This window comes from Erythrolamprus reginae, chromosome 3 (genome assembly GCF_031021105.1).
Source record: "Erythrolamprus reginae isolate rEryReg1 chromosome 3, rEryReg1.hap1, whole genome shotgun sequence".
In the NCBI taxonomy this organism is placed as follows: domain Eukaryota; kingdom Metazoa; phylum Chordata; class Lepidosauria; order Squamata; family Dipsadidae; genus Erythrolamprus; species Erythrolamprus reginae.
The window spans coordinates 173,308,920-173,369,867 of NC_091952.1; the positions used below are offsets into that span (position 1 = coordinate 173,308,920).

The following is a 60,948-nucleotide window of genomic DNA, read 5'->3' on the forward strand; positions in this document are numbered from 1 at the left end:
TTTTTTCTATCCATTTATACCATGTTGTCCAGATATTATAATAATCTGAGTCTTTTTTATCATTTATTGCCATAGTTAGCCGATCCATTTCTGCACAATCATATACTTTCTTAATTATTTCTCTATCCTCAGGTATTTTTAAATCATTCCATCTTTGTGCGTATACAATTCTCGCTGCAGTCACAATATGGAGTAAGAGATATTTTATATTTCTTGAATAGGTTTTTCTTATAATACCCAATAAAAAGAATTCTGGAGTGAACTCAATATTTATTAATTGTTGTCATTTCCTGTAACCAGTTATGTACTTTTTTCCAATATTTTTTGGCTTCGGGACATGTCCATCACGCACGCTTTTTTTTACATTGTCAACAAGCCGAATTGCAATTTGGATATATTTTTGCCAATCTATTCGGGGCCAGGGTGGCACCTTAAAGTTTTAGGATGGTGGACGTTTAATTCTTTCTCCTTAATTCTGAGCACAGACAGTCCAGACAAATTCTCTTGTCTGGTCATATCATTTTTCTTTTTCATAGAAAGCCCCTACTGGTGTGGATAGATTTCCCCTGAAGCTATTTTATTAAATGCTTATATGAAAAAGAGCTTCCAGGGTCACAAGGCAGCTCAGGCAACCCCACAACTGTTATTTTTAGAAGAAGAACAACAAAACCCTCCATATTATATTTACACAATTAAGGATTCCTTTAGTTTAGTCATGGGAAGGCTTTGCAACCAAATTGGATGCATACTGCCACCCAGTGTTACATTTGTTAATGTGCAGCTTTTGAGCGTGGGAGAATTCCTAGGAAAAGAGCATTTTTTAAATCTGCGCTGGAAATAACTTAAGAGTGTGACAGTAGCTGCAGATAATCTCTTCTCTGTAGGTTGGCAGAAGTACAATAGGCAAGGTTTGTTTTTATTTTGCAGTCATAAAAAAACAAATGGTGATACAGTCAAAGCTGTATTTCAGGATGCTTTTGCAATTAATTTACAATGAAAGGTACACAAGGAGGTGTACATTTTTAACATATCTTCCCATGCTAATATACATTGCATACCTTTGAAAAGTGTTTGGAAACTTCAGATCGTGCAGAATGCAGCTGCGAGAGCAATCATGGGCTTTCCCAAAAATGTCCATGTAACACCAACAATCCGCAGTCTGCATTGGTTGCCGATCAGTTCCGGTCACAATTCAAAGTGTTGGTCATCACCTATAAAGCCCTTCATGGCACCGGACCAGGGTATCTACGAGACCGCCTTCTGCCGCACGAATCCCAGCGACCGGTTAGGTCCCACAGAGAGGGCCTTCTCCGGGTCCCATCAACAAACAATGTTGTTTGGCGGGGCCCAGGGGAAAAGCCTTCTCTGTGGCGGCCCCGGCCCTCTGGAACCAACTCCCCCTGGAGATTAGAATTGCCCCCACCCTCCTTGCCTTTCATAAGCTCCTTAAAACCCACCTCTACCGTCAGGCATGGGGGAACTGAGATATTCTTTCCCCCTAGGCCTTTACAATTCATGCATGGTATGTTTGTATGTATGTATGTTTGGTTTTACAATAAGGGTTTTTTAGTTGTTTTAGCATTGGATTTACATGCTGTTTTTTATTACTGTTGTTAGCCGCCCCGAGTCTACGGAGAGGGGTGGCATACAAATCCAATAAATAAATAAATAAATAAATAAATAAATAAATAAATAAATAAATAAATAAATAAATAAATAAATAAATAAATAAATAAATAAATAAATAAATAAATAAATAAATAAATAAATAAATAAATAATAATACATATGGTCCTAGAATTCACCATTTTAAAAAGGTAACTTTGTTTACCGAACTGCATCTCAATGTTGTTAAATGCAACTATTAAAGAACTACTGAAATCCACTCAGGGGTGCTGACAGTAAAAGCACTTAGACTTACATTCCACTTCATAGTGCTGTAAACAAAGATACCTTTTTAAATTCATATATTCTAGGGCCGTGATGGCGAACCTATGGCACAGGTGCCACAGATGGCATGTGGAGCCATATCTGAGGGCACGCGAGGTGTTGCCCTATGTCAGCTCCAGCACAAATGTTCGCACTGGCCAGTTGATTTTCGGACTTTCATAGGGCGGTGGGAGGCCATTTTTGCCTTCTCCAGGCTTTAGGAGAGTATCCTGAAGCCCGAGGAAGGCGAAAACCGGTGCAACAGGCCTATTGAAAGTTTAGAAACCAACTTCTGGTAGGCCCATTGGGCCTGTTTTTCACTATCCATAGGCTCTGAAGACTTCAGTGAGGTCTGTGTGCATGTGCTGAGGGAAGCACGGAGGAGTGGTTGTATAAGCATGTGGAGGGGGAAGGCATTGTACAGTGGTACCTCTACTTATGAACTTAATTTGTTCCATGCCAGGTTCTTAAGTAGAAAAGTTTGTAAGAAGAAGCAAGTTTTCCCATAGGAATCAATGAAAAAGCAAATAATGTGTGTGATTAGGGAAACCACGGGGAGGGTAGAGGCCCTGTTTCCTCCAAGGAGATTCCTAGAGAGGCCCCACAGAGGCTTCTCTCCACCATTTCCGGCCCTGTTACCTCCCAGGAGATTCCTAGAGAGGCCTCACAGAGGCTTCTCCCTGCCTTTTTCGGTTACAGTTTTGGGGGCTCGGGTATGTAAATGGAAAATGGTTCTTGAGAAGAGGCAAAAAAATCTTGAACACCTGGTTCTTATCTAGAAAGGTTTGTAAGTAGAGGCGTTCATAGGTAGAGGCATCACTGTATTAGCATGGGAAGATATGATAAAAATGTCAACCGTGAGCCGGTCAGGGTCGAACTGCTGGCATTAGCCTGCAATACCACATTCTAATCCAGTAATGGTGAACTTTTTTTCCCTTGGGTGCCGAAAGAGCACGCGGGTGTGCTATCGCATATGCATGAGTACCCACACCCATAATTCAATGCTTGGAGAGGGTGACAACAACTTCCCCTACCCCCCGGAGGCCCTCTGGAGGCCGGAAACAGCCTGTTTCCCAACTTCTGGTGGGCCTAGTAGGCTCGTGCTTCACCCTCCCCAGTCTCCAAAGGCTTTCCTGGAGCCGGGGTAGGGTAAAATGCCCTCACCTATTCCCCCCGAGGTTCTCTGGAAGCCAAAAATGCCCTCCCAGAGCCTCTGTGTGAGCCAAAAATCACCTGGCTAGCACACACATGCATGTTGGAGCTGAACTAGGGCAATGGCTTGTGTGCCAGCAGATATGGTTCCGCATGCCACCTGTGGCACCTGTGCCATAGGTTTGCCATCACTGTTCCAACCACTGCAGCCTCATGGCTCTTCATGGTATTGATCAGTGTGTATGTTGTGGTCCGTCAGTGGCCTGTGCAGCTGGCAGCAGAGTCAGACAACAAGGAGGCTGGCCAGGAACCTGGCCAGACCTGGAGTCTGGAGAAGGCTCAGTGCCAGAGGCAGGGATTCAGCCAGGGCCATTGGGGTGGTCTGTCCTACCTCCAGAACTTCCAGAGGCTGACACGAGTGAACCTCTGGAGGTTCTCAATGCATGCATGAACAGAGTTGCCAAAAGGCAAGAACAGTTCCAGAAGAGAAGGACTACTTGGGAGTAAGGCGTGGGGATAATTGGCCCCTCCCATAAGCTATATAAATGGAGAACACAAAAGGGTTCATTGCAGGAAGCAACTCCATTCATTTATAGTTCTCGTCATTGCAACTCTGATTCAGTTTTGTTCCTGTTTGAACCCGCAAATTGGTCCTTGTCAGTTTTCCGAAGAAGATCATGGTTCGTGTGTGTTATCTGCCTTTCCCTGAAAGACTTCCATTAAACTTGTTTTACTTTGTTTGGATTTATTATGATGGGTAATTAAAAGAATTATCAGCTGTTACAAATAAAAGAGGTTTGTGAGACGCCGCTTATGCCATTTTACTTAATCAGGAAGCCTAGGTCAGAACGGTATGTGTCAGAAAGTCAAGATAACCCCTACATCAGTGGTCCCCAAACTATGGCCCGCTGAGGCCATTTATCCAGCCCGCGTCGGAGTTGGGGCAGGGAGCAGCAACGAAAGTGCTCCCCGTTCCACTGCCAGCCCACCATGTGCCTGGGGGTGGGGAGGTTGAGCACTCCGCTGCGAACTTCAAAGAGGCTTGGCACCAGCCCATCCGCAGGGGGTGGCAGCAGTTCCCTCTCCTTCCCCACCACTTGTGTCTATCGCTGGCACCTCCCGCCAAGACGGGGATTGTGCCCAGAGGAGGCGGTGAGTCTCTGCCCGCTCGTTGAGGCACCTCCGCATCCAAAGCCAGAGCGACAGCGGTGAGAACGTCCCCCTCGATCTCATCTCCCTCGAGGTAAAGGAAGGCCTGCTGAAAGCCAAGCGGGGCACAACACACACACATACACGCACACACCCGCCTCCTTTTCCTTTTTGAGTTGCCGGCTCCCATTTTTTGAATGGGGATTGAATGGGAGTCCTGGGTTGGAGGGTGGAGGCTTATCAGGCGAGTCCTTCGTGGGGGGAGAGAAGAGGGAGGGTGAAAGAGGGAAAAGAGAGAGAGAAGTGAAAAGGGAAAGAGAAGGGAAAAAGAGGGAGGGAAAGAGAAGTGGAGAGGAAGGAAGGAGGGGAGGGAAGGGAGAATGAGAGGGAGAGAGAAAGGGAGGGAGGAAGAGAGAGTGAGAAAGAGCAAGAGAGAAAGAGCAAGAGAGAGAAAGCAAGAGAGAAAGAGAGAGAGAGAAAGCAAGAGAGAGAGAGAGAAAAGGAGAGGAAGGAAGGAGGGAGGAAAGGAAGGAAGGAGGGACGAAAGGAAGGAAGGAGAAATGGAGGGAAAAGGAAGTAAGTAAGAAGAAATGGAAGGAACAAGGAAGGAAGAATGAAATGAATGGAGGGACGGAGGAAGGAAGGACTTTGGGGAGGGGGTTAATTTTTTTTAAAAAAAATTCTCAACATACATTCAAACAATACAGTGTACCATCTAATTTTACATGAATAGAATGCGGCATTTTGTTAGTAACTAATATCAATCATCAAAAAAGTTGCAAAAGTTTTTTTTCTAATGTTGTCATCCAGGTACATACTTTTTTTAAAATTAAATTCCCTTCTTCAAAAAGTACAACAACAATTATATTTCTAACTTACTAACCATTATGCCAAAGTACTTCCATTTTTCTATAAACCAAGAAAACCTTGTATAGGCAATCAGATGTTAAGAAAAGAAAATTAAAAACAAAACATAAACATATATGAATTTCAGACTCCCCCCCCCCCTAAATAGTACGTTCCCATTTTGTTTTTTACTTTAAAATAAGGTATGTGCAGTGTGCATAGAGATTTGATCACAGGGGTTTTTTGTAGGCCAGCCCTCCAACAGTCCGAGGGACAGTGAACTGGCCCCCTGTGTAAAATGCTTGGGGACCCCTGCCCTACATAATCAAAGGCTCAGTTCTTTGCACATAAAGAGACTATGGCTGAATGGAAAGCCACAGGTAGTAAGGCAATGCAAAGTTTTCAGTTCCGTTTGGAAGAAGTGACTTGGAATGTATGAGATGGTGCACCTGGTATTATGAACTTCTGAGGACGGATTTAACAAGGTGCCAACCTCAGGAACTAAGAGGCAATCAACCACCTGAGGCTGACTCAGCAGGTGCAAGAGAAATTGGGTCACAAAGAACCCAGTACTGGCAAAGTGCCATACCCCAGGACATGTTGACAGCATCTAACAGCTGAGAAGAGACATCAGTAACCAGAACTGAGACACACTTGCATCTGGGCTAATTTAAGAAGAAGCCACTAGTGACAGGCCCTTGGTTAGAAAGGACTCACCAATCTCAAATCTGTGTCCCTGTATCCACACTTCCTACTCTGCTTTTTGACTGTTCTCCAAAGCACCTCAAGGGAGGAGGAGAAGCAATAGATGGAAACTAATTAAGGAGTGAAGTCACCTAGAACTAAGCAGAAATTTCCTAACAGTGAGAACAATTAGCCAGTGGAACAGAAGTTGCCTCCAGAAGTTGTGGGTTCTCCAACATTGGAGGTTTCCAAGAAGGGACTGGACAGCCATTTGTCCAGAATGGTATAGCCTGCTTGAGGAGGGGGTTGGACTAGAAGACCAATAGTTACCTTCTAACTCTGTCATTAACTCTGTTATAACCTAATTCTGACTTTCGACTTTTCAGCTTGGACCAACCAACTAGTCTCTCTGGTATTTGACTCCTAGACTGTCATGGACTATCATTCCCTTTCTGCTGTTGTGTCCAGAGGACAGTTAGGCCTTGTACCCGCCCCACATTCCTTGGGCGGGAAAATACTGTATCCTGATTGGTTGCCTCAGCCTGGCAGCCCGGGATATATATAGCTGCCAGGCACGGCCATGTTTTGTCACCGTTACCTCCTGTTAAATAAAGGATCGTTCTTACTCTAAGACTGCAGTCCTTCATTCCAGTAGGATTCAACAGCTGTGACCCATTTTCTCCAACTTGACTTCTATTTGTCTCTTACAGCTAGTCTCTGAATGCAGAGTAACACAGTAAAGTCAAGCTGACTCAGTTTCAATGTCTTAAGCAGAGACATCTTCGTAATGGCAAATAATGTTTCTAATGCAGCAAATCCAATCTTGCAAATCCAAATTAAATTGCATGAGATTCCAACTCTCTTCCATGTTGCACTTTCCTTGTCCAAAGCATGATAGATTACATTCTTATTTAAGGGGATTGTTCACGTCTTCAGTTTATTTGTATTATTGCCTTGTTGGATCAAGTTTAAAAATATATAAGGAGTGAAATTGGTGACATTTGTTTTAAGAAACCGTCAGCATTTGCAATCACCGCAACATTTAAAAGTACCATTTATAATAAAATCAGGGTTTTTTTCCCCCTGCACATATCAGCAGCTTTTACTAGAACAAATTAAAAGGAGCAAGCCGAAACATGCTCTTTTAATAAATGATTCTGAGTTCATTAATCCTGTCATTTCTCATTACAGTCAGGTATGTACATGCTAGAAAAGCACAGCAGTAGTTGTGGCCAAAATAACATGATAGCAGGCCAGATACATCATACATATAAGTGTCTAATATTTTAAGATTATTGCAAGTCTCGGTCCAGGACTGCACAGATGGCTCCTAAAATCCCACTGATTTCAATTCAATTTAATCAGCCCAATCATACAACTAGAGTAGAGTAGAATAACAGAATAGAACAGAACAGAATAGAATAGAATAGAATAGAACCATTGAGATATTGGAACACTATGTACTATCACATCACCTCTAAACTTTCTTTTCATTAAATTGGACATTTACAATTCCAGCAACCTTTATACATTTAAGCCTCCAGTCCCCTAAACATCTATTGCTCTTCTCTGCTCTCTTTCTAGTCTCAACCGCTTTTTTACATCATAGCAACTAAAATCGAATGCAGTGTTCCAATTGTGGCCTTACCAAAGGCATTATAAATTGGTATTAACACGTCACACGATCTCGATGCTATCTGTTAATTCAGCCTAGAACTATGTTGACTTTTTTGGCACACTGCTGGCTCATATTTAAATGATTGTCCACTAGGATTCCAAGATCCCTCTCACAGTTACTACTGTTGAATGAGGCACCACCTATACCAGTGATGGTTTATTTATTTATTTTTATTTATTTATTTATTTTGTCCAACACACAATGAGGGTTTTAGTGGGTATATACATAATAAAATACATGATGAAGAGGAGATACTCATAGTAAAATATATCTAAGAAATAATAGAAAAGAAGATATAGTAATAGAACATATCAATGAAAGAATAGAAGAAGAGATATAGGAATAGAAGAAAGGTATAGGAGATATAGGAGAGCAATAGGACAGGGGACGGAAGGCACTCTAGTGCACTTGTACTCGCCCCTTACTGACCTCTTAGGAATCTGGATAGGTCAACCGTAGATAATCTAAGGGTAAAGTGTTGGGGGTTTGGGGATGACACTATGGAGTTCGGTAATGAGTTCCACGCTTCGACAACTCGGTTACTGAAGTCATATTTTTTACAGTCAAGTTTGGAGCGGTTAATATTAAGTTTAAATCTGTTGTGTGCTCTTGTGTTGTTGTGGTTGAAGCTGAAGTAGTCGCTGACAGGCAGGATGTTGCAGCATATGATCTTGTGGGCAATAGTTAGATCTTGTTTAAGGCGTCTTAGTTCTAAACTTTCTAGGCCCAGGATTAAAAGTCTAGTCTCATAGGGTATTCTATTTCGAGTGGAGGAGTGAAGGGCTCTTCTGGTGAAGTATCTTTGGACATTTTCAAGGGTGTTAATGTCTGAGATGCGATATGGGTTCCAAACAGATGAGCTGTATTCGAGGATGGGTCTGGCAAAAGTTTTGTAAGCTCTGGTAAGTAGTGTGAGATTGCCAGAGCAGAAGCTACGTAGGATCAGGTTTACAACTCTTGAAGCCTTCTTGGCTATATTGTTGCAGTGGGCTTTGGCACTTAAATCTTTTGTTATTACTATACCAAGGTCTTTAACCGAGTGGGGATTATCTGTGATAATTTGATTATTCAGTTCGTATTTCGAGTTCAGATTTTTCTTCCCAATGTGTAGGACAGAGCATTTGCTAGTTGTGATTTGGAGTTGCCATGTGTTAGACCACTCAGAAACAGCGTCAAGGTCTTTTTGGAGAGTAGTTGTGTTATCGGTGGTGTTGAAGAGTTTTACATCATCGGCGAAGAGGACACAGTTGCTTGTGATGTAATCGCAAAGGTCATTGATGTAGAGAATGAAGAGCGTTGGTCCCAGTACACTACCTTGGGGAACACCGCTTTTAACTGGGACGGGGGTAGATATGGTGCTTCCTATTTTGACCACTTGTTGTCTGTTTGACAGGAATGCTGTAATCCAGCTATGGAGGGATCCTGAAATGCCATAGGATTTGAGTTTTAGGAGTAGTTTGTCGTGGACCACTGAATCAAAGGCTTTGCAGAAGTCAATATAACCTGGTTAACCTGTTCGGCACCGAGTGCTGAAACTGGAGTGTGTGTGGGCGCCAAAACACAGGAACCCAGAAGAGAGCAGCTGGCCAATGCGCATGCTCACAGCAGCCAGCTGCACTTCTGGATTGTGTTGCATGCATGCATGCACTGGAAACCAGAAGAGAGCAGCTGACCATTGTACATACGCACACCAGTGTGCATACGCAGGCACATGCTGGAATTCAGAAGAGCAGTTGGTGACGGAGCGCATGTCCAGAGAGAGGGCTCTGCGTGCCACCTCTGGCATGTGTGTCATAGGTTCACCATCACGGATATACCATATCTGTGCATTTGTTTTTTCTTGCTTCGATGTAGAACCTTACTTTTTTCACCATTGAATTTCATTTTGTTAGATAGCCCTCCAATGTTCAAGTCCGTGAACTAAGATCCTTCTGTACCTTAAATCTTTGAAAGCATCATACCAGTTGCATCTAAACCAACTCCAAACTATGCAATCACATGACATTAGTTGGTTTTGAGAGTGGGACTTTTTTTTTAACCCTATGCTACTTTATTTACATGAGAGCCCAGCTAGAGTTTTCATTTTCTCACCAGCAAGAATTTATATTAAAGAATTTAATTTATTCCCATTGGGAATAAAGGGAAAAAAAAAATGAATATCAACTTCTCCCCCTTTTAAAAAACAATGCAAACTTACTTTCAAAGAATGAATGCAAACTCTTTGTGAGTCTAGGAAAGGATCTGAAGCTTTGTCATCTGGGAAATTTCTCATTTTTCCCCGCAACATTTCTTTATTGCAAAGGAGGCACAGAAGTTATGTATGCGTACTTGTGCAGTGTATTTGTGTTTGTGTAGTGATATGTGTTTATATAATGGAAGACAATCCACCAAAAACTCCAGATCTAATTGACAGAAAGGTTAAAATATACTACATTTATTAAAAGTGAATAATTAGAAACAATTGAAATACACTATTTCACCAGAGTTAGCATAAAAACATGCTGTACACTGTACTGTATACTGTATTGTTCCACACTTAAATGACCTCAGATCAAATCCCAGGTTGCTCTGCATCTTCTCACCACACTCATATCCCGTGTGTGTGTGTGTGTGTGTGTGTCCCCGTCTGTCTCTGTCTCTGTGTGTCTGTCTGTCTGTCAGCCTAAATTCAGCTAGACTTTGTGAAGAAGTTGCTTGGATGGATGTGGATTGAGAAGGAAGTATAAAATATGTTCTGTTATCTAGTGCTCTCTTTCCTCAAAAGCAGCTATCCTTTCATCAACGGTGGAGGTGAGAATTTGACATATGGAAATATATACTTCAATTATCTGCTGAAACTTGCAAATCCAAGGATGGCTGGGGGAAAAGAAAACATTTTCTTAAACACCTCCAACTTCATCTAAGGACTCATTAAAAAAGTGTTGACTCAAAGCTGGGGGAGTCAATGATGGAACCATTTCTTTTAGCACAACATTATAATTGGTCTGCTTGAAAATCCAGATGAATTTTTCTTAGCACGGAACTGCAATGTTCTGGCAAATTATGAGAAAGGTGAAACCATTACTATTCATTAAATAGGCAGTCTGAGTAAATTAGTGTTGTAGCTGTTAAGGAGTGTGCAGAATAACCCTTGAGTTATCAAGGACACTTGCACAGAGGAAATGTGGGATTCCAGCAGATATCCAAGAGATATGAGTAATTACTCAATCATACAAAACAGATACATTAAAGTGTATAAAATAGTGTTTACCTTTAGCAAAGTCAAGTTAAACAGTCCGGTCATACACCTTCAAATCATTCAATATCTCTCGATACAATAATATTACAATCCTGTCTTTGTCTTACATATCGGACATACATTACAGATACAAATACATCAAACTATTATCGAACTCATAGAGCTTACTACATCAGTCACAGTGAATCAGCAGAAAGAGCAGAGAGAATCGTGCTTTCTGGCTCTCTCTTATGGCTATTTGCAACAGTTATAGTACTTCAATACAAGCAAACATTCATTGTTAGCTTGTTTATGTTGTGGTTAGCTCTGGCCCAGCTCCTGCCCCAAGGACTGTGGATGTGGGGGAGACATCCAAATGCTGCAGGCCTGTTTTGCCCCCAGTGGAATCTGCTGATGAAAGCTTCTCTGACCAAGAAGACATGAGTGACAGGGAGGAGGAGAGTGTGGCAGACAGCTCAGAAGGAGATCAATTATCTAGCTCCTCCTTGGATTCAGAACAAGAGTTAATGATACAGCTACGCATGCGGAGAGCGATGCATAGGCAACAACAACTGAGAGATTATTATCAAAGAAAATGAGGCCACCTGTGGTTGGATGGGGCTGTGGTAATTAGTGAGGCTGCTATAAATAGCAGCCTGTGGGTTTGGCCATTGTGGAGGATTATCTGATCGTTGTGTTTCGTGACTGCTTTACTGACTTTGACTTTTTGTGTGCTGATCTTTCCCCGCTTTGAAACTAAACCAGAGCAAAGTGTGTTTCACTTTGTGAAAGAAGAAGGACTGTGAATTGCCTCACAGCTGCAAGCTAAGTATCACAGAACTGATAAGGGACTTGTACAAATTACCAGTTTGTTTGGAGACCAGTGCTCTTTGCTATACCAAAAGAGGGCTTAGTTTAAGTGAATTTTCATTATAAAGAACATTGTTTTGAATTTTCAAACATGTATGTGTGTGTGTGTGAAATTTGTACCTGTGAATTTTTGGGAGGAGTCTGCCAGAGAGCCCGACAGAACAGTTTATATATTGCAAACCCAACTGTTTTATACAGAGTACTAACAGTGGCCAAGTGCTTAAGTGCGGTGGCTGAATCAGCAGAAAGAGAATGAAGACTAACTCTCCATGACCATTTTCCCTCTGCTGTGAAATTGCTCAGAAGTCTCTACTCTTAACTGCAATTTCATTAGAATAATAAAACGTGCATTGAAATGTCATTCCCAAAGGTGTTTTTTTTAAGAGGCAACTGGACTTTGTGTTTTTTCTTTGAAGACATTCTGCTTCTCATCCAAGAAGCTTCTTCAGCTCTGACTGGATGGTAGGGAATGGAAGGATTTAAACTCTTTGCAAACAGCCGGTCAAGGGAGTATTTACAAAGAGTATAAATACTTGAACCAGCTGTTTGCAAGGAGTATAAATCCTTCAATTCCCCACCTTCCAGACAGAACTGGAGGAACTTCTTTGATGAGAAATGAAACATCTTCAAAGAAAAATGTTTATATGCTGTAAGCCGCCCCGACTCCTCGGAGAGGGGTGACATATAAATCAATCAAATCAATCAATCAATCAAACAAACAAACAATAAAAACACAAAGTCCAGTTGCCTCTTGAAAAAAACATGTTCGAGACAACCATGACCTGGACAATTGAGAATCTCTGTAGACACTGAAATGTCATAAGGTAAACAAGACTTTCCACAGGCACATAAAACATTGCACAATGAATTTACAAAACGGGGATTAGATAACAAATGTTGCAATGCCATTTTTGTCATTTGACCCCTTGTGCCAACAGAGGGTCAGGATTTCTATACAGTATCACAGAAAATCTAACTATGAAAAAAGCATAGGCATAGAATATGGTAATTATGGTAATTATGGTAATTATGGACTATTTATCAGAATTTGCATTGCATTGAATAGATTGAGAGGCTTTAGAAACATTTTGGGGAATAGATACACAAAAACATTCCTTCCTTTCCTTCAATTATGCAACATCTATCTCTCGGACAATTCTCTCAAATCCTTTGGAACATGATCCATTGGGTTTTTTTTAAATTGTACCCTTCAAACTTAAAAGGAACCTCTGAATTTTCCAAGTAGAATTGTTGCCCAGATGATAAATCTATTTCAATTTTTTTTGCATGTGTATATTCAGAGGACACCCTGTGCTGTTGCCCATTCTAAGATGCCACACAACACAGGCTAAACTTTTTGTTGTTTTGCTCCAGCTTTCAGTGTCTGCTGTGAGTCTATTTTTGCTTATGATTCTCCTTCAGCTGAAGTTAATAATAATAATAATAATAATAATAATAGTAATAATAATAATAATTTATTAGATTTGTATGCCGCCCCTCTCCGAAGACTCGGGGCGGCTCACAACAATAATAAAAACAATGTTACAGTGGAACAAATCTAATATTAAAAGGGAAAAAACATATAAAACCCCATCATTTAAAACCAAACAACACATACATACCAAACATAAAATATAAAAGCCTGAGGGAGGTGTCTCAGTTCCCCCATGCCTGGCAATACAGGTGGGTCTTGAGTAATTTACAAAAGACAAGGAGGGTGGGGGCAGTTCTAATCTCCAGGGGGAGTTGATTCCAGGGGGCTGGGGCCGCCACAGAGAAAGCTCTTCCCCTGGGGCCCACCAAATGACATTGTTTAGTCGATGGGACCCGGAGAAGGCCAACTCTGTGGGACCTTATTGGTCGCTGGGATTCGTGCGGTAACAGGAGGTACTCTGGTCCAATGCCACGTAGGGCTTTAAAGGTCATAACCAACACTTTGAATTGTGACCGGAAACTGATTGGCAGCCAGTGCAGACCACAGAGTGTTGTAGAAATGTGGGCGAATCTGGGAAGCCCCACGATGGCTCTCGCGGCTGCATTCTGCACGATCTGAAGTTTCCGAACACTTGCTGTGCCCTCTTTCCCATTGCAAAATTCCATAGCAGATTTGGTTCCTAAGCAAATGGCAAAATGTGTGTTTCCCCTTTCTGACATAAAGGGAGTTGATCAGGGAGGACTTTATAGGAGCTACATTTTTAACCCTGCTCCTATGCTCGGGTCTATATGACCCGAAATGAAATTTGAGACCCTGTAGATTATTTGTCATGCAGATCTGAAACTTGTGATTGACTTTTCCTCATTTGATGGGTTCTTACTATGAGTGTGAGTTTTTTCGTTTTGTTTTACTCTTTGCTACATTCGTTACACCCAAAACAATACAAGTGTATAGTAAAAGCGAGCACAACAGCAGGGTTAAACAAATAAATTTGTTTTGAGCACAGGAACAGTTACCTTTGGTGTTATTTACTTTATTAAAAAAAACCTTTGGTGAAGCAGTTTATTGAAGAAAGACTGCATTTAGCTGCATATGAAATGCAGTCATTTCAAAGGGAAGCAAACAGAGAGAGAAAAAACAGCAAAAAATATATATATTGTATACATAAAAACATCTACACACCCATAGGAAATATAACAACCTAACAAACATTCTGGTGACAATTCTTGGTAGTTCTTGACCTCCTTAAGGTCCAGAACTTGGGAGTCCTATTGCCCAGGATGTATAAAAAAACTGATATTCTCTTGCTTTCTGTTTTTCATTGGATCAAGTTTTCAGGATTCAGGTTTGGTTAGTTTGGAGAAAAGGACTAGGAGTGGCATGATCCAGTACGTGAAAGGCTACCACGAAGAAGATGGGGTCAACTTCTTTTCAAACGCACCAGAAGGCAAGAGAAGAAGCAACCTGGAATTAAGGAGAAACTTCCTAACAGTGAGGGCAATAAAAGCACTGGAACAGCTTCAGATGTTGTGGGTACTTTGTTGGAATAAAAACCCAGTTCCAGTTCCAAGCCAGGAATAAAATGGAGGCTGATTGGAAAGTAAGTTTATTGATGAACAGAACCACGACACACACAGCCTGCAGTTCTGGGACGGCTGACAAAACAGAGTTGAGAGTGGGTGGATTTTTATACCTTCTTTCAGCTTTGTATTTGAGATTCCTGTTCATGTGCAAGAATGTTATAGAATAGAATAGAATATTCTAACAGCTATTGTCAGATTCCTATGGCTCCCTCTATAGGCAAAAGAGGAAATGCAAATCCTAGGTGTTTGTCCCAGCTAATCTTGTCAACATTTCCACTTGCCTAATTGTATTGCTTATCTGTCTGACCCAGTCTTTCTGACTGGACTACCAAATTTGCATTTCTAAAAGCTGGCCTCCTCAGTTTCCACTTGGAGCAGAGACTTGGACTGGTTTCGGCCTGCCTTAAGATTTTTTTCTATCTATCTATCTATAAATCTATCTATCTATCTATCTATCTATCTATCTATCTATCTATCTATCTATCTATCTATCATCTATCTATCTATCTATCTATCTATCTATCTATCATTTATTTATTTATTAAATTTGTATGCCGCCCCTCTCCGTAGACTCGGGGCGGCTCACAACAGCAATAAAACAATTCAAGACAAATATAATAATTTTAAAACATTTTAAAAACCGTTATTAAACAGACATACACACAGACATACCATACATTTGTCCTTCAGGGGAAATATTCTATCCTGACTTTTTTTAATATGCCCCAAAAGGAGGGTGGGTGGGTGCTGACTTTCTACAGTTTCATCACTGGGAATTTTTAAGAAAAGGCTGGACAGCCACTTGTCTAAAATGGTATAGGGCCATGATGGGGAACAGGTGGCAGGCAGTGCCATATCTAAGGGCACATGAACATTGTCCTGTGTCAGCTCTAGCGTTCATGTGTGTGTTGGCCAGATGATTTTTTGTCTTCTGGAGGGCAGGGGAGGTCGTTTTTGCTCTCCCCGGGCTTCAGGAAAGCCTCTGGAGCCCATGGATCAGGGGCGGGCAATTAATTTTGCCAGGGGGCCACATGAGAAATTGGGATGGTTTTAGAGGGCCAGACTAATATAATTAACTCAGTTCTACTCAATACTATATATTATTGGGTAAAACTGAGTTAATTATATTATAATTATAAATTATAATTACATATTATATTATATTATATATATAATTATATATTATATTATATATTTCTCCTTCCTTCCTTCCTTGTTCCATTTCTCCTCCCTCCCTCTCTTTCTCCTTCCTTCCTTCCTCCCTCATTTCTCCTTCCTGGTTGGACCAGCCTCTGCGAGCCGGTCAGACAGCAGGCGGGCCACATGCGGCCCCTGGGGCGCCACTTGCCCAGGTCTGCCGTGGATGGTGAAAAATAGCACAATACTGGAAATCCAGAGACTTCAGTGAAGTCTTCACGCATGTGAAGAAGAGATAGGGGCAGTGCAGGGGGGGGTGCAAGCATGTGGGAGGGAAGGGCATTCCATTACGGGCAGTAGTGGGTTCGTACCGGTATGGATAATTGTGTGCAGCTCGGTGTTTCTGGCATGCGAGAGTTTGCTTCAACCCATGTGCAGGAAGCAAAATCTTATATGGGGATAAATGTGCGTGAGATTTTGGTGATTTTTTTGCTTTTGCACATGCACAGAAGCAAACTTGCTTGGATGCGCACAATTATCCATACCGGTAGGAACCCACTACTGATTATGATTATGCACTATTATATTATATTATTATATTATAGTGTGTACTGGTAGGAACCCACTACTGATTATGATTATGTACTATTACTGTATATTTATATTATATTATATTACATTATGTGCCGGTAGGAACCCACTACTGTACTGATTATCATTATGCACTATCGTGCATGTGCATGCCCTTTTGGCACCCAAGCAGAAAAAGGTTCGCCATCACTGGTATAAGGTCTCCTGCTTGAGCAGGAGGTTGGACTAGAACAGTGTTTCCCAACCTTGACAACTAGAAGATATTTGGACTTCAACTACCAGAATTCCCCAGCCAGCCTCTGAGAATTCTGGGAGTTGAAGTCCAAATATCTTCAAGTTGCCACGGTTGGGAAACACTGGACTAGAAGCCCTCTAAGGTTCTATTCTGATGTCCGGATTGCTAACCCTATTCCCATTTTATTCCTGCCCTGATTCCTATTCTATTCTGCCATACCCGGGGCAAGAACATTCATAATTATATATGCGAAATAGAAAATTAACGGTCCTTCTTCTCAAGGTTGCGTCGCACACGCCGCACTTCATGCGCGTCCTCAACAAAGAGCCGTCCACGAGAGTCACCCTTTATTCGTCCGAGGATCTCCTACTCCTCGGAAACTATCGCCCTTCCTCTAGACTCGCGATGTTTACGTCATTTCCGGTTTGCTGAAGCAACTAAGCCTTGCTGTCGCCTCGACGTTTTGTGTGTGTTCGTAGTACGCATGCGCTACTCGTCAATCTCCTCACCGGCCCTCAGTGGCGGCGACGAAGGAGAAGAAGGAGTTTGGGAGTTCAAAATGGCTGCCCCGACGTTGGTGGAGTTGGCAATGCGGGGACACGGGTAAGGCTGTGCTTTAAAAAAAAAAAAATTATTTAAAGAGGATAACTACGCCTGGCCTTGTTTAGCCGCGCTCTACTTAACGAGGAAATGGCGGGGGGGAAAACCAGCGAGCGAACGCGCCACTGACGAGCTGTTATAACGGTCGCGGGGAGGCCTTTCATTGGGCCTGACGCCGGAGTTCTGGCTCCTTCACAAGTACGCAGGCCGGGCTCGTCGTATTTAGTCGTACGGTTCTGACCTTCCTGTCGCTTTATCGTTTCGCCGCTCAGTTTTGGGAGAGGAAGAAGACCTTAACACAGATACTTGGAAGCTCGTCCGAGGCTTTTAACGGCTGCTAACTTCTAATGCCCTCCGCACGATTCTCTGAGGAGATTGGGAGTTAGGAAACACTCTCCCGCCGACTATTTCAAAATAAATTCGTCTTTGTCCTCATTAAATCGTGTCTGGAAGGATTGGTGCTTTTTTGGTTTTCCTTTCTAAATATATTTCCAAATAACCTATGCGCACATGCACAGGAGAAATAACCTTACCAGTGATCGGGCTTTTATTTTTTTTAAATAGAGGAACGATATAACAACAAAAAAGAGAGATCAAATTAAGTGTTCATGTGTACACTTCTTTCAAAATGAATTTAAAAGGATTTTATTTTTTTTATTTTTTTAAAGGGTAAATGGGACTTGGGTTAAAATGGGAATGTGTAAGCCTCCATTTTGGGGGAAGGGGTTTGGCAGCTGTTAAAATTGATACATTGTATCTCTTATTCTGGATGTTAATTTTTTTGCTTTTCACTGTTTATTCTGATGTGTTTCAGGTAACAAACACACAAACAGGTTGCTTGTAAAGTGAGATATGTTGCTCTTTACGAAGGTTTGGCACAAATTGTACTCCCCCATAAACTATGATGGACTACAGTAGTATTACATAGGGTTAGAAGAATGTGATCTTTCTCCTTGACTGATATAACCACTTGCACTAAGTTCCAATGTGTTTATAGACTAGTCCGCATTATTCCACTGTGGGTTGGCTATAGTGTTGAAGACCAATGGAGGTGGGCTCCAACAGCATAATGAATTGGCTAGTATTAGAGTCTAAGGCAGGGGTAGGCAAAGTTGACTCTTGTATGATATGTGGACTTCAACTCCCAGAATTCCTTAGCTAGCATGATTGGCTCAGGAATTCTGGGAATTGAAGTCCACAAGTCATAGAAGAGCCAACTTTGCTTACCCCAGTCTAAGGTGCTTTTTACAGAATTTGTAGAAGAAAATTTGTCAAATTCACTGAAATTGGCCAAGTTTCAATAGCTGTAAATAATTTTACATATAAAAATGACATGCTAAATAACTTTTTGAGCGTCAGTAAAGTGGTGTCTAAATGTTAAACTTCAACTTTAAAGTTCTATTCCAATTGATTAGAAAGTTGCTAAATACAATGAAACAACTGCAATGATTTCATCCCTCAAATAATAATGATCAGTTTCTGATATGTCTGTACAGTTGTTCACATGCCTTGGTGTTTTTCCTTCTTTGCACATATTGGCATTTTTGTTCATTGTCCTTGAATCACTACCCATCTAATATTTCGAGATGAAGGAGGTATAGTAGAAGAGACTGAGAAAAGCAGCATCTCTTTAGTGCTCCTCCACCTTCTCAGTGATACAAAGGTGATCTCTTGCTCTTCACCATTCCCCACTCCAGATTTTTTTTAAAAAAATTGTCTATTGTCCCACCAGCCCATCCTATAGCACCCCATTTGGATTTTTTTTAAAAAAAAAAATCAAGCCAGACTAATTTTTATATTAGACATTAGTAAGGGCAAGCTGAATTGGACATGTTTACACTTATGAAATTAATTGCTACTTCATCATTCAAAGCTAGATTCTATTGTTTTCATAAATCATGCCCATCATTTGGCCAGACAAAACTTATCTGAGGGCAGGATGGCATAAAAATATAACATTTGGTGGAGGTGGTGCCTATTCATTCTCCTCATTTTCTCAAGGGGTAAAGATATTGATAAGGTGAGATTTCTGATTTAAAAGGGTAATCCACATATGTACTTTAGTCCCACCTTAGGTTTGAAAACCAGCTGGGTGACTTGGCCAGTCACTTTCAGCCCTCACAGGATTGTTTTGTGGAAAATGGGAGGAGGAAGGAGTGTTAGATATATTCACTGTCTTTAGTTGTTTATAACAATTACAATGAATTCTGAATTAAATACAAAAGCTAAAAATTCTGGCATGGAAATAAATGTTATAAGAATTTTGTAAAGCATGTTTCAGTATTGGAATCAACAGATTAATAAGCCGTTAAATAATATGCAGTTGCAAAGTATTTTAAAAGGTTTTTTTGAACAATCTCCTGTAAAATACCATATACTTTAAGTGCCAGAGTTTTCTGTAATAGAACATATGGATCTTTGAAAATGTTCCATTCACTCTTGTTAAAGACAAGTCAAAGAGAGAATGTTTTCTACTGTCACAAGATGGCAAATCTGATTCCTTTTCATTTCATTTACTCTTTTCTTTGTCATTTCTGCTTTTTATGTGAAACCATTTCCACTCATTCTCTAGTTTACCACTTGAATTCTATCATGTGACATTTATTTATCTAAACAGTGGAAGTAAACATATGTACACCCAGCAGATCATTTGCCTAAACTGATTTAAATTATTTAAATATCTCAGAATTGCCTGATTGGAAAATATAGCATAAAGAATATTTTGTTGATTTAAATTTATTGAGTGTCTGCTTTTTGAAATATATTTACAGAATTGAAGAAGCTGATGTATCTGAGCGAAGTGCAAATGAAGAAAATGGAGATATTTCAGAAGGAGACCAACCACAAATAAAACATAGTCGACATAAAAAGAAGAAACACAAACATCGAGGCAAACATAAGAAACACAAACATTCTTCAGAAGAAGATAAGGACAAAAAGCATAAACATAGGCACAAACGTAAGAAACATAAACGAAAGGAGGTTGCTGATACTTCTGATAAAGAAGATGGGCCAGCAAAAAGAACTAAAATTGACTTCTTAGCTCCTCTGGAAGATTTAGAGAAACAAAGAGCATTATTAAAAGCTGAACTTGAAAATGAGCTAATGGAAGGAAAGGTTCAATCTGGAATGGGATTAATATTACAAGGATATGAGTCAGGATCGGAAGAAGAAGGAGAAATCAATGATAAAGCAAGAAATGGAACTAGATCTGCAAATAAATCATCAAATGTTAAGGGAAAGCTTGAGATTGTAGACAATAAAAGTTCAAAGAAACGCAGTAAGAGCAGATCAAAAGAACGGACTCGACACAGATCTGATAAAAAGAAAAGCAAGTCAGGAGTTGATGGTATAAAAGAGAAAGCTACTAGAAGTAAATCAAAAGAAAGGAAAAAATCTAAAAGCCCGTCTAAAAGAACAAAGTCTCAAGATCAAATAGGAAAGTCAAAATCTCCAACCCTTAAAAGGCGCTCTCAAGAAAAAAATAGGAAGTCACGGTCTCCGCCTGAAGATAAAATTAAAGCAGAAGATAAGATCAAATCAAGAGAGCGTAAAAAATCTCCGGTTATTAGTGAAAATAAAATTAGAGATCGTAGCAAAAGATCCAAATCTCCAATAGAACAAAGAAGCAAATCCAAAGATAGACAATCAAGATCTAAAGATCGAAAATCCAGGAGATCTGAAACTGAAAAAGAAAAGAAGCTCATCAAATCACCTTCAAAAGATATGTCATCAGGTAAAGAAAACAGATCTCCTAGTAAAAGACCTGGTCGTAGTCCTAAAGGAAGAAGTTTATCCCCAAAGCCACGAGAAAAACTAAGACGCAGCAGATCACCCCTGCTTAATGATCGCAGATCTAAACAGAGTAAATCACCATCTCGGAATCGGTCTCCTGGTAGGAGAGCAAAGAGCAGATCAGCAGAGAGAAAAAGAAGAGAACCGGAAAGGAGACGTTTTTCTTCTCCCAGGTAATGCTTTTTTTAAAAAAAAAAAAAAATTTATTGGTTTTTATAGGTTTACATAAAACAAACATATAACAGTGCACTGTGCATGTGCCCATCACCTAACAAGACTCACCCCCCATCACCCCCACCACCCCTCTAAGAGGATTCAAAAAAAATTCTCCCAGGTAATGCTGATGGAAAAAAATAATGACCAGTGGTTCCCAACCCTTTTCTGGCCATGGCCCATCTAAGCATATCTAAAATCCTGATGCCCACCTCCCAGTGACATAATTTTTACTATTGAAAAAGTGAATTGCTCACATGGAGGAAGTCTAAATGGCCATTAACTTGGTTTAAACCAGGTTCCAATTGCTCCCATTAAAAATCAAATTGCTCCCCCCCTCCCCGCCAAACTTCTGGCTGGGCTGTTTTTGCCTTCCCCAGGCTTCAGGAAAGCCTCCGGACCCTGTGGGTGGCAAAAAATGGGCCTATTGGAACTTTGGAAACAACTTCCAGTTGGGCCATTTTCATCTTCCCCAGGCTTCAGGAAAACCTTCTGAAGCAGCTTAGGGAAGATAAAAAAATGGCTCAACAGGTCTACCAGAAGTCCGGAAGCTTCAGTGAGGTCTGTGTGCATATGTGGGAAGAACAATGGGGGTGGGTGGAGGTGGCAAGGTTGTGGTGCGCATGCACAATGGGAAGGGTATCACATGATGGGTGTGAGCATGTGTACTCTTGTCACCCGAGCAAATAAAGGTTTGCCACCACTGGTTTAGACATTATTCACAATTGTTGGAGTGGGTGAAGGATAATTTTTGCCAATATTCCTCGCATGCTCCAAAAATCTGTGTTTGGGATGGTTTGATTATGATATGATATTAGGGATGTAAGAAATCAGCAAAGTTTGCGTCATTTCCTGGCTGTTAGTTATATTGCAAGCTGTCCATGAATAATGGATCCTGTTCTAGAAGATGAAGTCTGGGAGGACCTAAAGAATGTGCAATAAAAGAAATGTTTATGTTATATGCAATAGAATGGGTAAGTTGGCAGTGAATAGAAAAATCTTAGAAGGCATAAGCACGTGATTTGTTTGTTTATTTATTTTTGTAGTGCCAGTCTGTGACTTGTGTTATTATGAATTGACTCATGGTTTCTCCTGCAGTGCTATTCTGTTATTTTCAGTAGAAACTACCTGCGTAATGACTACTACTATACCAAAAAATCAGCAGATTAAAGATAGTTTTACATAAGAATATATTTTACCAGTACAGTAATCAAACTCAAGGAGAAGAATATCTATGGCAAGAGTCAGTGTATCTTGAAGGGATTTAGAGCAATGTATATCATACAACTGCCATCAAGTCTAACCATGTTTTTGGGGGTTATTTAAGATATTTAAGCTGCTCTGAGTCCATTTCAGAATGAGTGGCATATAAATACAATAAATAAATAAATATCTGTGTTTTGGGGTTCAATGCAAATGATTATAAAAGAGCTACTCTTTGATAATAAGGGCAAGTTGAAGAGGCAGTGCAGTTCAGAGATTAACAAGGGAAGTATCAGGGGTAAGCACCTGATCTGGTCCTAATTAGCAGAAAAATTGCTGAGTTGTATGACAATCAGGTGTGGTTGTATTGTTCAGAACAGAAAACACATTGAATATAGTAATATATTTCTATTTTGAGAATTCTGATTTGACTAACATTGTTTCTTAAAAAAGACATTAGGCTTGTCCTCTTTATTCCTCTGTACTTGTAGTTTACTAGCCAAACGTAAACAGGGATTAGATCAAGGTTCGACAAACCCAGGCGCCTGGTCGCCAGTGGCGCCTAGAAAATGTTGTCTGGCGCCTAGAAGGGCGCTGCGGTGCCTCGGACCTCTCCGCTCCTGCCCGATGCCGCGGTTTCTGGCGCTCTCCTGCTGGGTCCCAAAGAAGGCAGGCAGGAAGGAGACCTCCATTCTTCGCGCCTTTTTCCCGCCTTCCTTCTTTGGGGCCCAGCAGGAGAGTGCCAGAAATCGCGGCATCGAGCAGGAACCGGGAGGTCGGAGGCACCGGCACGGCAGCGCCCGCCCTGCTGAAGGTCGGAGGCACCGGCACGGCAAGTGTCCTTTGGTTGCCCGGCGGGAGGGCACTGGCGGTGGGAGCGAAGGATTTATACTCCTGGCGGTGGGAGCGGGGGGGGGGGCCGCGGCTGCAGCGGCACAGGCAGTCGCGGGGAGATGGCGGGGGGAGGGGGGGCGGCTAAAGCGGCCCCGGGCACCGTTCCCTGTACGCTTTTCCAGGGGCGCGCAGGGAGCCGCGGCCACCCGCCCGCCTACCGGATTTCCCTCCGCGCGGCTGGGGAGGTGGATTCGCCGCCCCCGCCAGCCCGATCTCCCTCCAGTGGCTGGTGACGTAGTTCTACCGCCCTCGCCAGCCTGATCTCCCTCCGTGGGGGGGTGGGGGGCGACGAACCGACGACCGGGGGCTGTCCGTCCGTGTTGGGTGGTGCAGGGCAGGCACAGGCAGCCCCAGGGGAGAACAAGGGAGGGAGAGAAAGGAAAGAGAGAGTAAGGGAGGGAGAGAAAATTGAATGAAGGAGGGAGAGAAAGAAAGAGTAAGAAGCAGAAAGGATAGAGAAAAAGGAAGAGAAAGGGAGGGGGAGAAAGGAAAGAGGGAGGAAGGGGGGGAGAGAAAATTGAATGAAGGAGGGAGAGAAAGAAAGAGTAAGAAGTAGAAAGGATAGAGAAAAAGGAAGAGAAAGGGAGGGAGAGAAAGGAAAGAGAGAGAAAGGGAGAGAAAGGGAGGGAGAGAAAATTGAATGAAGGAGGGAGAGAAAGAAAGAGTAAGAAGTAGAAAGGAAAGAGGGAGGAAGGGGGAGAGAAAGAAGATATGAAGGAGGGAGAAAAAGAAAGAGAGATAGGAAGGAAAGAGGGAGAGAAAGGAATGAGAGAGAAAGGGAGGGAGAGAAAGGGAATGAAAGAGGGAGAAGGGGTGAGAGATAGAAAGGATAGACAGAAAGGGAGAGAAAGGAAAGAGAGAAAGGGAGGGAGAGGAAGGAAAGAGATGAGAGAGGAAGGAGGAGACAGAGGGGGTGAAAGCGATGTCAGGTGGAGACTCGGCAAAAAACCAAGTTTGCTTAAAAAAAATTCTGGCTCCTAAATTTTTTGGCTGGCTCCTAGATTCTGAACAACTTTGTCGACCCCTGGATTAGATAACTATAATGTAAATTAAAATATTTTTAGTAAACAATCCTCAGGTTGCTTAGTATACTGTATTGGAAACTAATGAGTGCTTGTATTGCTATAGTTTTATTTTGAGAATCAATTCAGTGATATCTGTCAATATGCTTAAACTAGTGTGCAGTCATTGAATATATTAAGGGGTTTTTTTTCATTTTAAAATATAGCATATTTTAAAAGAATTTCAAATTCAGTGGAATTTATTTCTATATACAGTGGTACCTCTACTTAAGAACTTAATTCGTTCCCTGACCAGGTTCTTAAGTAGAAACGTTCTTAAGTAGAAGCAATTTTTCCCATAGGAATCAATGTAAAAGCAAATAATGAGCACAAACCCATTAGGAAAAAAATAAAAGCTTGGAATTTGAGGAGGAGGAGAAGGTGAGGTGAGGTGAATAAAAAAAACTTTAAGATTTTTTTTTTTAAAAAAAGAGGGACTCTGAGGCTGCGAGGAGGAACATGCGCCTCCAATACACCCGGCGCGTGGTTGCCTCCAATACATGGCGGCTGCTGATGCTACCCACTGCCTCTTCCTTCCCATGCTGAAGGGCTCCCCTCTGCTCTCATTTGCTCGCTTTGTAGCAGGTGCCTTTCCTTCGCTGTGGTGACTCCTCGGCTGCCCAGAGCAAAGGGAGCACTTCTTTTCTCTGGACGCTGGCAGAGGTTTATTCCCTGTCCAAGCGCCCAGAGAAAGGAAAATGCTTTGTTCGCTCTGGACTGCCAAAGCCTCCTTAAGCCCCACTGGCAGCCCAGAAAAGCCCAAGATGGCTGGGATTAAAGAGGGAATGGCAGGAAACTGGCCGGGCCTTTGTGCCGCTCTCAAACATCCTGGGAAAGTTTTCCGGGCTCGGGTTCTTAAGTAGAAAATGGTTCTTTAAGTAGAGGCGTTCTTAAGTAGAGGTACCACTGTATTTTTATAAGATGAAATTCACAAATTATATGAAAACTGATCAATCAACAGATTCTTAGATTTTGAACCTCTTGACTGAATTTTTGGTGATGTTCGTTTTAGTTTTGTGTGACAGGCATAAGTACAGAATCAAATTAAAATACTGAATTGACCCCAAACTTCCATATTTAATATATAAACAATAATATCAGTAATCTTTTAATTATGATTTAATGTAAGATTTTTCATGAGTTTGGTTGGATTATAAGTAACTATAAGAAATGCATTTTTATCAATATGCTGTTTGCATACCTTTTCTGATAACTTGTAAATGTCATTTTATTAATTATTAAATCATTAAACTTGGAAAAACAGTTGTCACACTTAGGGATTTACAGAAAGGAGATAAATAAGGAGGGATCTGATTGAAGTATACAGAATTATAGATAGTGTGAATAAAATTTTCCAAAATTCTAGAATCAGAATCATGAAACTGAATACTGGAACTACCAACACAGAACAAAGGATTTTTTAAAAACTCAATGCATAATTAAACTTTGAAAATAACCAGCATGAAAATTTAACTAGCTGTCAGCTTGGCTAGCTTCCAAAAAATGATAAGACCAATTCATTTAAGTTATAGGAAACAATGGTTATTAACCTTGATGGCTATGTGACTGCCTCTGAAGGCCATCTGTTGAGTGGGGGACTATTAAGCTTCTTTGCTCAATTGGTTGGCTGCTGTAACAAGAAACAGCTGGATTAGATGGTTCAATGTCTGATTTAGTAGGCCATCTCTGTTCTTATGTTGAAGTCTATTTCAACTACAAGAAGTCCAGATCCAATTCCCCAAGTTTAATTTAAGATTTAAGCTACAGTAATGAAAACAAAAACTTTTTCAGTGATGAGAAGCTTTTGAAACGTGGGGAAAACAAAAGCAATTGGTCTTATCAGAGGATTTCTTATTTTGGGGGAAACGGCACTATATCTTCAATTTTATAGTCCAGAATCAGGTATATTGCTGAAATGTAAGGCAGTATATGGAAAAGAAAAGAATAAATTGCTGAGGAAAGCAAAAAAATCTGATAACTATCAGATTTTTTTTTGCTTTCCTCAGCAATTTATTCTTTTCTTTTCCATATAAGAAATGTTCATTTTTTGCCTCCCTCAGATGACATACACACACACTTCCTTTTAAACTGTACATAGTTATTTATTTTCAAAGGCTTCTTTCTTGAATCATTTTTCTAAATCACACATTTCAATTTTTATCTACCACACAACCAAATTATTGTAATCATTGTAAAGCTATCATTACAGAGTCTGCCTTTCATAGCTTTTTTTTTTTAAAAAAAAACCTTCTCCTTAACATTTAAAAATATATTTCTACAACAATTTGAATTACAGAGGAACCTGTTGTGAAATTTCACTTTATTATTTCTAGACTAGTTTTACAACCGTAATCTGCAATTAAGTATACTATTCTGTTGCCCATTTTTACCAATTGTCAGCAGGGTAGGAATACAATCACAATTGGAAGTTTAAAATATACTGTGAGTAATGATGGAATAAAACAACTGCTTGAGATTTAAAATACATGCTAAAGGGAACTTTCTAGTGAATCTTATGCAGGTTGAATGCATATAGTAATGCTATTTTTGCTTAGTCTCTGGCTGGTAGAGACCTGGACCATCTCTGCAGGTAGATTCTAGTCCCTAATCTAGTTTTCTGGATTGTACATGCTCCATTTGAGGAGCTATTCAATAAAATTGCTAACATAGATCCAGCTTCTGCAATCCATCTGAGGATCAATCAAAATTGCCAGGCTTTCTAGACCCATTTTAGATTGTTAGCCACAAGTACTCTTGTGGCTCCTGTTTCTTTTTACAGAGTTTTGTTTTTATCTGTTCAGCAGCCCCCATTTTGTTTGGGAAACTAACTGATTTCTATTCTCAGGTTCTGCTTATCAGCTCACTAGAACAAAGTGATTGTTTAGTTGTTTGGGCTCTTCATGATAGAGTCACAAAGAGACATAACTCCTCTAGGCTATTGTGCACATTAATAATTTTAGTATTGTTGGCATCACTACAAACTTCAAAGAAAGTAGTGATATTTTTTACTTTATTACATGTTTTTTAAAATGTCCCTAATAACTACATAAACACAAGTGTATATCAAGTTACAGTTTAAATATTTAATGTAAATTTAGATGCTGATAAATCATGTTTCATTCTTTAGAAATAACAGTCTTTAGTGTTATTTAAGTTTCCATTTTCTAGATTATTGGTTTTAGAATGTAAACTAGGAAATAGGTCTTGAGTTATATTTTATTCCTTGTCAGTTATAAACTTAACTCAAAGATTGTGAAAATTTTCAAGCCTAATATCCACTAAAGCAGGGATGTCAAACTTGCAGCCTGTGGGCTGGATGCATCATGTACTGGCTCCGCCCCACCTTGTTTAAGGAAGGGGGAAATACATAATGTGGCGGCACTGTTATGGCGCGAGTTTGACACCCCTGCTTTTAAAATTTGGTCAAAGATCAGATTGCTAATCATCAGAAAAGATGAAATCCTAAATCTGAGTTAAGTAACAAAATCATCTTTTTGCTAAATTTTTAAATTTATCTGTTAAATATTCTTTTCTAGTTTAATTTCAGATTTAACTTTTAAAGTGGCTTTCATCTGAGATTATAATTCCTTTTTCTTTTTTACCTGTTTGAAGAACACGAACTAGAGATGACATCCTCTCAAGAAGGGAGAGATCAAAAGATGCCAGTCCACCTAGATGGTCTCCTTCGAGAAGAAGATCCAGGTCTCCAATTCGACGAAGATCTCGCTCTCCACTTCGACGTAGCCGGTCTCCAAGAAGGAGAAGTAGATCTCCTCGGAGGAGGTATATAAGGTTTATACTTTGTAAGCAAAATAAACACTGTACAAGTGGTATTTTCCATTAGCATGAGGGAGTTGATTTTCTTCATTTGGCTTCTACCGGTCATCGGAATACATTGGTATCCTGAAATTTCTTGTCCCTCTGAAGCAGATTGTGAGAATGTGTAATGCTCTGGAATAGGAAATATTGTGTTATCTTTCGTTATATGATGCAGTGCAATCATATCTGTATGGTAAAAAACAATGAATTATTTTCAAGGTGAGTTTACTTTTTCCAAGTTCATAGCTGAAACTTCATGTCAGATTATTCTATATACCTTTTTGGCAGTAAATATTTGAATAAAAGTATGTTATCCTATTATGGCTGGTAAAATAGATATGGTTGTTAATCTAGATGTTTTAAACTACAGGTTTTGCAATTTCTGATTGTCTGCCATACTGGCTGTACTTGAAAAGTTTTAAAAGACATCATGATAGCATGGCATTACTGCTATATCAAAAACTTTGGTATCTTTTCAGTGACATATATGTGTGCCCCCTTTTAAACAATTTTAGTCTTTGAATTATAAAATAATAGTATTAAACAAAATGAATATGATTGTTATAAAAGTACATATTTTGTTAAATCCATTTTCAGAGACAGGGGTAGACGTAGTAGATCTCGTTTGAGAAGGCGATCCAGATCACGAGGTGGCCGTAGACGACGGAGCAGGAGCAAAATAGAAGATAAATTTAAGGGAAGCCTTTCAGAAGGAATGAAGATAGAGCAAGAATCTTCATCTGATGAAAAGTAAGTGTTGTATTTCAATATCTCATATGGTGAGATACCCTAGAATTATAAGAAGCCTTAAATTGTGAGTTTAAGCTAGGACATGAAGTATATTGTAATGGATTTGCTTTGTTTTGGTCATTATGCTGTTCCAGTGCTTTTTTCATTAAGATGGGATAGAAACATTTTTTAAAGTTGTTTTAAAACTCTAGAAACTGGTTTGGTATTGAAGCGGTTTAATAATATAGCTGAATATTTACATATTATCTATGAAAAGTCGTAGGAATGAGTGAGGTACTGGATGATTGTTGGATGCTAGATATCTGTATCAATACTTTGAGAAATCTTTAGAGTCGATCATAAGGAGAACTTTTTGTAAGCACCTTAAAAGCACAACAGTGTTCCGCATGGATTTGCCGAGAACAATTCTTGCTAGACTAATCTTATCTTATATTGACCCCCCCCCCAACTATGTTGTTTGAAAAATGATACAAATATAATTTATTTTAATTGTATCAAAGATTTATCAAAATATTAATAACCACTTAGTTTGCTTAATGACTCCCCCCCACACACACACATAAAATAGGGTTATTTGCTTAACAGTCCACACAATTTACTTCCATAGTTCCAGGGTAAATTACCATAGTAAGTTGATTACTGGTATAATAATGGAAATAAACATAATTTAGGTCATATAATTTTTATTTATTGCAATTTTTTAAAATCCCACCTGCATTATTTATATTCCTTCCATTTCCCCAACAACGAGGCAGCTTCATTTCATTACGAAAGGAGGAAAAGTGTTTCCAGTTCCCTGGAATTCCTTAAAATGAAATAATTCTTGTCCATAAAAGTATAGAACTTCCTGATAGTGATTGAGTTGAGAACTATCAAATGGACCTGCATCCCAACAGTGGTGGAGGTGGGGATCCACTTTTCCCTCTAACCAGCTTCCTTCAGGAAGACTTTCTAATTAAGAATCTTTTAAAATATGGTAAAGAAAAACAGCTGTTGCCCAAAGACAAAGTTGAAATTTTCTGTGACCGTCAGCCCAAGAATGTTGAATGTTGTTTTGGAAATACGTGTTCTTGTATCAGTACATACAGTACTAAGATGTCAAATGGTTAATTTATATAACAATAGCCTTGAAGACTTCGATGTTGAAGAAGAAGATGAGGAAGCTCTAATTGAGCAAAGAAGATTACAGAGGCAAGCAATTGTGCAGGTTTGTTATGTTGCTAATTCTATTCACATGTCATGTACACAAGGTTGTAATTGTAATTGTCAGGTGTTAAAATAGTCCTATTCAAAGTTGTAATGGCTCTAAATGACATTTGTCAAAACATTTATAATGTAGAGCCTTTTTTTTTTAAAGATAACCTTTATGGATTGTACAAAAGAAATATTTGCAATTAATGAAAAAAGAGGAACTCTACATACAACTATTGTATGTAGAGTTACATGTCTGCTCATTATGGATAGAAAAGATGTCTCCATGTTGAATCATTGTCTTGTTCACTTTATCAAGGCATTAGCTCAAACAGCTGCTGTACATTATTACAGTCAGTGGAGTGATATAGTGAGCTTCAAAACTGATAGTTCATACTCTCTAGAGCAGTGATGGCGAACCTTTTTTTGTTCACATGCCAAAAGTAGGGGGGGTTGTGGGTATGCTAACATGTGTGCGCGTGCCCACACCCCTTCCCCACACGCATGCACAACACCACCACCACCACCCCCGCTGCCACCCGCGCATACACACAGGCCTTTCTGAAGCCTGGTAGGCAGTGGTGGATTGCTACCGATGTGTTTCAGAGTGCTGCACCAATATGAACCCAGTGATGCTGAAATTTCCCGCAATTTTTTTCTGGCGTCTCTGTGTCAAAAGAAGCTGTCCCACCTACTCTTGTCTTAATGCTGACCTTTATTCTTCGGCCGAAGCACAGCTGAGAAGTTCCTTCTCAGGAGATGCTAAGAAATAAAATTGCCAAAATTGCATCAGGGGGTTCCTACTGGGGCTTCAGGAAGCTTCTCTGAACCCTGTGGAGTGCAAAAAACAGCATAATGGCAAATCGGAAGTGTGTTTTTCCGAATATCAGGTTTGTCCGTTGGGGGATTTTTTTTTTAATCTCCGGCGCTTCAGGGAAGCTTTTCTAAAAAGTCTGGAGGACAAAACTGCCTTTTCCAAGTATGAAAATCAGCTGGTGGAGCTGAAGCACGGAAGTCTCGCGTGCCCTCCCCTATGGTTCTCTGTGCCACCTGTGGTACGTGTGCCACAGGTTCGCCATCACGGCTCTAGACTATGACTTACCTTTCCAAACATTTTCTGACATAATTAGTTGCTACTGTGTATCTCCCCACATATGTGGCAGCCAAAAGAGGAAAGTAGTTAAGAAGTAGAAGAAAGGGCTAGCATAGTAAATGCCAGGCTATCACAGTTTGGGATATACAATGTGAAACAGATTTCTCAGTGTAGAATTGACTGAATGCATATTTATTTATTTATTTATTTATAAATCAAATTTAGAGGCTGCCCATCTCACAGAGTAACTCTGGGCAGTGTACAGTTAAAAGTCCTTTGGGATTGGGCAGCATAGAAGTCGAATAAATAAATAAATATATGTAAATAGTATATTTCAATAGGAGGTAGTTACAACAAGTAAAAGGTGTGTTGGGGTGTGTGTGCTTTTTAAGGTACAGTACTTATAAAATTCAAGATTGTGTGCTCTAAGTGATTTGGTAGAGCCAGATATTCAAACGCTTCCAGAAAGGTATCTGCCATGTAGAGCTTTAAAGCACACAACCAAATCCTTGAATTGGACCGGGAAGCAAACTAGTATCCAATGCAACTTACATAACAAAACATTACATGCATCACCCTTTGGGCACCCAAATTTGCTTTCGCAGCCACGTTCTGTACCGCTGCAGCTTCATGATGCTTTTCAAGGGTAAACCCCATGTAAAGTGTATTGTCATATTTCAAATGGGAGATGACCAGGGCATGAGTGGCTGAGAGAAGGGCCTCCATATCCAAGAATGGACATAACTTGTGCACAACAGGAGCTTGATTTGCTTTTATAGCATAATCTTAATTGTAGAGAGATTGCTTTTGGGCTTCAGGAACTCAGTAAAAACATAGAAATATAAAATGCAGATATATAGTGCAAGAGATGCAGTGAATAGATTCTTACATAATGCTGGAGGAAGTGTACATAGCATTTTTATTTAGCTCATTATCAAATCCAATATTAATTATGGCTGTTTTCCTTTTTAGAAATATAAGTACTTAGCAGAGGATAGTAACATGTCAATGCCATCTGAACCAAGCAGCCCTCAAAGCAGTACTCGTAGTCGTTCCAACTCACCAGAAGGCATTCTTGAACGGGTAGCAGCTGATGTTAAAGAGTATGAACGAGAAAATGTGGACACTTTTGAAGCCTCAGTAAAGGCGAAACACAACCTCATGGCAGTTGAACAAAATAATGGTAATAATTACAGAGTTTTTAATACATTCTGAAAAAATAATTGCCAAACAATCCACAGTAAGACAGCTAAGTAAAGCAATTTAGGTCCTTGCTTTATGGTTGAATATAAATAATGTTTTAAAAATATATTCATCTTGATAGACTAAGTTTATAGACTTTAAAGATTCCTGTTCAGTCTTTAGCACAATAGATGAGGTGTACTGTGGTTCTGGGCAGACTCCTCTTCCTGCAATGTGCTTTTCTCCTTTCATTCCTCTCTCCTGCAATTTTCTTCTGTCCTTCTGTCTGGGAACCCCTCTGAAGTGGAAGATAGGGTTATTAATTATTATTATTATTATTATTATTATTATTATTATTATTATTATTATTATTATTATTTATTGGATTTGTATGCAGCCCCTCTCCACAGACTCGCAAAAAATGAGAAACTACTACTTATTTCTCTTAACAAACAACTTTATAGAACTGAATAAATGAATTTCATCTAGTTTAATGTCACTTAACACAATAGACAGCGACACTGTATATATTTCTAAAGAGCATAATGTATTAGCATTTCAAATTTATTTAATACTGTAATAATAAATATAGTGACATGTATTTAAGGTTTCTTACAATTAGAAGTAGAAAATTGAATTAAGTATCCATCGTTCTTAGCTCACTCTCATCCCTATATTCTCAAAAAGAAGAAACTGTACCATATGCAATGATACATTACCTAGTTTTACTGACCAGAGCTATAAAACATCTTTCTAGTTTAAAAATTAAGATGTATTAGAAAACCCATGTTCCATTGGGTCATCATTTCAGATATATTTTGTTTCCTAAAACAAAGAACCCAAATGTCCAATAGCACTGGGAGCAGGGGCAACTTCCAACTTTCTGCTGGCTTGCTCATTGAGTTTTCTTGTGGGAATCTGGCAGAGTGTGTTGAAAACCTCCCCTTCCTCTCTTCCCAGCAAGCAAAGGGGTAGGTGGCTGTTGCTACGTGGGAGAGGGATGGAGGGATTGTGAGACTGGCTTTGAAAATGATTATGTGACCAGCAGCAATGCAGCAGCAGCCAGAAGCATTGAAGTCACAGCTTTTCCAATTTTGATTCCCTTGGAAGTCACTTATACTGCGTTTTTTATTTATTTATTTGGTTTTTATGCCGCCCTTCTCCTTAGACTCAGGGCGGCTTACAACATGTTAGCAATAGCACTTTTTTACAGAGCTAGGCTATTGCCCCCACAATCCGGGTCTCATTTTACCCACCTTGGAAGGATGGAAGGCTGAGTCAACCTTAAAGCCAGTGATGAGATTTGAACCGCTGACTTTCAGATCTAGTCAGCTTCAATGGCCTGCAGTACAGCACTCTACCTGCTGCGCCACCCCGGCTCATGTTTTAGACACATTCTGTAAGTTAGCCCATTTGAGGTATCTTGGTTCAAAAAGTATTAGCCTATGATGCACCATTTCGCCCAGTTCAAGATCATGACGAGAGCTTTAGTAGTATATAGGTTGCAGGTTTTAATTTTGAAATCACTAAAAGTTGAAATGAGTGTATTGTGTAGTTTAAACTGTAAGAAAAACTAGGAGATTCAACTCTTAATTTCTATCTTCTCTTGAGTTGAGGTGGCACAACTTTCTCCGTTCAGAATTGTAAAATTAACCATATTAACTTAGGTACTAAATGAAAACCTTATCTTTTAGTCATTTCAAGCCCATAGACTTTAATTTATCATTTATCACTGTTGATTTATTTATGGATTGTAATTGGGTATATGTCATCCAAGATGATCTCAGATTAGTTGTACATTTTACATTTGTATTTGTGTAAACTTGTTTATTATTTCATTTTCTTTCATTCTAAGTCTAATTATTTAAATATTTGTTTAAGGTTCATCTCAGAAGAAAATCACAGCTCCTGATATGTTTACAGAATCAGATGATATGTTTGCTGCATATTTTGATGTAGGTGCACTAATAATATTTTATCATGTTTGTTGAAAGGCAGCACTGTTTTAGTGAAACAAATATATAAAAACCTCTTAAAACATACTAAATTATTTCGAGAAATAGTTTAAAATATGATTCTAAATATTCTCTGACTGTTTATTACAATCTTGAAGGGTTGATTCTGTAATTTCTCAGTGGCATATACATGGGTAAATATTAAAATACTTTTACTTTAGTTAAATATGCGTTGATATCTTAGTAGAAGTATAGTAGAACATAATTAATGTAGTATAGGTTGCTTAATATTACTTATCACAAGGGTACAATTAATTAATGTATGTTTTTATCTACCTACCTACCTATCTAATTCAGATATTTAAAATGAGTTCTTCGGGACTGGGCAGCATAGACATCAAATAAACAAATAAATAAATATGATGAAAAAGCTTAAAATATATCTTTATTTTAGAGTGCACGTCTTAGAGCTGCTGGCTTTGGAAAAGACTTCAAAGAAAATCCAAATCTCAGGGATAACTGGACAGATGCTGAAGGATATTATCGTGAGTACAGTCGCTAAATTTCTTTTGTGTTATCTGTTGAATAAAATTGCTAAATTAATGTGTTTTATTATGAAAGTATCTTCACTATACATAACTAATTTATATGTACTAATGTTCTCACCAATGTTCTTGTGCTTTGTTTTGAATATGCAGGGCATCTTACATGTTTTTCTTTTCTATTCCCTCTTCCAGGTGTTAACATAGGTGAAGTACTAGATAAACGTTACAATGTGTATGGTTACACTGGCCAAGGAGTTTTCAGTAATGTGGTTAGAGCCAGAGATATGGCGAGAGCTAACCAAGAAGTGGCTGTGAAGATAATCAGAAACAATGAACTTATGTAAGTGGGAAAGTTCAAATGCTTTTGATTGTATTGAGCCATTCAATAATAGTAGCAAATAACAAATTCAAAAGAAGTCTTGATCATCCGAATTTATTTATTTAAAGTGTCACATTTATCAATCATGTATAATTAACTGAAATTAATAAACTTCAGTGGTTTTAGTCACTAGAAAACATACGATATAATGTTTAAATGGATAATATATTTAAATAAAGTGTTTCCCATAATTTAACAAATAGTATGTGGGAAAATGAGAATTATTTGGCCTTGTCTAAATATTTCTGACATTTCATTTATTCACTAAATAGTGATTTAGCCACATGTTATAGGAAAAATTGAAATGTTGTCTGTTTCGTAAACTTTAATTTTCTTTATATATTTAAATGGCATTTAAAGGGAACTTTTCTCAGCTCTCTTATCTCTCTTTAGTATTTAAGCCAGAAACAACTGATTTCAAAATGCAACAGAAGTAAGATGTTACTACAGGTGTGCACAGGACAGAAATTATATTTTGTTCCAAGCCTGCAATAAACCATCACTCCTAGAAGCTTGATTGAGCCATATTGGGTCAATTGCCCTTTGGCAAATTGAAAACATGTTGAGTTTTAGGCTTTTTTTTTTCCAGAGCAAGTTGTAATGGAATCCTGGCTTACCTATGCAGGGCAAGTAGTGCAACACTAGTACACATCTCCCATGCTACCCTCAGCAGCTTCTAACCTGCCAGATCTCACTGGTCTGTTTCCTTTACCTTCCAATGTCTTCTTTCCCTGCACTCGCATAGCTATTGCCCCCCTAGTGCTGTCCTCAGTAAAGAGCAGATTCCAAACATGGCATATATCATTGGCTTTCCTACCCTTAACCTTTTGCCACTTCTTTCCTCCCTCCTCTGTCACCTCTCAATTGCAACCAGCTCTCTTAATCTTTCTTTTCCCTTCCACTTAATCACACTGCCCCCTCTATGGGAGCAGCCTGTTCTCAAAGACACCCAGAATAAAGCAGTCCTATTCTGTTTTATGGACCAAAAAAATGTGCAATGCATTTTTCCTCTCGGACGTTTTTGTGCTTGAAATAATATATGCCTAAACATTTTACATATCCTCAGATTTTGCTACATTTTATAGGATAGCAATATATAAGAATCAAAATTCTATTTATCATAGTTCTTGTCCATGCATTTTGTATGGGAGGGATGGGAGGGAGGTAGAGAGGTTTCAGGATGTAAACAAACCCCCCACCTATGTGCCCAGAATTGGCATATTTATTAATTGATCTGATTTTATTTATTTATTTATTTATTAATTAAATTTGTATGCCGCCCCTCTCCGCAGACTCGGGGCGGCTCACAGCAACAGAAAACATTTTGAATGGATATGGACTTTACATTTGAATCTTTTTGAAATGTTAATGGAAAATTAACATTGAAAATTACATGATTGAATATAAGTGAAAGAGGAGTTTGTTTTTTTGTGTTCTGCTACTGTAATAAATTACAATTTTTTTCAGGCAAAAAACTGGTTTAAAAGAACTGGAATTTTTGAAGAAGCTCAATGATGCAGACCCTGATGACAAATTTCATTGTCTACGTTTGTTCCGACATTTTTACCATAAGCAGCACCTTTGTCTAGTATTTGAACCTCTGAGGTACGTATCAAAAAGTAAATTTAAGCCCATTTAAAAATAGGTTTTATAATAACATACTGATTTATTAAGTTTTACATTGTTATAATTTTCATATTTAATGAACATATTTGAGCGTTAATATAAATCTGTTCATGTATTCACAGTTTAAAGGTACACATGCGCTGGTCTCCACTTCCCTGTTCCAATCAGCAAATTTAAGACAATTCTTTCATGTTAGTAATTTTTATCTAATAGCTATAACTTATAATTCTTGATTGAAAAATAAAGTATCAAATTAGTGAATTCTGTCAGAGAAGAAACAGTATAAAATCAGTAAGTGAAAGATATAAATGTTTTAATGTGCATTTGAAAAACTTAACATAAAATCCTTTCTTTTCTGTGCAAATATTGTAGACATTTGTCAGCTTGAAAGGATAATTTATTTTCCTAGGATCAAATTTCTGTCAGTTTTATTTTAAGTGGGCATTGAAAAATATCACTCTACAATTGCTAAGGAACATCTATACTGTAAATTAATGCAAATAAGTTTTCACAATTTTTGCTTACCTGCTTGGTTTTTATACAAATCCAGTTAATGAACTTAACACACCTGCTCATTCCAATAGTCCTTTGCAAGTAATTTGAACAATAAAAATACTATATAAACATTTTAAATATATATACTAAGTGATGTTTAAAATATTCTGCAGATTCTTGTAAAATTGAATTTTGCATATTAATTTTTTTTTCTAATTTCAAAGAAGATAAAGCATCCATCTATCACATTTATACATCCGGCCATCTCACGTAGGAGCCATTCATTTATTACACTCCATAATGCCTATCACAAGATCTTCTTGTGGATTAAATGACCTTGGAGAACAGCATGCAATGAGTAATTGCATGAGGAAGATAAAGCAGAACTAGAGATGAAAAATTTCCTGAAAGTTTGAAGCAAATGGGAGAAAAGTCTTTCTCTTAGGAAAATAAAGTGGAAAAATAAATAAATATGACCATCCTTTTCAATATAGATAGTCCTAGACTTACAACCACAATTGAGTCCCAACTTTATATTGCTAAGTGAGAAATTTATTAAGTAAGGTTTGCCCCATTTTACAACCTTTTCATAGTTGTTAAGTGAATCACTGCAGTTAAATTAGTAACAAGTGAATCTGGCTTCTCTATTAACAAATGTTGTGCTTTGGCATGAATCTAAAACTGGAAATTTAATTATTAGTTTTGTATAGGTTTATTGAGCATGGTTTCTGCATATGTCTCCCCTAGGTATTTATATTTTCAGGATACATTCAGAATTGTAAACCTCCATGTGTTTCTCAATTATGATTAAAAACAAGCCATTGGGCAGTTTTTGCATTTGTCACAAATAATCTGGAAGAATTGTCATCATTTCTACACATGTGGCCCTGGGGAGGAGAAATAAAAGGACAAATAGTTTGCTCTCATTTCTTCTATCTATGTCTGAAATTCTCAAAAGATTTTTGTGATGTCTGGATGCAGAATATAACATTTGAACTCTTGAATTTTGTTTCATCAAGTAATAGCCAGTGGATAATGTTCCAATGCAGAGAGTCCTCAAGTTATGATATAATTGAGCCAGTTGTCTGGTGCCCAAGTTGTAGGGGCAAAAATCATAATTTTGGAACCAAGTCATAAGTAGCCTTTGGAGGTGTGTCATAACTTCAGACAGTTGCTAAATTAACCAAATTATAACTCGATTCCCTGTAGAAGATTATGCTTGTTGTGAGCTTGAAACAAAAGAAACTTAACCGTTCATTCAAATCTCTACTATACAGTGGTACCTCGAGATACGAGTTTAATTCGTTCCGGACCTGGGCTCTTAAGTCGAGCAGCTCTTATCTCGAACGACTTTTCCCCATAGGAATTAATGTAAATAATTTTAATTGGTTCCAGCCCTCAAAAAACTCACAAAGTTAGTCTAAATTATGCAGAAAGACATGTTTTTAATGAAGAAATGTACATGTACATATAAATGAATAATGAAGTTTCTTTCACTTAACTTGTAAACTTTCTTAAACTTTTAAATTTACATATGTTCAACTTCTCTGCCACCCAATCCTGTAGGACAGAGGTCCCCAACCCTTTTTGCACCAGGGACCGGCTTTAAGCGATCAAGAGAGGAATGGGTGAATGAATGGACGGAGGGTGGGAAGGAAGGAAGGAAAGAGGGAAGGGACAGGAACAGAGGAAGGAAGCAAGGAAACTTATGAAAGGGGAGAGTAAGAGAGGAATGAGTGAAGGGAGGGAGGGAGGGAAGAAGGTGGGAAGGAGAAAGAAAAGAAGAAATAGAGGAAGGGAAGGTAAAAGAGAGAAAGAAAAAGAGCAAGAAAGAAAGAAAGGGGGAAGGGACAGGAACAGAGGAAGGAAGCAAGGAAACTTATGAAAGGGGAGAGTAAGAGAGGAATGAGGGAAAGGAGGGAGGGAGGGAAGAAGGTGGGAAGGAGAAAGAAAAGAAGAAATAGAGGAAGGGAAGGTAAAAGAGAAAGAAAAAGAGCAAGAAAGAAAGCTGCAAGCACCCCCCCGAGCCCCCCAGGCCGGCTGCAACCTTTTAAAACACGCGCGCCGCTTCGCAGCTGTCTCCTGAAGCCGAACGCGGAAGTTAGCGTTTGGCTTCAGGAGACAGCTCCTTGGCGCTTGTATCTCGAATTTGGGCTTGTAAGTAGAACAAAAATATCTCTCCCCTCCCAGCTCTTATCTCGAGTTGCTCTTAAGTAGAGCAGCTCTTATGTCGGGGTTCCACTGTATAGAGTTTGCAAGAATTGAAATTTTATAATAACTGTATGGAAGGCAAATGTTTCATAACTGCATTCTTTCTTTTGTTACCATTTTATTTAAAAAAGGAAGGAAAGTAATTCAAGGAAACACCTTGAGAAATCACTGTTTTTCTGCTCATGCAAAATATTTATAAATCCACTATATTATGATTTTAATAAATACTAATTCCTCTTTCTACCTCTCAATTTAGTATGAATTTACGAGAAGTTCTAAAGAAATATGGGAAAGATGTTGGTCTCCATATAAAGGCTGTGCGATCATATAGTCAGCAGTTATTCCTGGCCCTGAAACTTCTGAAAAGATGCAACATTTTACATGCTGATATCAAACCAGATAACATTTTGGTAGGTAATCTCAGTTATAGTTCTATGGCAGTTTCTTTGAAAGAGACAAAAGTAATATAGTACAGGTGTACCTCTACTTAAGAACTTAATTCGTTCCATGACCAGGTTCTTAAGTAGAAAAGTTTGTAAGTAGAAGCAATTTTTCCCATAGGAATCAATGTAAAAGTAAATAATGCAGGCAAACCCATTAGTAAAGAAATAAAAGCTCGGAATTTGGGTGGGAGGAGGAGAAGGACAGTTGCTGCCCAAGGAAGAAGGTGAGGTGAGGGGAATAAAAAAAAATCCAAAACTTTAAGCCTTTAAAAAAGAAAAAGAGGGACTCTGAGGCAGCGAGGAGGAGCACGTGCCTGTCATACACCCGGTGTGACACTGCCTCCCATACACTGCGCCAGAGAGCGAAACTCAGGCAGGCAAGAGGGGTGAACCTCCCGCTCCTTTCACTGCTGCTACCTGCTTCGTCTTCCTTCCCATGCTGAAGGGCTTCTCTCTCCTCTCGCTCACTTTGTAGCCGGCTCTTTTCCTTCACTATGGTGACTCCTCGGTTTGACTGAAGCCGAGTTGATCCGGCCGGCGCAAAGCACCCCCAGATGCTCCAAGAGGCAAACTTGCGCCGTGTGTATGGGAGGCAGTGCGAGGGAGTCACCTCAGCAAAGTGGTTTATTCCCTCTCCTAGCGCCCAGAGAAAGGAAAACATTCTGTTCGCTCTGGGCAAACAGGGATTTCTATTGAAAGTGCAAAACGTTGTTCAAATAATATGTAGAAGAGTATTTTGCCTATTGTATACCTAAGTGGAAAAATGGGAATGGCTTATTCTTTGGATTATTGTGATTTCATTTTTTAATTGAATTATCAAGTGCATAAATTCCAGTTGTTTTCGACAATGTTGCTACAAATTCTTTATTGGGAAATGTAGCACCTTCACAAAGAAGATCAATACATAGCAACTTCCATAGTCAACTTCTCAATATTTTGATATTTTTGCTTAGAATAGAAGTTACTTAAGATCACCTTTGTTGTCAGGCATGGGGTAACTGAGATGCCCTGAGCACATATAGTTTTATGAATGGTATGATTGTATTGAATGGTTCTTAATGATGGGCTTTTTAAATGTTTTGTTTCTTTTTAAATATTGGATTTGTATATTGTTGTAAGGCGCTCCGAGTCTCTGGAGAGGGGCGGCATACAAATAATAAATTATTAAATTATTATTATTAATTAATATGAAAGTAACCACCTGGATTATAGACCAAAGGGTATTGTGTCCACTACTCTGTTTCTTAATAGCCTATAGCAGATTATTTAAATGTAATGATTAGCATGTGTTGTGTATATAATAAATTTCCAAAAAAAGAGAGATTTCTATTGAAAGTGTATGTGTGTGTGCACGCACACATGCAGTTGTGCCACTTATTACTTTTATCCATAATTATTATTTTTGCTTCTTTTAGGTGAATGAATCAAAAACGATTTTAAAACTTTGTGACTTTGGATCAGCTTCACATGTTGCTGACAATGATATCACTCCATATCTTGTTAGTCGTTTTTACCGTGCTCCTGAAATTAGTAAGTTAATCTACTCTGAATTTATGTTAAAATTATTAATAAACATTAGTTTAGCTTGTTTTGTGATTGATATCATCCTTTGGTGTGATATCTGATATATATAATTGTTAATTAATATGACAATGTCCATAGAAATTGGAATATGAAGCTTAAATTGCAGCTGAATGGAAGGTAGGGACCACTTTAAAAAAATACCATGGTTTGAGGATTGAACCTCTAATTTCTTTAAGTCCTCTCCCTTCTTTAGAACTATGTCACTACTTTTGCCTTTTTCTAGGATCCCTAGTTTGCTCTTCCCAATCTTTTTTTCCTCTTAGTTGATTCTCTCCTTACAATTTGATTCATCTATCCTTTTTGGTCCTTCTTTCTGTTCACTGGAGAAGCCCCTGCATCTGAGTATCTGCCTGACAAATGAATTTAACATGGGATTTTGAACATGTGTTAACTTATTCTTACTCAACCTACTTTTTTGGATTGAATGGAAGTCAGAAACATACATTTGAAACAGTATAATATGACACAGAAGATAGTATTTCCATCAGTTATTTGTAATTGACAAAATAAGGAAGAAACAAGAGGAAAATTACAGTTAGTGGCATAGACATTTATCTCAGTTGATGACATACAGAAATACTCTAAACGTTATAATTCATTCTCTTTTCTCCCAGACTGTTTCTAGAAAAAGTAATTATATTTATTGCAGTTTAATATGACCAAATAGCCTGTAATCTAAAATTGTTCTCCTTCAGTTATAGGCAAAATCTATGACTACGGTATAGATATGTGGTCTGTAGGCTGTACATTGTATGAACTTTACACTGGGAAAATATTATTTGCTGGGAAAACCAATAATCATATGTTGAAACTTGCTATGGACCTCAAAGGAAAGATGCCAAACAAGGTAAATAAATGAAATTCTTATAAAAATCAGTAAAATGAGGTATTTCCCCCCTTGAAATGTCCAATACTTTGTGGAAGGGTGGGGTAGACTTTTTTCAGTTTTCTGTAGTTAAACTTATAGTGTATAACAGAATGATTGAAAGTTTCCTCCAATTTAAGAAAAAGTATCAAAGTTCATTTTTGTGTTCACTAGTCATGAAATAAATAGGTTTACCTTTTTTAGGGTAAACACTTAAAAGCTGCACTTTTTACATGTTTTATTGCTGTTCTTTCCAGATGATCCGAAAAGGAGTGTTCAAAGATCAGCACTTCGATCAAAACCTCAACTTTATGTACATAGAGGTAGATAAAGTAACAGAAAGGGTAAGTAATAGAATAAGCAAGATTGCTTTCTGTGGCATCCTTAATTAAAATTTTGCATGCAGGTGTAATGTGTAATGTTCCACAAATAAGAGTCTGGTTTACAGAAAATTGTGAGATATGGTAAAGAATTCAAATTATTATTATTATTATTATTATTATTATTATTATTATTACTACTATTACTATTATTATTACTATTACTATTATTACTACTATTATTATTATTATTACTATTATTATTATTAATAATAATAATTATTAATTAATAATAATATTTAGATTTGTATGTCGCCCTTCTCCGAAGACTCGGGGCGGGTCTCAGTATGTTATGAGGAGGGTAAACCTGAGCTGACCAAAACATTTGGTTTGGTTGCATTTATTTATAAAAGATCCTTCTGTCCCCTTCATGCTATTATTCTTAAAGATCTAGGTTTTTTAACCCAGACATGAGAAACAAGTAGTTATGACCTTAGGCCCGTGATGGCGAACATATGGCGCACATGCCACAGGTGACATGTGGAGCCATATGGGAGGACATGTGATATTTTCCATGTTTCAGCTCCAGCGCACCAGCTGATTTTCGGCCTTGGGAAAGGCTGTTTTATTCTCCGGACACTTCAGGGAAGCTTCCCTGAAGACTCGAGGCAAAAAAAATCCCCCAATGGACATATCAGAAGTTCGGAAAAAAGCATTTCCAGTGTGCCCATTCGGGCATTTTTTTCCCCACCTACCAGCAATGGTGGGTTCCTACCGGTGTGGTTCATAGTATGTCACCGGTAGGAACCCACTGATGCAATTTTCAGTGATTTTTTTCCCCAACATCTCCTGAGAAGGAGCTTCTCAACTGTTCTTTGGATGAAGACATTAAGATGAGGGCGGACTGGAGGGCTGCTTCTGACACGGAGATGCAGGGGAAAAATCACCCAAAATTGAATCAGTGGGTTTCTACTGATGTGGAAATCTGGACCACTCTAGTAGGAACCCACTACTGCCTTCCAGGCTTCAGAAAGGCATTTGCACATGTGTGGGAGGCAACACGGGTGCATATGCGGGGGGAGGGAAGAGTTGTGGGCACGTGCATGCATGCTAGCACACACACACACACCTTTTGGCACGCGAACCGAAAAAGGTTCACCATCACTGCCCTAAGCTACAAAGAAACATACTTTAAGTTAAATTGCGGTTCCATTCCTGAAATTCCAGTTATACTCTGAAAACATTAACATCCAAGGGGGAAAAAGTTACATTATTAAAGTCTTTAAACATGCCTGGGATAAACATATATCCATCCTAAGATAAAATACAGAAAATATTATAAGGGCAGACTAGATGGACCAGGAGGTCTTTTTCTGCCGTCAGACTTCTATGTTTCTATGTCTTGTAATTTCAAGTGGTCACTAAATGAACTGTTGGAAGTTGAGAACTACCTGTAGTTCTAATACTGTGGAAGTTTTGTTTTCTCCTTCCTGTTCTTCCAATTGACAACGCTAGGTCCATGGTACAGTTATTATTTGAGGGATATGTTTTGCTTTCAAAAGCCAAATTTCAATTGCATAATGTGTAATCTCTTAATTGGACTGGCCATTTCATATTGTTGGTAATTTTACTCTTACCTTGAAAATAAATGCTGGATGCCCTTGTCTTGATAGGAAAAAGTGACTGTGATGAGTACCATTAATCCAACCAAGGACCTGCTTGCAGATTTAATTGGGTGCCAACGCCTCCCTGAAGATCAGCGCAAAAAGGTTCACCAGTTGAAGGACTTGTTGGACCAGATCCTCATGTTAGATCCAGCTAAACGGATTAGTATCAACCAGGCCCTACAGCATGCCTTCATCCAGGAGAAAATTTAAATCCAGTGAAGATATTCAAAGGGTTTGAATAGTTAATATACAAAGACTGATGAAGTTTCACTGCAATTTATAAATGTACATATAACATATAAATAATTCCCCTGCAAAATTCAGGAAGAATGATATATTTCAATTAACACAAAGGCGGATTATTTCGTTTAGAAATGTTAGAGTAAATCTGTTTGTCTCTCATGTGAAGATTTTTTCACTGTAGAATTATTTTAATTGCCAAGACTGCACAGGAGTACAGTGCTAAAATATATGGTTGCAGTTCCTCTCAAATAATACACACATGCGCACATGGACTATATATATATATGAAAAAAAATCTGTGATGAAATATCAGTAAGACTGGGTGGTTGATTTTGGTTTTTAGGAAATTTGGCTTCATTTTTTGTCTCTGAAAAATGGCCAGCATAAATGCTGTTTATATTACATTTTCCTAGGTGTGTGCGTGCAGGCCACAGCAGCATGCCCTTGGTGTAGTCAGTGCCGAAAGGGGTCTGTTCCTTCTTGAGCCTGCCCACAGGGATGGTCTCCTCTTTTAAAGCAGGTTGCGTACAACTTTCAGTACACTGAAGGTAAGCTAAACCATCAACATCACTGGTGTTTAAGATGTTAATTGTACTGGATCAATTGAAAAACGAGAATCGGTCACTCTGTAGCAGAATTCCCTGCATGTTTTATAAAGGAGATATACCTATATATAAATATATATAAATATATATATATATAATTTTATGGCATTACAACTGTGGCATAATTCCAGCTTGTGTTTGATCATCACATTCAAAGAAAAAAAGTGGAGGAATGTGCACTTGATGGAGAGAGCGCCTTCAGTGTACTGTTTATATTACTTTTTTAAAAATATCAACTTGCTACATAGACTTTATACCTTTTGTTAAATACAGTTCACGATGGCATAAAACCAGTACTTAAGTCATTTTCATTTACTAACAGCAAATGCTAAGCTCTGGTTCCAGAAGTCCTTATCTCCTCTTGGCCAGATAGAAAGCACCACAATTTTTTTAGCTATTTGTATGTCATTTGAAAATGTACTGCTTTATGCTAAAGGTGTTTTCATTTGTTCATTGTTTTCATTATTTGTGATCATGTTGTCTTTCAATACAGGCATAACCTTCCACTCTTGAACAAAGCAGCTGCTTTTTAAAAGCGGTAATTGCTTCTTTACCTTTTATTTCTTTTGTAAATGAAACTTTAAGAAATGTGACTTTAAAGTGTTGTCTCTTGCATAAAATAGTTGACATTCACTTATTGTAAAGTGAAGATTGTTCTGCTGCATGTAAAGTGGACCATGCAGATTTCTGTATGTTTTCGGTATGCATCATTAGATAATAAAGTCTTTTGTGAACAAGGCATTGGTAGCCCTTTTTAAAAGATTTTTGTCTCCGGCGTTGCCGACTCAGGTAAACCGTAAGAACTTTCCTTTTTAGTAATCCTTTAATTAAAACAATTGCTAAAAGATGTGATCCCATGAACTTTTAGATTAATTATTGACAATTTAATGTAAATATTGTCCCAAGCCCCCTGCAGATATTCTCTGCTTTCATTGTTAAGAAATTTATTCCTGTAGGTTATTGAATTAGATGCAGGTTTTAACTAATGTTTGTGCTGTTTTTCTTACTTTTCCTTTTTGATGGTGCTGAGAGAGACAAAGGAAAGCAAGTCACAGGCCACTCAACGCCTACTCCAGGGGGTCTGGTTTGCTGAGACACCATCTTCACCTTCCTAACAAGGTTATTTCTGACAGCATGTGTAGATAAACATTTAGCAACAACTTTAAAAATAGTTTGTTCATCATGAAGATACCCAGTTGAATCAATTGTTTGCCAGCCCAATTTTTTTTTTATTAAAAGCAGTTCACACAACAGATGATTCGTGTATGTTGCCTAGCTAAAACTTGGATGATTTTTTTTAAAGTCTGAAGTTTATAAGGATTTTTAAAATCCACAAAGGCATGTACTTAAAACAAAGCCATATTTGGTGCAGCCAAACCTATTGTTTGCTAATGGGATGCTTCCTAGGAGTTGTTCCCTACTATAATGGAATAGCAGACAACAACAATAGTTGATAATATCCATTTTGAACCTCTACGCCAGGAGCCCCCAAACTTAGCAACTTTAAGACTTGTGGACTTATGCTGGCTGGAGAATTCTGGGAGTTGAAGCCCACAAGTCTTAAATGTGCCAAGTTTGAAAATTCTGCTCTACGCTGTCTCTCTAATGTTACTTAAAAAGTAGTAAATGTGATTGTCAACTTATTTAAAATGTTTCTTGTTTGTGCAGGAAACAGAAAGCAACTTCACTGAAAGGAAGATATATATTACTTGATAGTCTTTTGCACACACAGTAAAGGGACATGCTGTTTTCACAGTGCTATCAGCCTCCCTTGCACATCTAGTGGCAATATGACACGTCATAGAATGTGATGGTCTTCATCATTTTTTCATGTCCCTGCTTCCAAATAAGTCATGACAATTCCAGTAGAAGCTACAACCTCCCCACCCCACCCCCGCCCACACTTGTGGCTACAAAAATTTTAAACTTTCCTAAGAAAAAACAAAGTTGCTTGTTTACTTATTCTTTGTGTTATAGATGCCGTTCAAATGAAGACGATGGCAACCAGAAGACATGAACAAAGGTTTCTGTTCTCTAAAAGATATGCAAAACATTATGTCTCTTTTTTTTAAGAAAAGAATTTTTTGTTCACAGCTCACAGCTCTAGACTTCATTTACAGTTTCTCATGCCGGCAGTTCTTAGCATAGTACTCTTGTGGTGATGTTTTTTGGTTTTGGTTTTCTTTATAAAATATATATTTGTTTCATTTCTGGATGATAAAATTATTATTGTAGTAAAACTGAGATAGGCAACTAATTATATTTTAAATCCATTATAAGAGCCTCCATGCACACCTTCAGAGTGTAATTAAATGCTGTTATAGGGTTGCTGACATAACTGCTGAAGACTTTATAATAGTATAGTCATAGAGATATTATATTATATATGGGCTGCCAATTATTAATACTCTGCCACTCGGTTAAAGTGACATAAATTATTCAGCCCATTTGCATTGTTTTAAGCAACACAGTATGTGAATCTGGATGTCTGTATAAAAAAAGCCATCTGAATTCTGGTTTGGTTAAACTATGCAATCTAATTAATCCAATCCATACTGTACTGGTAGTTTTTACCTTATCTAGCAACCCTATTAGATATTATGAACAAGGTGGTTTCATATGGTGGCCAATCTAAGTTTAACAAAAGATCCTCAAAGGGGGGTTATGAAGAAGCAGAAGTGATGTTTAAAATTCCTAACTTTTGTAACAGTATTTCAGAGTTAGAAATATATATTTTAAGTACTGTATGCTTTATTCTGCTCATTGTGTTTTGTGCTACTGCATAGATTGCTATAACACAAAAAAATGTTTAGGAACAATTTTGGTAAATGATATTGAATACTCTGCTAATAATATGTTTCCCTTCCTATATAGGGTAAGTGGAAAATTTGTGACAAATTTACATGGCTTGATGTGAGTTCAAGAAGCTGAACCAGTCTGAAAATTCAGGATGATAATGGTTTTGCCACTGAAATTGACAAGCTGTAACACAGAGTTTTGAATCAGCCTGAAACAGAAATTTTCTTCAATAAAGCTTCATTTTCTATTTTTAACATTGCCTCTGATAAAGCTTATTTTTCAGTTTCTTTATTTATTCCATATTGTAATAATAGGTAGTAATTCAGTAACACTATGTGCCAGCACACTGGTAATACAGAACCAATTTATTAATAGATTGTAAACAGAAAAAGGTCACATTATTCATTTGCTGTTTCTCTGGTGGTTGCTCTTCCACTCCCCAGTGAGAAAATTGAGGTACTTTTTACATACTACTGTATTTTTCGGAGTATAAGATACACCCCCCCCCCCCAAGTATGTGGAAATGTCAGTGCATCTTATACACCAAATGCAGTCATTTTTTTTCTTGTCCTGAAGCCCCGCTTCCCCGCCTGCAGAGAGCTCTTGGGTGCTGGGGGATGGCAAAAATGTCCTTGTTTTTGGAAAAACAGGCCATTTTTGCCTGTTTTCTTGGGAAAATGGGGTTGGCAAAGGGTCTGGGGAGCATGCAGAAAGCTTCTGGGGACTGGGGGAAGGCAAAAATTTATTTATTTATTTATTAGATTTGTATGCCGCCTCTCTCCGTAGACTCGGGGTGGCTAACAACAATAATGAAACAACATGTAACAAATCTAATATTTAAAATAATTTTAAAAACCCTTATTTAAAAAAATTAAATTTAAAAAAATGCCTCAATTTTTGTGGAAAAATGGGCTGTTTTTCATAAAAATGGGGCCATTCTTGCCAGTACCCAGAAGCTCCCTGCGGGCTTCCCAGAGCCTTTGCCCACCCAATTTTGCCCGTATATTTTTCAAAAATTGCACTGTTTTTGCCTTCTAATTACCCTGTCTAGCATGACTGGAGGAGGAATTCTGGGAGGTGAAGTCCACTAGTCTTAAAACTGTCAAGTTTGAAGACCCCCGGTTTAGAAATTAGGGGTGCATGGGTATTCAAATTTGGAAGGTTTAAGACTTATGGACTTCAACTCCCATCCCTGAGCTTGCATGTCTGGAGGAAGAATTCTGGGAGCTGAAGTCCACAAGTCTTAAAGTTGGCAAGTTTGAAGTTTGTAAAAAGTATACATGTTTGTAAAAAGTATTCTGCTATCCTGGTATTTTATTAAATAATGTATTACTACACCATTTGGTTCAGAATACTTTTCCCCCGTGTTTTCCACCTCTAAAATCTAGGTGAGTCTTATAGGTACTCCAAAAATATGGCAGTTTTCTCCAGCTCACTATTCTTTAATCTGCTCTTCCAGTATTTATTATGTTTGTATCGTATCTTTTAGTCAGAGGTTCATGGTGGGGGGCACAAGGAATATAAAATAATATACTGCATGGGATTTCAGACCTATTGGTTGGAAAATTTGGGAGCTGCAAATCCAAATACTGGGAACACTCAAGACTGTTAACTGTCATTTATATGTAAGTTCTACTAAGTACCTGAAGAAAAATCTGCTTGAAGGTCAGTCTTATATAAAATTAAATTTTTATATAGATAGCAAACCTCAGTAGAAACAAAGATGTGACTCTGGTATCGAATAACCTCAAAATTTCAAAGAAGCTTGGTAAAGGATGCAAGCATTTTAAGGTGAATTTGTCTTTTCAAGCATCTCTTCTGAATAATTTTTTAAAGCATGATAGCACTATCTAGTACTGAGTTCCAATTCATGAAATGTGAACATCACTACAATGTATTAAATGTGCTATAAGCTTTAACATTTTTTCTGATACTCGGTTTGAATGCAAAATATAGAAAAACTGCTTAAAAATAGTTGGGAGGTATTTTTGGTTGAATTTTTATGAGATGGCCCTTCAGAAATTTATAAACAGTTCTCAATATATCCTACCAACATGGGCAGAGGTTAACAATGTTGATAGTTGCATCTTGGCATCATCCGAAGTATCAGATATGCCATGCGACAATGGCATCTAGAGAGCCTAAGTCCTCCAGCTCTGCAGACAAGAAGGGCAGGAAAGGAGGAGGATACAGGTGGTTGGCCAGGTGGCCACCTGGTCATCCCCTTCTCCATTTGTGTGGTTGTACAAAATGGACATGTATGCCTCAATAGAGATGTCCTTTGATGGGTGTTACACCAGGTGATCAGAAATGAGACTTAGCAGCCAGTCTGAACCCTCCTGGACGGACAGCCAGCTTTGGTATGTCCCATTCCTGGATGCTATATGCACCTCTGGAGAAGGGGCATTAGTCTTACCTGATACGTTCCTCAGGAAGGTGGATATAGCATCCAGCCCACCCTATTTCTATTTGACTCTAAACTGTCTGCTTGCGGACTTCTTGGACGATTGACTATCTACTTGTAAACCTATTGGAGGATTGGTTCATTGAGCCATGCAAGAGTCTGTCGCTTCGTTCCTTCATCTAAAAGCTGCCTAGGATAACACCAAGGGCATGATCTAAACAACTTTGACAGACTCAGTCCAATCAGGGAGTAGATGGAGTTAACCCATTCCTGGATGCTATATCCACCTTCCTGAGAAGGAGCGTATCAGGTAAGACCATCACCCCTTATGAAGTTACAACCGCAGCCAGGACTACAGGGTGCATTCCAAAAGTAATACAATTATTTTTAAAAAAAGTAATGTATTGAACAGATTTGCACAAACATTTAAAATTCTTCAAAGTACTGTCCTTGGGCCTCTACATATTTTTTCCAGCGACTCTGCCATAACCGGTACGCACCCCAGAAGGCGTCTTCAGGGACCTCTTGCAAGGTCTTCATCACGGCTGATTGGATCTCTTGAATGGATGAAAAACGCACCTTGCCACAACGGGCTACCGCTGCCCCACCCCACCCCCCTATAGTCCTGACGTCGCCCCAGCAGACTTCTTTTTGTTCCCTCAGAGTAAAGCAGCCCTGTTTTTCGTCCATAGAAGAGATCCAATCAGCCGTGACGAAGACCTTGCGAGAGGTCCCCAAAGACGCCTTCCAGGGAGCGTACCAGTCATGGCAGTCACTGGAAAAAGTGTATAGAGGCCCTGCATGGAGTCCTTGACCTACGACCACAATTAAGCCCAAAAATTACGTTGCTAAGTGAGACATTTGTTAAGTGACTTTTGCCCCATTTTACGAACTTTCTTGCCAGAAAGCAAATCATTGCATTTGATTAGTTAGTAACCTGGTTAAGTGAATCTGCCTTCCCCATTGACTTTGCTTATTAGAAGATCAAAAAGGGGGATCACATGGCCTTAGGACACAGCAACTGTCATAAATATGAACCAGTTGCTAAGTATCTGAATTTTGATCATGAGGTCATTGGGGTGCCGCAAAAGTTGTAACTGAAAAACAGTCATAAGTCATTTCTTTCAGTGCTGTTGTAACTTTACTAAACAATCTTGCTAAGTTGAGCATTTGCAGGTGCTTTTTAAGCATTCCTGAGTTCTCTCTGAACTCAAAGCAGGTTCAGTGTCACTTAAGGGTCACTATTCTATAATGGGTTTTTAATTAGGGTTTTATTGTTTTTTATTTTATATTCGATTTCTTCTTTATTGTTTTTGTATTTATACTGACTCCTTCGGGATTGGGCGGCATAGAAGTCGAATAAAATAAAATAAAAAGTAAAATACAGATATAAGCACTACTGAGACTCAATAATTTTAAGAGTTAATACACTGGTTGTAAGTGAATCTTAAAAAGGAATAACACTATTTTGTCAGTAAAACAATAGCTCTTTTCCTCAAATATAGCAATTTTTTTACTCTTCAATTTTATTCCATTTTTGAAACAGAATGAGGCGATCACCAAGCTGCAATACACACCTTTCAGATGGGCTGTGATTCTAGATTCGTAGAGTAGTCCAACACAGTAATGCCCAGGAAAGCTTTGCCAGACCTGTCTCTAACAATATCTATCATTGTATCCATGCAAACATTTTAATGCCAGTTTAAGCTCATCAAAAACATAATCTTATGGAAGAAATAAGCAACTAAATCTTATTGCTACACAAATATTTCTGTTCCATATCCTAGACACCTCATTCCTATTCATCTACCATCATCCTGCATTTGCTGCAAATTCCTTTTAAAAAGTCCCCCGCACACACATGAAAATCCTGATGCAGTAAAGTTTTTGCATGATGCTTATGAGGGCTTTGATGATGAACGTATAAAGGTTGCAGAATTTTTGTGACCGTGACAGAGTTGACAAGTGCATTTTATAACGTCTCTTTCTGGCCTAAACAGGCAACACAAGCAATCAACTGGCCTTGGTGGTTTTGATTGGTGTAATTCTTTGGCAGAAACCGCACGACTACTAGCAGCCGCAACTGCAGAAACAGTCTCTTTTCTCTTTTCCCTTACGATAGTTATGTGCTGTAACCTTTCCATTTCTACAAGACGCGAGACAATTTTATCAAGTGAGTCATTAAGTGGTGGGTTTATAGATGATTTCCAACTGTCAGATTTGGATAAGGACAATTTTTTTAAATCCAAATTGTTATAGGGTGAAGGAAGAAAATCAGGATATGGAAACTTGTCATTTTCAAGCAAAGAGAAAGCATCGTCTTGATCCAAGAAAGGGTCTGTCTTCATGTTAACATTTAGATTTTTGAAATAATTCAGCAAAGCTGTATTTCTTTTCTCACTCTCAATCATTTCCTTTTCTTCTACTGAATGCTTGTGTTCTGCGTGAACATTTCTTTTTTTCCATTTCCATTTACTTGCTGAATGTATGTCATCACTACTACTATCCGTAGCAAGGTAGGAATCTGAAGTGGTAACTTCATTGGTTTTTTTGAATGATTCTCCATCATCTTTTCTGCAGTTTTTTTCTAACACAGTCTTCTTAGCTTCTGGATAAGAAACAGGGCGATATCTCTTTGTAAAAGAATGTGACGCTGGATTAGAAGTGCCTAAAGTTATAAGACCGTCACTGTTACCAGACGGCAATTCTGCATCAGGTTTATTGAAGTCTCTGAAAAGAAAATAAACATAGAAACTTAGAAGTCTGGCGGCAGAAAAAGACCTCATGGTCCATCTAGTCTGCCCTTATACTATTTTCTGTATTTTATCTTAGGATGGATATATGTTTATCCCAGGCATGTTTAAATTCAGTTACTGTGGATTTATCTACCACGTCTGCTGGAAGTTTGTTCCAAGGATCTACTACTCTTTCAGTAAAATAATATTTTCTCATGTTGCTTTTGATCTTTCCCCCAACTAACTTCAGATTGTGTCCCCTTGTTCTTGTATTCACTTTCCTATTAAACACACTTCCCTCCTGGACCTTATTTAACCCTTTAACATATTTAAATGTCCCCCCTTTTCCTTCTGTCCTCCAGACTATACAGATTGAGTTCATTAAGTCTTTCCTGATACGTTTTATGCTTAAGACCTTAAGAGCTTTTTAAGATAAAAAGCTGAAATTACGCTTACACAATCCTCTTTATGAAAAGGGATCACAAAATCTGTATGGAAAGCTAGTTGCCCCTGAAATGATACACAGAATACTCTGAAATAAGAGTTCACACTTGTCTATTAATTTTTTGCCACAAGGGGCAACAATCAAGCACACAAATGATTAAAAATATGTGGCACCGCAGCTATTTTCTCAGAGTTCACAAATCAGAAGAACTCTCAACTCTCCCAGTCACCACACTAGACCCCCCACCCATAAAAAATCATAACTTGGCAAATTTGAGTGAATCTTATCAGCAAAATGTCATGCTCATTTGTAAGAATATCCAGGTCTGAAAGCAACAGTAAGTGAAGCAGTTGCAGGGCACATAGGGCAAGTCCACCCCCCCATCCCCACCCTAGCTTGATTTTTATCCATGCGCCTCACCTCACTTCATGCAACCAGGTGGAACAGAGTGGGTGGTGGCTTAACTAGGGCTTATTTTAAGGGCTTGGGGGGCAAAAATGGCCCAAAACATGGCCTCCAAAACAGCCTGAAAACGGCCAGAAAACGCCCAAAACCCAGGCATACAGGCACCAACTAGCCGGTCTTCAGGGCGTGCGCACACATACATGTGTGTTCCAGTGCGGGCACTTGGTGTCACCATCACTGTACTAATCCACCCAGAAAAATAATTTCCTAAGAGTGTTTTAAAATGAATTCAATGCTTGGCAGTTCATTAATGAGGACCTGGAGTGCTTGTGCTCTTATTGCATTGAATTGCATTGCATTGCATTGCATTGCTTTGCATTGCATTGTTATTGATTGATTGATTGGATTTGTATGCCGCCCCTCTCCGTCGGCGGCTAACAACAGTGAAAAAAAACAGAATGTAAAAATCCAATACTACAACAGCTAAAAACCCTTGTTATAAAACCAATCATACATACAAACATACCATGCATAAATTGTAGAAGCCTACGGGGAAAGATTATCTTAATTCCCCCATACCTGATGGCAGAGGTGGGTTTTGAGGAGCTTACGAAAGGCAAAGAGGGTGGGGGCTATTCTAATCTCTGGGGGGAGTTGGTTCCAGAGGGTCGGGGCCACCACAGAGAAGGCTCTTCCCCTGGGCCCCACCAACCGACACTGTTTAATTTCTTTTTCCAAAAAGAGCATTTTTTTTACCTGTTGACAGAAATATTGCCTTGATTAGGTATACTGGTCCAGGAATGGAATTGCCCTTGTTTGTTGCTATTGGAATTCAGCTGAAAAATGTAAAATGGTTAAAACAAAAATACAATTAGTATACAGGAAAAATCGTTGACATTTAAGCATAAGTCAATTATATTATGAAAAGAGTTTTGCAAACTTATACTACCTGTGTTGTCCTAGCATTTTTTGACGTGTTAAAAGCTGTCAACTGTTCAATTGCAACTTTATAGTGGTCCTATAAAAAGAACAGAGTCACTGTAACATTTATCAAACAAAACATGCATTATAAAATTCAATGGCTATTTTGAGTTATGTGTTTCATCTCAAGCCTATACCCTATTTCACATGTTGGACTGAGAAATTCCACAGATATGCAACTCACACTTAAACATTGTACAATTTCAGTGATACCTTGTCTTACAAACTTTTCGAGATACAAACCCGGGGTTTAAGATTTTTTTGCCTCTTTTTACAAACTACTTTCACCTTACAAATCCGCCGCCGCCGCTGGGATGCCCCGCCTCCAGACTTCCGATGCCAGTGAAGCACCTGTTTTTGCGCTGCTGGGATTCCCCTGAAGCTCCCCTCCATGGGAAACCCCACCTCTGGACTTCCGTGTTTTTGTGATGCTGCAGGGGAATCCCAGCAGCGCAAAAACGGGCACTTCGCTGGCAACGGAAATCCGGAGGTGGGGTTTCCCAGTGAGGGGAGCCTCAGTGAAATCGCAGCATCGCAAAAACACAGAGGTCCGGAGGTGGGGTTTCGAGGACTTTGGTGTTTTTGCGATGCTGCAATTTCACTGATGCTCCCTTCGCTGGGAAACCCCACCTCCGGACTTCCATTGCCAGCGAAGCGCTCGTTTTTGCGATGCTGGGATTCCCCTGCAGCATCGCAAAAACACAGAAATCCGGAGGTGGGGTTTCCCATGGAGGGGAGCCTCAGGGGAATCCCAGCAGCGCAAAAACAGGCGCTTCAGCTGGCAAAAGGGGTGAATTTTGGGCTTGCGCGCATTAATCGCTTTTCCATTGATTCCTATGGGAAACATTGTTTCGTCTTACAAACTTTTCACCTTAAGAACCACGCCCGGAACCAATTAAGTTTGTAAGACAAGGTATCACTGTACTTGGGGGGGGAAATCAAGGCTTCTCAAAGTTTTTCTCTCTCATTTTCCCTTAGGGTAATTTGAGAAATCCAAGGTAGTTTTCCTTTTAGAAAATACAGTATATCTTTTTACAAATGATTTTATGTAATTCCAGAATCAATAAGTCTTTCTGGAAAGACTTAAGGCAGATGATAGACAAAATGGAAACACACATAAGAATCAAAGAGGAAGTATAAATATCAAGAGATTTCATCCCACTTCCTCTCTAGTAGTTTTTCAGAAGGGGATAAAGGCCTTAAGTTTAGGAGGACTTTAGGCAAACAATCCTATTTTTTAAAAATCATTATTTTAAGATTTTGGTTATTCAATTGCTTTTTTCTCTGCTGTTTTATTTTCTAATTATTTTATGATTTCATTTACGTTGTGGGTTGCTGGAAATCTCTAAAAAAGGGGGTCAACTTTGACAAGCCTGGTTTATATGATAAATGGGTAAGGATCACAGTTGACATCACAACAATATTTATGATATAGACATGATATAATAGAGGTGAGACAAGGATATCCCATTTGTTCTCCCAGTTTTGGGTGAAAGGTTTTCAAACATTCCTTCTTTTTTTAAAGCCAGATTAAACCTATTTTTAAGGCTTATACTAGTTCTATTCTGTGTTTCTTGAGTCAGAATAGCATAAAATTGCCATTAATTTTCAACAATGGTAGTCAGAGAAAGCTCCGGTGGTCAGGGATGGTTTTCACTTACCTTCCTACCGGTTCGCAAATGTGAGTGTGCACGCCCTACGCACATGCACATGGCCTCCTGCGCATGTACTTTACTGGCATGTGAACCTTCCGTGCATGCGCTCAGGCTCAAAAACATGGACAAATAGGATAGCATAGAGCCGGGGTAGTGGGCGGGCCCACCTGCGATTTCTGCTATCAGTTCAGACGAACTGGACTGAACCGGCTAAATGCTGCCTCTGCCAGTGGCTACAAAATGGGCTTCGGCCTAGTATATAAAGCCCTTCATGGCATCGGACCAGAATATCTCCGGGACCGCCTTCTGCCGCACGAATCCCAGCGACCAGTTAGGTCCCACATAGTTGGCCTTTTCTGGGTCCCGTCGACTAAACAATGTTGTCTGGCGGGACCCAGGGGAAGAGCCTTCTCTGTGGTGGCCCTGACTCTCTGGAACCAGCTCCCCCTGAGATTAGGATTGCCCCCACCCTCCTTGCCTTTCGTAAACTCCTTAAAACCCACCTCTGCCATCAGGCATGTGGGAATTGAGTCATCTCCTCCAGGCCTATATAGTTTATGCATGGTATGTTTGTGTGTATGTCTTGCTTTTTTAAATAAAGGGTTTTTAGTTACTTTTAAATATTAGATTTGTTGTACATTGTTTTATTATTGCTGTGAGCCACCCCGAATCTACGGAGAGGGGCGGCATACAAATCTAATAAATAAATAAATTACGGTTTCAAGTTCCCCACTTCTCCTGGGGAGATAAGTTGGAGATATATATTTATGGTAAACACGAATAAATAAAATATTCCTTGTTTGTTTGTTTGTTTGTTTGTTTGTTTGTTTGTTTGTTTGTTTGTTTGTTTGAACAATCTGTACATTCTCATCTCAACAAGTGACCCAGGAGGCGAACAATATTACAATAAGTTAAAAATAATTCCAAATACGAAACAAAAACTAAAATATGCAGAAGCCAAGGAAGGTATCATAATCAACAGGAGATGGGTCCTTCACACACTCAAGATCCCAAGCCTAGGCCCATAACCAGATTTTTTCAGGCTTAAGAGGCCAGCAAGATCAGAGCCCTCCAAAGATGACAGTTAGGTCTAAGAAAAATACTCAGTGAAAAGTCCTAAGTATTCGTTGGTGGCATTCAGAGACCAGTTTAATGATTAAAGCTGTTCTACATTCAATAAAATAAAATATAAATGAAGAAACAAGACAATATTTGTATGGTTCAGCATTGTTGCTGAAATCGTTGCACTTACATGCAAACTACAATTATTGCCTATTTACTGTTAAGCTATTTCAACATAACCTTACCACCAATACTAAAGTACAGTAATTCTATCTCTAAAGCAGAAGGTTCCAACCACAGAATGTTTTTATTTATTTATTTATTTATTTATTTATTATTTAGATTTGGTGTCCAATATGATTCCTTGCCAGATGGCAAGAAATTATGATGAAAATAAGTTTCAGTCTTTCCTCTTCCCTTTGCTCTAAATTTATTTGTTTGGATTTCTATGCTGCCCTTCTCTGTAGACCCAAGGCGGCTTACAAAATTTCAAACAGGATTGTGGGGAGGGGCAGGGGTGGGCTACTGCCTGGATGGAGGGGGGGGGAAACATAGTGGGATAGCAAAAATGGAACTCCACCCCAGAGCACCCAATTTGCACTGAAAGATGTTGAAAGAAAATGCAGGGCGTCCTGTATAAGCCACGGCCACAGTGTGGTAGTAAAATTTTTGGTAGCCCTTCACTGGGGAGAGGCACAGAAAGGCTTAAAATATATTGAACTCTTAGTATCTACTGTCTGTTTCCATCCTCACTCTATCTCTTCGGAATTTTCCAGACTTTAAAATAGTTGGGCTCAAAAAGACAAAAGAAGCAATAAAATATTAGATTTACTGAAAGGAAGAATTGACATATGGCTCTTAGGATACAATAAGAGGAAGTAGGCCTCAGAATCAAAATTGAAATTTAAGCTTAAGGCTGGGCGTAGCTCAATCCACTCTGTATTCTCGGACTACTCTGCACGCTGTCTCTCTCTGAACTCTGAACTAGAAACTGCTGAAATGAAACTAACTCTCCTGCTTGTATTTACTAGAAGAAATAATCTACGGTACTTATGGAACTGTACATCTATTACTTCCATAAAGAAGTTAATCAATCCACCTGAATCAGTTATCTGTGTGTGTGCTTCTGGAAATTGATTTTTATGCAGCAAACTGTGATAAATACTTCCTTTGAAGTAAAAACGATGTCAATTTAGCATAGGCTGCCATGAAATTATTAAAGGAGTTTAGTAATTTTTGTCCTTACCTTGTAAAATGTGCTTGTAAATGTACCTGCAAAAGAGCAAAAGTTATCTTTATTTTTATAAATTGTTTTTTTTTAATTTCTTAACATAAAGTTTATCTGCGCTTGAATGCACCTCCTGTGGCAAGCTTACCTTCTGGTGCATGAAATTTCTTTTCAGGCGAACAGTTAGTTTCCAGACCATAGATATGTGATTCCTGTAATTAAACTCATGTTAGTTTCGTTAACTGCATATAAATGAACTATACATTTTTACTTGTACGTATTATTTTGGTAATAATTGTGTTACCGTATGCCATCCAGAGTTATCCTGGAGTTTATTACTCTTATAAATTAAACATTGCTACAATAGCTGTGATGCAGTCTGAAAAGCATTAAATAGTCAATTCGAGACTGCATTTTAGGAAAGTAAAATAACTACATTATTTTAGAACATGTAGATAACCCAACCTAATTACCAGTATATCATCTTAAATTTCCCTTAAATAGAGTTTGACTCAATATGCAGACAAATCCTTTGAGTGGGGGCAAGAATATGGAAATGGTTCACCATGGCATGGCCCTATTCTGGATTTTCTTTTATTTTTTTTATTTCCCAGTCTAATTACATATAGGTAATTCTCTAAATAGGAGAAATCAAATATGTGATAATATAGGTGCATGTAATCAAAAGTTACATGAAATACAGCATATAAATGTATTTGCCTTATTCTTAGGAATTTGATTTACTCTTATGAATTTGACAAAATATTTTTTTCAATCTTAATCTTCATTTTATTTTTTGCATTTGATTTATTTTGCTATAAAATAGTCAACATATGACACACGTACCGGGAGGGGGGGGGAGTTTTCTTTAAAAAGAATGCCCAAATCTTCAGAACCTAACCAATGTGCATGGTTGTATTAAGCACAGTATTACAGTGCATGCACTATAGCAAAGTATTCAGTTGTGACTTTGTTCAATTGTGATTGGTGTTAATACATGGGTCCCCCCCCTTTTTGCGGCTTGGCAGTTCACTGAAGGGGTGTGAGTGGGAAACTGGCCTGGGTGAGCGGTAGGCCAGTCTGCACATAAGTGGTGGGTTTCTACCAGACTCTGGACTTGTAGCAGCCGCTAGATTGCGTAATTTGCACGCGACCACTACAGTGCCGGTTCATTAGGCAGCACCATCTTTTTTCTTGATTTTTTTTTTTGGGGGGGGGGGTTTGCTTTCTGTGCATGCAGGTCCTAGGAAAAAGTACAATTGCTTTGAGGGCTTGCAGATAGCAGGTGACACGTTCCTGCTCCCATATGCTCTGAAACAACTTTCTATAGCTCTAATTATATGACAAACTATCCATTTATTATTAAACAGTAGATATGATATAGAATGGGTTCCACATACAAGAATAGATTCATTTAATAAGAGATTGATGTACCTGGTGAGAGAAGGTGCTCATTGGCAGAGTTGTCCCATAAATACCAGGAATGCCTTCTTTTTTTTCCTTCAAATTGGCAGGTTTGTCAACCTGGTTTTTTCACCCAGCCTGTATATAGATGAGAATTAGGAAAGACACAAAAATATGCACATCAGGATGAACAAGTAATGAAAATAACAATAGATTGTTAACATAGGAGAGTGCCAAATTTTATTTTACAAATTTTAGCATGCAAAGTTAAATTTAAAAAGCCCCCTGTAGTAGTGAGAGGATGTAGAGAAATTCTGGTCAGGAATACAGGTGGCAAAGTATCAATAAGAACAATTGTTAAAGTAAGATCAGGGGAAAGACAAAATTGAAGGTTTTGGGTTTTCCCCCTAGAACAAACTATTCCTTACTTTAGCCCTGAGACATAAATCACATTTCTTCAGGAAGCACATAAAACCTTGGCAGGTTCTGGGTTTCAGCAGAGCATTGGATAAAATCAGATTCAAAAAGTAAAAGGGCATTTCTAAAGGATTATCAAAGTCTGGAAGTTATTTTGGAGAGATAAAG

At 38.8% G+C, this 60,948-nt stretch overlaps 2 protein-coding genes across 3 annotated transcripts; one reads left to right on the top strand and one right to left on the bottom strand.

The window, feature by feature from the left end:
- The first annotated feature begins 16,966 nt into the window (after positions 1-16,966).
- On the top strand, positions 16,967-48,298 carry PRP4K (pre-mRNA processing factor kinase PRP4K). 2 transcript variants are annotated; one of them, XM_070747184.1, is made up of 18 exons: positions 16,967-17,109; positions 19,878-21,074; positions 27,885-28,055; positions 28,689-28,841; positions 29,967-30,048; positions 32,098-32,308; positions 34,189-34,262; positions 34,717-34,807; positions 35,000-35,147; positions 36,654-36,791; positions 39,775-39,928; positions 41,377-41,491; positions 42,241-42,392; positions 42,668-42,754; positions 44,404-45,188; positions 45,739-46,364; positions 47,223-47,268; positions 48,120-48,298. In XM_070747184.1, the coding sequence occupies exons 1-15, from the start codon at positions 16,991-16,993 to the stop codon at positions 44,605-44,607; spliced, it is 3,096 nt and encodes a 1,031-aa protein (XP_070603285.1). In that variant the 5' UTR covers positions 16,967-16,990; the 3' UTR covers positions 44,608-45,188; positions 45,739-46,364; positions 47,223-47,268; positions 48,120-48,298. The 2 variants fall into 2 exon arrangements, with proteins under 2 accessions (XP_070603285.1, XP_070603286.1); XM_070747185.1 differs by lacking the exons at positions 47,223-47,268; positions 48,120-48,298 and having other exon boundaries at positions 44,404-44,499; positions 45,054-45,188; positions 45,739-45,984.
- Positions 48,299-51,953: 3,655 nt separating this feature from the next.
- On the bottom strand, positions 51,954-60,501 carry FAM217A (family with sequence similarity 217 member A). The gene is made up of 6 exons (XM_070749106.1): positions 60,394-60,501; positions 59,108-59,171; positions 58,978-59,003; positions 54,983-55,051; positions 54,790-54,869; positions 51,954-53,178 (listed from the first exon to the last, which is right to left on the bottom strand). Exons 1-6 carry the CDS (start codon positions 60,412-60,414, stop codon positions 52,347-52,349), a joined length of 1,092 nt encoding a protein of 363 aa, XP_070605207.1. The 5' UTR covers positions 60,415-60,501; the 3' UTR covers positions 51,954-52,346.
- Positions 60,502-60,948: the final 447 nt, after the last annotated feature.

Coding starts and splice junctions, on each gene's coding strand:
- PRP4K (XM_070747184.1), top strand. CDS start 16,991: ATGCGCTACTCGTCAATCTCCTCACCGGCCCTCAGTGGCGGCGACGAA. Junction 34,263..34,716: donor TGTTTGCTGCATATTTTGAT/GTAGGTGCACTA, acceptor TCTTTATTTTAG/AGTGCACGTCTTAGAGCTGC. Junction 36,792..39,774: donor CTAGTATTTGAACCTCTGAG/GTACGTATCAAA, acceptor CTCTCAATTTAG/TATGAATTTACGAGAAGTTC.
- FAM217A (XM_070749106.1), bottom strand. CDS start 60,414: ATGAGCACCTTCTCTCACCAG. Junction 59,172..60,393: donor TGAGCACCTTCTCTCACCAG/GTACATCAATCT, acceptor GTTTAATTACAG/GAATCACATATCTATGGTCT. Junction 53,179..54,789: donor GGCAATATTTCTGTCAACAG/GTAAAAAAAATG, acceptor TTTTCTTTTCAG/AGACTTCAATAAACCTGATG.